We start from the raw sequence: 72,089 nt of genomic DNA on the forward strand, positions 1-72,089 counted from the left end.
CCAGATTCATGTCTCCACATCTCTGCCCCCAGATTCATGTCCCCTCATCTCTGCCCCCAGATTCATGTCCCCACATCTCTGCCCCCAGTGTCATGCCGTCCTCTCCTTCAACTGCCCCCAGTTTCATGTTCCACCTCAGTGTACAACTTACACTTACCTTCTCCTCGTTCCCCAGCCGCTCTCTGCGTGCCTCTCTCTCTCACTCGCACACAGTTGTAGACGCGATGTGACGTCATCACATCGCGTCTACACAGCCAGTAGGCAGCGTGCAGCGGCGAAGCAAGGAGCTGAACTGTGACAGCTCCTTGCTTTAGCCGCGTATGTGTTCGACGCAGATCTGAGTTGAAATCGGGACATACCTCCCTCCAACTGGGACCGCGGGACACATCACCGGAATCGTGAATGTCCTGCGGAAATCGGGATGGTTGGGAGGTATGTAAATACTATAGGTAGCAAAACCATCATTTGCTTCCTGCTGAAACATTTCTTTAGGTTCAGGCTCCACGTTGCGGAAACATAGCTTTTTTTTACTGCAGATTATGCTGTGTTTTTTTGAGCCAATGTCAGAAGTGGATTGAGCAGAAGGTAGAAGTATAAGAGCTTCTTATATATTTTTCATCCCATTTGTAGCCATTCTTGGTTTAGCTAGTAAAAAATGCAGCACAATCTGCAACACAAACAGACTGCATTTCTGTAACATCGGACCTCAACCTTGATTTATACATTTACACCTCTTGTAGTTGCACAGCCTTGGTGGTAAGGTTGTAAAATAATAATTTGTCCATTTTTACTTTATTTTCTGTTGTACAGGGGGTCCTTGGGAATCCTAGTAGCCATGTTTCCTGTCCTGGTGGCCTTATATCAGAACATAAATACTAAGCTCTCCTCTCCACTTACTTGGGACACTGCTCCTCAATACACAGGAAGACAGGCTTAAGCATGTGGAGACATTTTAATCTTATCAGCACACAAGTGTCTTTCACTGACCCATCACCAGCTTTACAACAAGCAGAGGCATACAGGAACACCAGCGGTGCTCTCATCACTACAGGCCTAGCTTTATGCTCAGGCGCTCACTAAAGTAACTGTAGTCATTTTTATGCTTATTTTTGTAGATTTAGGGTGCATTCACTCTAAGTATACGCTGAGCTGATTCTGAACGTAAAGCACGTTCAGAATCAGTGGCGTACAAAGCAGATCCCATTCATTTCAATGGGAGCTGGCATATGAGCGCTCCCCATTGAAATGAATGGGCTGCTTTTTTCCCTATTGGTTTCAATGTGATATATATATTTTTTATTTTATTTTCACATTATTAAGGCATATACCATTAACCATTTTAATAAACTAATCTTTTCTTAGTTTATTTTATTGTTATTTTTTTCAGCTCTTTTTTGGAGGAAAATTTATATTGTTTTGTATATGGAGAACAGAGCCAACAAAATTGTGTAGTGACTGTGCTGAGTTCCTGCACTACAGCTTGTACAGGAGCAGAGCTGCCGCTCATCACACTTGCTATACATAGAACAGAGCGAGAACAGCCAATCCGACATACAGAACCCCCAGCCAATCTGAACTTGCCCAGAAAATGTATTTTTTGATGTGCTAAAGCTGCTTTAGGACAAACTGCGTACAAGACCTGAGGTTGGAAGTATTGAAGAATATGTTATAACAGCGAAAAGACAGGTGTTGTGCTGGAAAAAAACTGCCATTTTTTTAAATCCAATGGAGCCTATTAAAGTATGAAAGAACAATCTTAAATAAAACTTTTATTTTTTAATCCAGTTTGTCAGCACTGCCTGGAGCAGATCAGATAATATGCAAATGACTATACACAATGGACTGAAGGTTAGCTGAGTGGTTACCTGGCTTTATTAGAACCTGAGATAAGCTGCTGTAAGAGCAGTGTAATATAGTATGTGAACATAAATTCATAACAGTCATGAAGCCATGTAATTTATCGGGATAAATAGTAGCCTATGCGTTAATCGAGGTTACAAACTATCTATTTCATTCAAATCCGTTCGTCCGTTTTTGCGTGATCGGGTAACAAACATCCAAACACACAAAAATCCAAACTTACACATTTATAATATTAGTAGGATAATTTTTATTTATTTTCTTAATTTTTTTTTTAAATTTTCAAATAAAAGAAAATGGGGAAGAGGGATAGGGACCCCCGAGTTTTGAAAAAGGAGTATAGAAAAGTAAGTAAAATAGAACAAAATTGTCTCTGCCGGTGTAGTAGAAACATTAAAGTGCAATAGTTGAAATGTGACGGCAATGATTATAACACTGCAGAGGAGATGGGACACATCAAGCCCTGAAACCACATGACATCAGGAATAAACATGACCATCTATTCCACGTTTTACCCATTCTGAATTGTACTTCACATTCTGAAAACCATAGAGTGCCCTCAGAGAAGGGTATCTAATGAATATTCCTAATTGTTACTTGCTCTTGGCAAACATCTCCAGTGGAAAGGTATAAGACAGGAAACATGAACATCTGGGAATGGAAACATTCATCCGTCCTGTCACTTTTCTACATAGACTCAGGAAGGTGAAGGCCTTATATAAACAAACTTATATCAAACTATTTCCTACATTATATGTGTCACTAAGCAGTTTTATATTCAGACAAATAGTAAAGAATTCCAAAGCCCATAAACACAAATGTCTGCCAATAAATACCCCATGGAGCTCACTACGACCGCTCGTTGATCGGCCCATCCCAGATGCCTCATTCCTTTGTTTTCAAGGGATGTGTGACCCTAAAAGACACTTCAGCCAGCACTTCAGATGATATAATTTGAGATTGGTTATCCTGCCAGGTTATGCTTTTGTGATTTCTACATGTAATATAAAAAAGTAAATATTGGGCTATTTATTGTCTTCAATTAAATGCTTACTTATTGCATAGAGAAAAGTTAGACATTTCTAAATTCATCATTACCTCTTCATCACTATGCGGAATATGATTGCGCTATATAAGTAAGTAGAATAAAATAAATAAATGGTCAAATCATGTGTTCATGGCTTGAAAACCTTAATGAAAACCTCATGGGCAATGTATTAATGCAATGGAAGCAGCGGCATGATAGAGAACCTGCTGCAAACCAGAAGTAACATTAAGGAAAGCTCATATCCATAGTAGCTCATAGAAGTTGCATACAGTTGCACATCCCCTAAGACATCCCCCATTCTTCTCTCCACTTAGTCATTGATATTGTAGTCACTCCACGGAGGTTATTAGTCTACCTCCTTGATCTCCCTAAAGTCTGACCAAAGTATCAGTTAATCCTCCTGTGACCCATTAAAAGTCATTTGCTGGTTGCACCTTTGTCAGTAAACCCCCCTGGGCTGTCATGGCATCCCGGCTTATTTCACTACTTGTAATGTGTTTTCATGTAATTGGTTACAATGTCACTATGTCATGTAGACTAAGAAAGAATTGTAGAATTTATCATCATTATTTATTTAATAAAAGTATTCTATTAGGTAATTTCTTAAAAAGTTGTTCTTTTGTTCTGAGAATGGACTGGGTGGAAACAATATAGGAAAATGGAAGAAAGGTCTAGTCCTTAATCCAAGTTTGGGAAAGTGTCATAAACTATATATGACATGATATAAAACTGTGTCTTGACTCCACCACATAGTAAGGAGGAAAAGGATAACTCCCAAGACCATAGATGGTCATTCAAAGAGTCCTTGCCGAAGACAAGTTCGCCACCCCTGTATAGTGGTATATATGTTATTAGAGATGAGCGAGTACTGTTTGGATCAGCCGATCCGAACAGCACGCTCCATAGAAATGAATGGATGCACCTGGTACTTCCGCTTTGACGGCGGCCGGCCGCTTAACCCCAGCCACCTTAACTTAACCCCTTAAGCCAGCTACGTCCATTCATTTCTATGCGAGCGTGCTGTTCGGATCGGCTGATCTGAACAGTACTCGCTCATCTCTAGTTATTATCCAATGTTCTTATTTGTTGTGTGCCATTGGTGATGTGATGTGTGTTTTGGATGGGCAATCCACTTCATCACAAGACATGCGTGACCCAAACAGTCCAAATTGATCGTTTCAACAAAACCGAACAATTGGGGGTTTCGTTTTGGATGAACTAAAATGGCCATTGTGACATGCATTGCAGTAAATTATTATACTGTTTGATCTCTTCGTACTCCAGAGTAAAATAATTGGAGGCCAAGGAGAGGTGAACAAAAAAACAAAACATTTATACTAACCTTCCCTCATCTCTTTTGGGCCTCTTCACAGTGTCCGGCACTCTCATATTTAGGCTATGGCCCATATCACTGCTATGGCCCAATCACAGTCCTCAGCATGGGTGCAACCTGGGTGCATGATGTCACTGAGAATACCCAGAGAGTGCGTGTAAAGCTGCAAGGAGGTCCAAAAGATGTGAGGGAAGGTAAGTCTAAAAAATTTTTAAATGTTTCCTCCTCCCCTGGGCCTCCATCTATTATACTGAGAAAAGTCTGAAGAGACCCCAGAGTGTAATAATTTCACTTCTGGTTCTATACAATCTTTTTCAACCCAAAATGAATCAGGGACTCGAACCATCGGAACAAAAAAATTAATCTTGGATGGTACAGACACCTCTCTGGGTTTTGTTGTGTTTCTTTTGTAGGTGCAAAGTGTACAAGCAGAACATGTTATACCAGAACATGAGTTATTGGAAACATCCTGTGATATGACCTCCCCCTAGTTGTGGCGTGACGCTTGATTACAGTGGGGTGAGGGATTAATATACTCGCGTATATACTCGAGTATAAGCCGAAATTTTCAGCCCAGTTTTTGTGCTGAAAAAGCCCCCCTCGGCTTATACTCGAGTCAGCAAAAAAAATTAAAATTTTTTGTTTTTAATTTTTTTAGGAGGGGGGGGGGGGGGTCTATGACCAGCCACAATATTAATGTATAGAATATCCCATAAAATAGTGCAAAAAAAAAAAAAGTTCTAAATCACTCCTTTCACTAGAATACTTACAAAAGTAGAAAATGACTGTGAAACACACACACATTAGGTGTCCTGTGTCTGAAAGTGCCCAGTCTACTGAATATAGGATCTGCAGTGCTCCTTTTCCATCGGGAAGGGGTTAATAGGAGCACTGCAGATACCCTATATTCAGCCAGGCTGAATTCCAAGTGGGGGAAAGAAAAAACCCAGTCCTCAAGCTCAGGGAAGGGGCAGACAGACAACCAAATCACCCCCCCAGCACCACCTTCCACAGCACCCAGCAACTACTGCACCCAAAAACACTGACCATTTTAATTTTTGAAATTTTCCAGTAGCTGCTGCATTTCCCCCCTAGGCTTATACTCGAGTCAATAAGTTTTCCCAGTTTTTGTGGTAAAATTAGGGGCCTCGGCTTATATTCGGGTTGGCTTATACTCGAGTATATACGGTAAGTAAAAGAGCTTTTGCACTTTTTGGGAGATAACATCAGGACAGTCAATTCAATTGGTCATTCCACACCATCATAAAAAGCAGCTACTGCATTACAAGTGCATAAAGTAATATCATCTGTGGGGACAGGATTCATACCGCCATTCACTGTTATGCAAAAACAAAAAACAGACAGCACCGCGCTGTATATGGTGTAGTATATTAGTACAGTGAGGGACAATCCCATTGTGTAGAATTGCTCTCACCTGATCGGGTTGTGAGGAATCACAACTACTGTTAAAGCTTTGGAACCGTATAACAGGGGGTTCCTCCCTGGATGAGTTTCAAGCTGCAGTGCCCAATCACCAGTGGTGTACTAATAAATGCCAAGGACTGTAAACATAGGACTTCGCTTCACCGGTTTAGGTTAGAATGAATTCATACAATTTTATTATATATTACCCCTCTGTACCAAAAGAACCTGGCCTTAGGGTCCATTCACACGGAGGAAAATGGTGAGGAATTTGGTGAAGGAATTTCAGCACTGAAAAAAAACCCTCCCATTGACTTCAATGAATTCCACACCAAATTCCTCACCGTTTTCCTCCGGTTCTGGAGCTCCATCTGTCTCATACAGTGCTCTGAATGCTTCTATATCATTACATGGAAGAATACTGGTGGATTCTGCTCCAGCTAAGGCTGTGTTCACATATACATGGTGCCTTCTGTAGATTTACACTGGCTTGTTTCAGAATATTTGACGGGAGAACCATGTCTGAATTGATTCCTTAGTTTTCTAAGGTTTATCAGTTGTTGTATTGGACATTTCCAGCAGCTGGATCATAAAATGTTGCCTCTATAGCTTTCCTCCGGCGATTCTGTACCACACCAAAGGGAAAACAACATCAGAGGATATGTATATGTGAACACACCCTAAGGCAAGCAAGCTGAAGTGGATTTACTCTCTTTCTATTCTTGCTATTAGGGAGCCTTCACACGATGTAACGCTGCGCTCATTCTGATCGTAAAAAGACGTTCAGAATGAGCGCGTAAAAAGCAGCTTCCATTGACTTGAATGGGAGCCGGCATACGTGCGCTCCCCATTGAAATCAATGGGAGGCTTTTTTCCCTATTGCTTTCAATGTATTACGCGTGTTATGCTTACTAAGAGGAATTTCAGTTCACCTTCTATTTACTTCCCTTCACTGGTTTCTAGGGAATGAAGATTTGATGCTAAAACAAACTGTAGGGTTTTCTATGTGTTTTTTTTTTTTAGTTCTTTTTGTTACAATAGTGGTGGGGAAGAGCTGACAAAAATAAAGGGAGGTAGAGCCCTCTGCCACTGTATAATACCAGGTCTGATCGGTGTGGGAGCTAGACCCACCATTCAGATATAGATTGTGTGCATTAGATTTACATGTGATGCCATTACATGCTTTTATGTATAATGTAATCTCACAGAGTACATAATAATGGTTTTCTGTTTTATTAATATTATAATTACTATACTTTAATTATACTGTACTGTGACATCACTGTGTATATTATCCCTGTACTGTGACATCACTGTGTGTATTATCCCTGTACTGTGACATCACTGTGTATATTATCCCTGTACTGTGACATCACTGTGTATATTATCCCTGTACTGTGACATCACTGTGTATATTATCCCTGTACTGTGACATCACTGTGTATATTATCCCTGTACTGACATCACTGTGTATATTATCCCTGTACTGTGAAATCACTGTGTGTATTATCCCTGTACTGTGACATCCCTGTGTGTATTATCCCTGTACTGTGACATCACTGTGTGTATTATCCCTGTACTGTGACATCACTGTGTATATTATCCCTGTACTGTGACATCACTGTGTATATTATCCCTGTACTGTGACATCACTGTGTGTATTATCCCTGTACTGTGACATCACTGTGTGTATTATCCCTGTACTGGGACATCACTGTGTGTATTATCCCTGTACTGTGACATCACTGTGTGTATTATCTCTGTTCTGTGACATCCCTGTGTATATTATCCCTGTACTGTGACATCCCTGTGTATATTATCCCTGTACTGTGACATCACTGTGTATATTATCCCTGTACTGTGACATCACTGTGTATATTATCTCTGTTCTGTGACATCCCTGTGTATATTATCCCTGTACTGTGACATCCCTGTGTATATTATCCCTGTACTGTGACATCACTGTGTATATTATCCCTGTACTGTGACATCACTGTGTATATTATCTCTGTTCTGTGACATCCCTGTGTATATTATCCCTGTACTGTGACATCCCTGTGTATATTATCTCTGTACTGTGACATCACTGTGTATATTATCCCTGTACTGTGACATCACTGTGTATATTATCCCTGTACTGTGACATCACTGTGTGTATTATCCCTGTACTGTGACATCACTGTGTGTATTATCCCTGTACTGGGACATCACTGTGTGTATTATCCCTGTACTGTGACATCACTGTGTGTATTATCTCTGTTCTGTGACATCCCTGTGTATATTATCCCTGTACTGTGACATCCCTGTGTATATTATCCCTGTACTGTGACATCACTGTGTATATTATCCCTGTACTGTGACATCACTGTGTATATTATCTCTGTTCTGTGACATCCCTGTGTATATTATCCCTGTACTGTGACATCCCTGTGTATATTATCCCTGTACTGTGACATCACTGTGTATATTATCCCTGTACTGTGACATCACTGTGTATATTATCTCTGTTCTGTGACATCCCTGTGTATATTATCCCTGTACTGTGACATCCCTGTGTATATTATCTCTGTACTGTGACATCACTGTGTATATTATCCCTGTACTGTGACATCACTGTGTATATTATCCCTGTACTACGACATCACTGTGTATATTATCCCTGTACTGTGACATCACTGTGTGTATTATCCCTGAACTGTGACATCACTGTGTGTATTATCCCTGTACTGTGACATCACTGTGTGTATTATCCCTGTACTGTGACATCACTGTGTGTATTATCTCTGTACTGTGACATCCCTGTGTATATTATCCCTGTACTGTGACATCACTGTGTATATTATCTCTGTTCTGTGACATCCCTGTGTATATTATCCCTGTACTGTGACATCACTGTGTATATTATCCCTGTACTGTGACATCACTGTGTATATTATCTCTGTTCTGTGACATCCCTGTGTATATTATCCCTGTACTGTGACATCCCTGTGTATATTATCCCTGTACTGTGACATCACTGTGTATATTATCCCTGTACTGTGACATCACTGTGTGTATTATCCCTGTACTGTGACATCACTGTGTATATTATCCCTGTACTGTGACATCACTGTGTATATTATCCCTGTACTGTGACATCACTGTGTGTATTATCGTATTATCCCTGTACTGTGACATCACTGTGTGTATTATCTCGGTACTGTGACATCACTGTGTATATTATCCCTGTACTGTGACATCACTGTGTATATTATCCCTGTACTGTGACATCACTGTGTGTATTATCCCTGTACTGTGACATCCCTGTGTATATTATCATTATACTGTGACATCACTGTGTGTATTATCCCTGTTCTGTGACATCCCTGTGTATATTATCCCTGTACTGTGACATCCCTGTGTATATTATCCCTGTACTGTGACATCCCTGTGTATATTATCCCTGTACTGTGACATCACTGTGTGTATTATCCCTGTACTGTGACATCACTGTGTGTATTATCCCTGTACTGTGACATCACTGTGTGTATTATCTCGGTACTGTGACATCACTGTGTATATTATCCCTGTACTGTGACATCCCTGTGTATATTATCTCTGTACTGTGACATCACTGTGTGTATTATCTCTGTACTGTGATATCACTGTGTGTATTATCCCTGTACTGTGACATCACTGTGTGTATTATCCCTGTACTGTGACATCACTGTGTGTATTATCCCTGTACTGTGACATCACTGTGTATATTATCTCTGTACTGTGACATCACTGTGTGTATTATCTCTGTACTGTGACATCACTGTGTGTATTATCCCTGTACTGTGACATCCCTGTGTATATTATCCCTGTACTGTGACATCACTGTGTGTATTATCCCTGTACTGTGACATCACTGTGTGTATTATCCCTGTACTGTGACATCACTGTGTGCATTATCTGTACTGTCACTGAAGTTGTTATTCCCATAATATGACTTCATCCTGTTTATTATCACTGCACTATGACATCCCCACTTGTATTATCCCTGTACTGTGAGTTATTTAGTGCACGCCTTACTTGGATGCCCATGTTCTGTTTTTTCCATGATATTATTGGCCAATACTATTACAAAAATCTTTTCCCAGCAGACATCACTAATCTGTATACACTCATCCTGCCCTTTTTCTAGTTTCATTGAAGCAATCTTTTAAGGGGTGAAGGAAATATACTGAAGACTATACCAAGATGTGTACTCAACAGTTGCCTTTGGATTGTCATCGCTGGTTCTTCTACACAAACACAACCATAAAGTGTTCTTATGTCTATAGCCAAGAAGGTGGTGAATGATGACATTGTCAGGGTCGGCCACCAAAAGTGTGTGCTGAGCAGAGTATAGACCTTCTGACCGTGTAGTGACAGGGCGGAAAGCAGATAACTGTCCTCTATAGTGTGGGCCTTTCTAGCCAAGCAGGGTGTATAGCTATCAAAAGAGTCAGGTGACAGCACTGGCCTAAAGACTGTAGGTGTCCATAGACAGCTGCCTTTAATCTTTCCATAGGGCAGATAAGATTAGAGAAAAGACAGGGATATGGACAGCGTGTTGTTTGCTGACTGTGCAGGCAATATCCTCCATCATTGTATGGTGGTCTTTGTAGCCGGGGCAGAGATTTACATTGCCTTGGTCAAATTGCCCCAAAAAAGTATACATGCTGTATGCCTGCAAGCCGGTGAAGGTTAACCTCCTGGGTTTGTCAACCTTAACCTTAAAATGCCACGTTTTTTTCCACCACGTCATGTAGGGCCCCAACCTAAAAGTTCTGTAAACTTAGACTAGACAATGTAAAGATACACCAGATTTTGTTCAGCATTTTTCATCAGGGGTCATTTTTGCAGAATATAAGACAAACTGATTTCAGCCTGTGCAAAGATACTTGGCAGAGCAGTCAATACATTTTAGGTAGAATATGCCGATGGGCATTATCTGGGAATGGGAGTAGTGGTTTCCCATGAGATAAAGGGTTGGTTATCCACATGGTACACATCGATACTACAACTGCTGGCAAGTAATTCAACTATTATTCCATTCTGTGTTTTGTTCCATATGTGTTTGTTTAAGACCAGAGAATCGGTTTTCTTTTGGGGTCGTCATCTATGGGATATATCTATTTTTTTATTTGGACGGCAGTGCAGGGCAGTGATGGAAAAGGTAGTTTGTCATGTGTCTATGCCCTTGATGAACTATGCAGTAAATTGTATATGGAACCAGGCTCGGGCTATATGGCAACTTTGTATATGACTCTTAGTGATTGATCTTTTTACAACTAGAAGTTGCAGTTGTAGCACTCTTGGGGTTGCAATGAGACACAATTCACTTACATTAGAGAAGGTTTTTCACAGTCACGGCCAAAGTGGCTGTGCATTCTTTAGTGGCAAGATTACATTTTGACACAAGAAATACATGCAGTACATGTACATACATACATGTACATGCAGTATATGAGCAATGACTCCTATAATAGCATATATCATAAGTGGTTTAACCCCTTCCCGACACAGCCATTTTTTGAGTTTCGGATTGTAGGCCAAGGCCCCACAAAGTAAAACGAAGCAAAAATAAAACGCTGCGGAACAAATGCTTTGGAAATGTATCACCTTTTTTTCTGCAGCTTTTTTTCAGAAAGTCTGCAGGGGAGAACTGTGCTGCCATTATACCTATACAGAAAATGCCAGTGTTTTCCACAGGTATAATTGACATGCTGTGACTTTCAGAAATGCAAGCGTTTTTGGGAAAACACAGCCTTTCTGGTGCCGATTTTTTTCCCTACAATGTGTGGATGGCATAAGCCTGTAACTTTTTTTTACATTTCTGTATATGGGGCTTTTTTGTGGGACCGGTTATGATTATTATAATTTAATTTTTGTATTACTATTTTATTTAACTTTTAGTTTTAGACTGCTTAGGGATCTTGAACACCAGGGGGTCAGATTACTAATACAATACAATATGTTGCTAATGCATAGTAAAATACATAGACTTCTATTACAGACTGCCTACTGCAGCTGGTGATAGAACCCATTTAGCCTGGGAACTCCTAGGCTGTCAAAGCAATGGATCTTCACTCTTGGATCTTGTTCTATTGGACAGCAATCACAGGGAAAATGGCAATGTCAGCAGTAAAACGGTGGCTCGATCAGGTTTGTCCAAGGCAGTACATGCATATAATTTTTATAGGGTGCAGTCTGATATATTACACAGGTGCAGAAATTTCTATGTCTGTGTTAATATAACATTACAGACCAGAAAACCCCTGAGGTTAAGGTCACATCAAAACGCAGCAAATAAATGCTGGGGAAAAAAAGTGAAAATGCAATCACAATAAATAGCTTTTCTGATGCATTTTGCACTTTTGCCTCCCCCATCTACGGTAAGTCTATTGGGGAGGAAAGAATGCAGATTTTGCTGATATTTCTGTAGATTTTTCCAATTCACATAGTGTATCTTATGTATTGCTGAGATAGATTACATGAAATCTCATGCGCTTTGCAGGGACTATAAAATACATATTTTTAATATTTTTCTGCTACATTTCCCCAATAGCCAAAAACACTCCGTACAGAGTATGGCTCTGTCTTAATGACACTACTCATCACTACTTTGCGGATAAGCAGTCTCAAAAATATTGCAAGAAATACACAGGCACATTCTCATTTCAATATAAAAAACTGATAAAATCGTATGAAATATTGATATATTGATTGTCAATATCAGTTCAATGGACTTGCAGAGATGTAAATGTAAAGCCCCATAGGCCTCCTACTGGTGACTGGTGTCATTACCGTTTGCCTTGTTACATTGCTCTAAACATTTTGACTTTATTTCCTTAGGGAGGGAAACAAGAAACTACCAGGTAGTAAGTTCAGTTTCTGACAAGTTAATGGCCCCGGGATTCCCTTTCTATCTCTGGTAAGCATTACCTTTATTACATACCATTGTTATGACAATTTTTCTACTTTTCTGTAATTTCTGCAATTTAGAGCACAAAAGTGACCATATGAAAGACATCGCTTTCTTCTGTGTATACTGAGAGATTCTGCTATGTGCTGGATGTGACTGTTTTGTTGCATTTGCTTTATACTTAATATATTCTGCAGCCCTGCGTCTCCCCGCACACCCATACCCAGTATGTTTTCACTGGAACACACATTGGTCAGATGTATCATTTACATTTATAGACTTTAGAAATGGAAGATTTATTGTAATGATGTGGAAATGATGTGGTCATGCAAATGTAAAAATACTATATCCACCCTTGTGAGGGCAGAGAACTACCACATTCTTCTTATATACAGAGCACATGTGGAGTAATGTATATACCCATATAGACTGCAGTATATTGTATTACATATTAACAATCACTTTATCTATGGGCTAGAGGCCCCCGAGGTATTGTATACACCCATATACACTGCAGAATATTGTATTATATACAGTGGCGTAACTAGGAATGGCGGGGCCTCGTGGCGAACTTTTGACATGCCTCCCCCAACCGACGCCGAAGACCTTGACCGACCCCCTCCTCCGCACTCTATTATGTCCCTTAGTAAGCCCTGCACACAGTATTATGCCCCATAGTGTCCCCTGCACACAGTATTATCCCCAATAGTGGCCCCTGCACACAGTATTGTACCCCATAGTGGCCTCTGCACACAGTATTATCCCCCATAGTGGCCCCTGCACACAGTATTATCCCCCATAGTGTCCCCTGCACACAGTATTATCCCCCATAGTGTCCCCTGCACACAGTATAATGTCCCATAGTGTCCCCTGCACACAGTATTATCCCCCATAGTGGCCCCTGCACACAGTATTATGTCCCATAGTGGCCCCTGCACACAGTATTATGTCCCATAGTGGCCCCTGTACACAGTATTATGTCCTATAGTGGCCCCTGTACACAGTATTATGTCCTATAGTGGACACCCATAAACAATTATTATACTCTGGGGTCTGAAAAGACTGTCTGAAAAGACCCCAGAGTATAATAATTGGAGACCCGGGGGAATAAAAACATAAAAAATTACTGTTACTTACCTGTCCCCCGGCTCCTACGCTGTCTTGTCCGCTGTCGGACCTCTTCTATGACGTCGGACGTCACATGACCCAGGAAGCAGGCCGGGTTCATTTGACGTCAGAGAGGCCTGGCAGGATTGTGTAGAGGTAAGCAACACTGTTTTTTATGTTCCCTTACCTCTCCCGGTCCGCCGATCATTATACTCGGGGGTCTGCAAAGACCCCCGAGTATAATGATCATATTTGTGGGGCCCGCGGTGTCACTTACCGATCCCGGCCCAGCCAGGATCGGCAAGTGAATAGGGCCCATAACGGCCTATTAAAAAAAAACAAAAAAAACGCAGCGGTAGGACTTTATCAGTTTCATTATTAAACTGGCGAACCCCAATATAGTCTATGGGTTCTGTGGGTTTTCGCTGGTAACCACTTTTTAAGCGGAGTGGGTATTTGTCTTTCAGAACCCAAACAACTGAGATTCCAACACTAGTGAGAACCTAGCTTAATACTACATTCCTGAATCCAGATTTGTTGCAAAAATTAGTAGCAGAAATCCATGAAGCAGAAATATCCCCCTCCTCAGATACTGCAGAAACTCCTGCAACAAATTTGCTTTGTGTGAACATAGCTCAGCATTTACATCTCAGCCTAGAATATGATGTTCATTGATATAGAAAATATGTGTTACTAATGAAAATAAAAATCATTGAGTCCTTCTCTTCCATCAATAGTATTATAAAGTTGTCCTGAACTAGAGAACAAGTTTTGTCTTATAGTTGTGCAACCATACAGATATATATATATATATATATATATATATATATATATATATATATATGTTCTGTGTATGTATGCATGTATAAAGTGTATAAATAATCACATTTGTGTTAGAAGATGTGCATACATATATGGCCTCCTATATATCCAATACCTCTATATCTAATATCCATCAACCTATCTCATATATATATATATATATATATATATATATATATATATATATACCCAACTAGATAACATGTTTCTAATATCTACCTGTTTGTCATCTATTTATCCAACCATGTAACATCTATCTATCTATCTATCTATCTATCTATCTATCTATCTATCTATCTATCTATTATCTATCTATGTATCTCATATCTATTATTTATCTATCTATCTATCTATCTATTATCTATCTATCTATCTATCTATCTATCTATCTCATATCTATTATCTATCATCTATCTATCTATCTATCTATCTATCTATCATCTATCTATCATCTATCTATCTATCTATCTATCTATCTATCTCATATCTATTATCTATCATCTATCTATTTATCTCTCTCATATCTATCTATCTATCTATCTCATATCTATCTATCTAATATCTATCTATCTATCTATCTCATATCTATTATCTATCATCTATCTATTTATCTCTCTCATATCTATCTATCTATCTATCTATCTATCTTATATCTATCTATCTAATATCTATCTATCTATCTATCATCTATCTATCTATCTATCTATCTATCTATCTATCTATCTATCTCATATCTATTATCTATCTATCTATCTCATATCTATCATCTATCTATCTATCTCATATCTATTATCTATCTATCTATCTATCTATCTATCTATCTATCTATCTATCTATCTATCTATCTATCTATCTATCTCATACATAAGACTATATAGCCCAGTCCCTGGATTTATGGGCGGGGCTCTGTTGTCACTCTGCCAAGCTTATGAATGATAGCAGGCGTGGCTTAGTGTAGGGGCGTGGCTTGGGAGTAGATGCAGGGTGCAGGCGGTGCTGTGCTGTCAGTGCAGTGCTCACCTCTCTACATGGTACATCAGACTATAGCCATCCCTCCAGCACTGTGGGACCTTGTACATGAGCTCTGTCCATGTGCCTGGCAGCAGATCTCCTCTGATCCCCTCCAGACTTCTCAGCTGGAATATGACTGCCCCAAGGAAGAGAATGAGCAGTGAGGAGATGCTGAGTGTCCTTGTGCTCTGCTGCATGGTGGCAGTCCTGGCAGCTTCAGGTAAGTCACCACTGTCCTCCTCTGTAGCTGCTGCTCTGACTTTTATCACTTGCCTTTGTACTTCGAGGTTAGTTTACTTTGTTACTCTGCAGTGACTGCTTCATCCCTTAGTCTTCTCATATTAGTGAATACTACTGGACAGAAAACATTTTTTACCAAGTGTCCTACAAGATGAACTGTAAGGATGCAAACAGTGTCCGATAAATTCATTTTGTCTGAGTATATCAGATATGGGTCACAGCTATAATCCCTAAAAACATCCTATATTTGTATTTATGGGTAGAAAGAATTTCCGCTGATGGTATCCGATTGTGTTGCACCATAGAAGAAATATCATTACAATGCATATACTGGACATTACTGTATAATAGACAGTATAAAGTATAAGTCATTTTATTTCATTTTATTCCCTTTTATTTTTTAGAATTTTATTCATTTTTACTATTATTTTATCACAGTAGTTTTTATCTTAGTGCATATATAAGTAGGTAGTAAATTCGATTTTTGGATGTATATTATAACATAAGAGATCTGCATCTCTAGTATACCTTTGTATGCCTCCAATAGAACCATAGGGAGATATGACATTTTACACATGGCTACACTACATTTCTCTGCACTATTTTGCTCTATGATCTGTAATGTATCTGCATTAGTTTCCTTAATAAATTACTTTTTGCTATTGTGTTATTTTATCATCATGAAGTCATAATAACAATATAAAGTAGCTGAGAAGAATGTAACACGTGTTGAGGAACTACAATACCCAGCACTGTGATTGAGTCTATTTTCTTGATATTTTTGGCTAGTGATGATGAACGATGTCTCATGCATTGTACTGTTATCGCACACCCTTACTGGGATATTATGCAACCTTACGGGAAAAAGTACAAGTTGTTCACTAGTGACTTTTTATGACGGTACAGAGGAAACGCGTCGTGGAACAATTCCTGGACACAGACAACACCATGGACTATCTCATTAATATGAGATTAATTAGTGGACAAATGATTTACTCTAGTGTCCACGCACTGATCTAGGGGAGTGAGATCATCACATGGGGGCTCCCTCATTTCAATGTCCCACATCCTTTTATAAAGACCTTGAACCCGGCCTGGCAGAAAAACAGGAACTCCACCCAAGGTTATGAATTGATTTGCCAGCGTTTTACCTCTGGACCATCTGCACCGTCTTCCTGTTATGATAGCCCCAAAAAAGAGATCTATAAACTGATCCGTACAGATAGAACTCTTTTATTATACCTTTACTTTATATGATATTGTTTTTTGTGTGTTCTCTGCAGATGCCCCCACATTAAGCACTAAGACTACCAGTCTCTCCATAGCTGCAAACCAGACATTAAATATTACTTGCAGGTAGGTCTATGAGAGTGATATGAGATGTGTTGTCTCTTATTTTGTCTGTCATTACAGGTTAATAGTTTTTTCTTATTGTACTTTGTACTTTATACACCATGGGGAAAATTAAGACTGGCTTTCACTATGCCAGTCTTAACAAATGTTCTGATGGGTGCGAGGAACCTAAATTACTAAGATGCTCCGATATCTTAATAAATAAGGCACACTATTGTATCTTGGAATTGAAATCTGTGCCATTGAGTAACAGACATAGATTTTCTGTGTAACTCATACCAGTATTTTGGCATGAATTATAATAAATAGCTCAGGTCAAGATGTCCCCGCCCCAGACTGCCCTGCGCACTTTTGTAAAAAATGTTGAGCGAGGGATATAGCATGCCTTTGCAGAAGAAGTGGCCTCGCACCAAAGATTCACCACATTATTACCCATCTATGCAAGAAAACTTGGGATGAGAAATTACCGTAAATATATATATATATATATATTTATCGCCTGAATATATATATATATGTGTGTGTGTGTGTGTACATGCATATTGTATATATAGCAGGCCATTAGAAAACATACAGGCTGCCTCAGGTTCTGATCCAAAAACCGGGTAGCCGCGACTGAATGCTGGTGCACTGCACCTGCATCCAGCCGCGCACTCCGCTCCGAATTTGGCCCAATGAATGGGCCTAGTCCAGAGGAGGGTGTGTCTTCAAGCCCGAATCGCGAGGCGACTTGCTGCTTTTTTCCAGGAGCTGTTTCTTCTGAGCGGCTCCTGTTGATTTCATTGGGAGATGTCTTTTTGGTCAGGGTTTTGAGATGGATATGGCCTCAAAACCCTGACTAAAAAACTCCCTGTGAACTTACCCTTATTGTCATGTGAGATTTGCCAAATCTATTACATAGTGTCAACACCTGCGATGAATTTGGGGCATCATCTGACTGCAAGGTCAAGTTCACACTATGAAACTAATAGACAGCATTAGTAAGTGTCGGCCATTGTTTAAAGTCCATATTTTCAGGAAAGTCTGATGTTAGATTGTCCAAGTGTGTTGAATATGTTGTGCGGGTTCCTGAGTACTTCTGTGAAAGTGGAAATGACTCAGATAGTGTAATGAATCCAACCCTGCCGGTATATTCTGGTCAGTATAGCACCTGCACTGCCTGCACCATATCAGTATACTAGCAGATCGTAGATGAAGCTATGGTGTACAGAGGATGATAATATGTAACTGCATCTTCTTTGTTTTAGGGGGGAGCAGCCAGTGGTCTGGTCATGGCCTGGCGCTGTTGATAACCGCCTGTCACTCAGCATTTGCAATGAAAGCGTCTATTGTCAGATACTTGTTATATCCCAGGTTACAGTAAATGATACCGGAATATACAAGTGTCATTATGAAGGTAGCCATACTGCCTCCAGCGTTTACGTGTCTATTGTATCCACTGGTAAGTACATGCATGTACCTTAAGCCTATAAGCTATCTGGTCCCCATGCAATGTAGGATTTATTGTTCGGTATTGTAGCGACAGGCGCTATAAGGTTACTGATCTCTGCAGGTTATGAACTTGTCAGTGGCTACCCCACTGTGATCTACAGTACCACCATAGTGGATGGGGTATAAACATATATCATCTGCATGCTACCACTAAATCCTGCGGCACAAAGTGACTTGCACTGTGGGTTCTAAACTCCTGGCATGTCACTTATAGTTGTGGGTTTTAACCTTTGCATTAATATCAGGGGATTTTTGTTGCTGTGGCTTACAGAGGAACATGCGTAAGAATTTACCTGCAGCAAATTGTTCCACACGTTTGCTATGCGTGACGCCAGACTTATAAAGGAATATTCTGTCTTCATGTTAAACGCTTAATAGAAAATATTCATAATTTCCCTTGAACCCTATGGGCGAGTCTCTGCTATATACTTGCTGTATGACTAGCATACCTCCCAACCGTCCCGATTTCCGCGGGACAGTCCCGATTTGGGTGACATGTCCCGCGGTCCCGATTGGAGGGAGGTATGTCCCGATTTCAACTCAGATCTACGTCCAGAGGACGCAGATCTGAGTTGAACACACATGCGGCTGAAGGAAGGAGCTGACACAGGTCAGCTCCTCGCTTCGCCGCTGCCCGCCTCTCTCCCTGACACACGCGGCTGAAGCTGCTCGCGTGCTCGCTTCGCCGCTGCGTCTCTCTCTCGCTGACACATGCGGCTGAAACGAGGAGCTGACCTGTGTCAGCTCCTCGCTTCGCTGCTGCCGCCGGCTCCTGGCTTGTAGACGCGATGCACACGCCAGGAGCCGGCGGCAGCAGCGAAGCGAGGAGCTGACACAGGTCAGCTCCTCGCTTCAGCCGCATGTGTCAGCGAGAGAGAGAGACGCAGCAGCGAAGCGAGCACGCGAGCAGCTTCAGCCGCGTGTGTCAGGGAGAGAGGCGGGCAGCGGCGAAGCGAGGAGCTGACCTGTGTCAGCTCCTTCCTTCAGCCGCATGTGTCAGTGAGAGAGGCGGGCAGAGAGCGGCGAGGGAGCGGAGGAGAAGGTAAGTTTAATGTGGAGGTGGAACGTGAATCTGGGGGCAGATGAAGGAGAGGACGGCATGACATTGGGGCAAAGATGGGGGACATGAATCTGGGGGCAGAGATGGAGAGGACATGAATCTGAGGGCAGAGATGGGGGACATGAATCTGGGGGAAGAGATGGGGGACATGAATCTGGGGGCAGAGATGGAGAGGACATGAATCTGGGGGCAGAGATGGAGGGGACATGAATCTGGGGGCAGAGATGGAGAGGACATGAATCTGGGGGCAGAGATGGAGAGGACATGAATCTGAGGGCAGAGATGGGGGACATGAATCTGGGGGAAGAGATGGGGGACATGAATCTGGGGGCAGAGATGGAGAGGACATGAATCTGGGGGCAGAGATGGAGGGACATGAATCTGGGGGCAGAGATGGAAGAGGGACATGAAACTGGGGGCAGATGAAGGGTGTATATGAAACTGGGGGAGAGATAGAGGGGGGACATATAATTTACGGGTGACTGTAGGAGGATTATACTGTGTGCGGGCACATGAAAAATTAACGAGTGGGCGGAGTCAACACAAAAGTGGGTGGGGCTAAATTTGCCGCGGCGCGCGTAGCACATTTTGTCTCTCTTTCGGTTCTTCAAAAGTTGGGAGGTATGGACTAGTGTAATATGATACTTATGCTCTAACCAGTCATTTCATTTTTAGATCACAGTTCTCCATTTGCGCCAGCTGCAAGCGTCAATCCCATTGCTGTGTATATCCCCGGCGCTGCCGCTGCAGGAAATGAGACTGTCATAGTTCCATGCTTTGCTTCCAGAGAGGATCTCAATGTAACCCTGCGCACAGTAAGGAACCCTGAGTTTTTTACCACTTGGTCACTATCCATTAACCCTTTAATTTGAATATCTTGCACATTTTTATTTAAGCTACTTTCATTATTTCAGTAATATTAGATGAAAAATCCCATTTATACAGAATGGATCTCTGAATGGTGTTTTTAATGTAGCAGCTGGTCAGATAACATTCAGCTGAAGGGGGACCGCTGGACATAGCAAAGTCCTTACATGGCTATCTCTGGCCAGTGGCGGATCCAGGGTTTGCGAGGCCCTGGGCAATTGACTTTGGCGGGGCCCTACTTACTGGGGGGTCTCGCACTTCTAACCTGTACTTCCCAGCTGTTGAAGACTAGAAAGAGGGAATAAAATGTGCAGCGCGCATCTGCCCTCCATCTGCCCCAGTGTCATGTTGTTCTCACACACACACACACACACACACACACACACACACACACACACACTCACCTTCCCTCGTTCCCCCGCAGCTCTCTCCCTCATATACACATATTGTAGGCGCGATGTGACGTCATCACATCGCGCCTACAAATGCCGGAGCTCAGCGTTAAAGCAGGAGCTGAGCTGTGACAGCTCCTGCTTTAAACGCCTATGTATTCAGCTCAGTTGAAATCGGGACATGCCGACCGGGACCATTTTGTTAGGTCCGGGCCGCACCGCGGGGCTCCGCTAAGTGCGGGGCCCCGGGCGGTTGCCCGGCTCGCCCGGCCCTGGATCCGCCCCTGTCTCTGGCCATCCCCATTCAAATGGTTGGAGTGTTATGTGCTGTACAACCAGCTGCCCCATTCAAAACTGGGGTGAAACTCTCCGCTCCCAGGTCTTGAGATAAGTGGGGGTCTCAGTTACTCCCTATCCTTGCTGTAACTGGAATATCCCTTTACATTTTTTCTGTAGTCGGCTAAAATTGCCGGTCACACATATCACATCCGTATATAAACTGAAGATTTTTATACCTTTTGACTTCTTACAAACCCATACATTTTCTTGTAGAAATACGCAGAAAAAACACTTGTTCCCAATGGACACAGTATACAGTGGGACTATAAAAAGGGCATCATCATTTCAAGTGAGCAGTTGAGGGCTTTCGAAATGGTCTTCTGCGAAACAATTGTCAATGGACAAACATACAAGTCTCCCAACTACATTATTGTAGTCATAGGTAAGAGTCAGATATTACGTCTTCTGTAAAGTTATAATATACAGGTAAACCTCTTCTACCTCTGAGACGAGCACCCAAAAATGCATTAAAAAGTGATCTTCTAGAGAGATGATCTTCTCAAGGAAGATGGTCAACTTGGAAAACTGTCACAGATAATGTGGTTGTGGTAAGGGGATGGTCTTCTCAAAGAGGTCGTCTTTTGGGGAGGTTTCACTGTATATGATCTAATTGTCATGTTATTACTATCATCATGTTAATGATAATTGATAATTCTTTTGCTTTTTCATCCTCTTAGAATATAAAATCTTTAGTCTTCTGATGAACCCCTACCCTCAGGTCCAGGTGGCTGTAGGAGAGCGGCTGGCACTGTCTTGCATTGCACAAACATCATTCAACGTCAGAGTCCAGTTTAAATGGGACTTTCCTTTAATGGAGGTAATTCAGCATATCAACCCTGCAGATAGTTTAGGATCCCCTGAATATAATGGTGTTTTCTCCTTGTAAATGTTACTTCTGTTGCTGAGCTATCACTGTTCTTGTAGATATGCCAATGAGCTCCTTGGAGCAATGAAGATGTTATCACTTAACTCCTTGGAGCAATGGCAACACCCTTGTTGATTCAAAAAACATATTGCATACTGACAAAAACAGTGATATCTCAACAATGGATGCACCGATTTGATATGTTAAGTTCTGGTGGCAGACTCCCTTTAAATGGAATGTAACACCTAAATTTTTGCAAGGGGCAGGCACTATCAAATATGATATTTATTCAGGAGCAGTGCCCCCTGCCCACTAGCGCACAGTTCTCAGCCTGTGTGTAATGAAGTATTCTGATCAGCGTTGACTTTCATGCTTCAAGGCTTTTTTGTGGGTGCAGAGATTCTGAATGGTTACAGATAGTATGTATGGCATATATACTGCAGGTGAAAAGACCAAGGACTAGATCAGAACCTATCTTAATATGAATGTACTGTAGTTACTGTGCAGTTACTATTGTGCCCACACTCTCGATCACGTGAACAGTGATAGCACTGCCAATATAACATTCAGCGAAAGTGAAATCTGTTCTTTCTGCAGTGTAGATGTGAATACTTTAATGTTAGATTTTTCTTAATAATATTTGTTTCTGTTTTATAGGATAAAAGAGCATTACAGAAAATGTACAAACCGCAAAATTCCCAGGAGTACACGGGATGGCTGGTAATAGAAGAGGCATCCTTGGAAGATGAAGGATACTATAGTTGCACCGCAGACACTGGAGGCATGAATAAGACCAACACCACCAAGGTCATTGTACATGGTAAGTAGAAACCTACAATAAGTTGGATACTTCATCCAAAGCTGCCACAAATAATACAAAGAGAAGTATTAGAGCAGGTATCAGTGCGATGGGAGATATTAGATTGTGGGCCCCATTGTGGTGAATGACGACCATCTCTGTATAACAAAATTCAGAAAAAAATTCTGATCATAGTTTGATATAAAACAAAAGTCTGAAAAAACTGAACTTAAATGTAATTTATATACAATTTCTCCTCCCAGAGAAGCCATTTATATTACTTGATGAAGAAATGGAAAAGGAGATTGTGTGTAAGACTGGAGACCCCATCAAGATATCCGTGAAATTTACAGCATATCCCACTCCAGAAGTGAAATGGTGCGTTGGATCTGTGGGCTCTATCTAGATCTATCATGGCACTTTCTGTAATACAAAGGTCTAATAGTGAATTTACTTTTTTATAAGGTTGAAAAATGGACATCCAGTGCGTCACAGATTCCCATACTTCCTGACCATCAATCACTGCGGTGAAGACGACATTGGGAATTATACGGTAATTCTGACTAACCCAAAGACAAGGGATTATGAGAGTCACACCTTTCAAGTTTTTGTGCATGGTGAGTTCTAGTCTGTTGTGTTATGTGAAGTATATGTGTTACAAGTCATATGAAGGGGTTGACAGAAGATGTGGTTTTTGCAGTGCCACCGAATATAGGTGAAAAGGCTGTATCTTCCACCCTGGAGTCCTACAAGTATGGCAAACAGTCCTCTCTCACATGTACGGCATATGGAATACCAACCCCTGTCAGCATCCAGTGGTCATGGCAGCTGGAAGAAGAGTGCACCTACCAGCCACAGTGAGTCCTTATTTTACATTGACAATGGCTTATACTTGAGCTTTGTTATCTGTAGGATATCATTGTTACTAGATGGGGAACTGTATATTCTTTGTTTCCAAAGACATCGAAGGTGAAAAATATATATTATATAACTTATATGCTGCCATTGTTTCCAATTTGGAATTAACAACCCCATGTAGAAATGACTTAGAGGCTTTATTTCTTATGGGATTATTCCAAATCAATTGATGATATGTCCTACAAGGACAAACACATGTTGTATAGCTAGTAGGCACAAGTTACCCTAGTCTGACACTGGTAAAATGCCCCTGGGAATTGTAGTGGCCGGCATATAACCTAACATATTGGCACAGATATCTTTTTGCTGCCTTGTTCCCTTTTCTTATCTAAAACCATGATGTATCTTAGTACCAACTCAAACGACTTCTTTGTATTGCCACTTAACTGTGTCTGAGACTTCTCTAGATGAACGTCTTATCATGTCTTCCATACAGTAGTGCTCTAGCAGAATCTAGAGTCTACTGTAAGGTTCTTAAGATTATCTATGTGAAAGGCCATGGAAGAGTTGAAGAGGAAGTGTGCTGATTGATGTACGGGGAGATAGACAGGGATCCTGTGCAGGGACCACATGGTTTCCCTTATCAGACCTCCGCACAGGCTTCAGCTTCCTGCATCAGAGACTAGAGTATTCCGCTTTCCTGTTGTTGTTGTCCAGATGACTTCCTTTAACTTCTTCCTCTGGAACCATAGTTCTTCCTATCATCTCATAGAACAACACTACGCTGAAGCCTCAGTTTTGTGACCATGCTGCTTCCTCACATCCACATAATGTTAGAAATAAGAAATTATGAATGAACTTTTTTTTTTCTTACCCCCCCTCCCCCCTTCCCCTTCCTTACTTCCTCCCACCTCAATATTAGACCTAATTATGGAAAAGACCTAGGGAGCTGACCTCTTCACCCGGACGATTGTATTTATTTACCAGGCATTGATCTTCTCAGTCTCTGTTGAACTTGAATCCAACACATTGTTATAGGGTCATTTTATTTATGAAGATTGCAATATATTTATTAACATTAAGGAATGTTTCCTTCCTTCCAGACTGTATAATGCAGGGAAAAACCCCTATAGATGTTCTCAGTGGAGGGATATCAGTGACCATTATGGAGGCAATGTGATTGAAGCTTCAGAGAGTCGCACTGACATCATCGAAGGAAAACTAAAGGTGTTGTCTTATGAAGTAAACGATAAAGTCATGAAAAATAACTTGCGTATAAAATCTAATATGTGAAAATGTCGCCACCTGTATCTTAATAAAATATCATTAATACTGGTGCACAAAATTTATACTATAGCAGTGCCATATCAAAGAGGTTTTCTGAGACTTACATATTGGTCATCGGTATGTGATCTATGGGGTCCAGCACCCCGACTTAAAGAGGTCGTAGCGCTCACAAGTGCCACAACCTAGATTTTACCCCTGAAATGGCTCAATTCGCATAAACCTCATGGGGTTTTTTGCCTTCCTCTCGATCAACACTGTAGGGGACTGTAGGGTTATAGGTTGGACTTGATGGACTGATGTCTTCATCCAACCTCATCTACTATGTAAGCTCTTCCCTGAGCCAATAATGTTACGCTCATTCAAGTGGGGCCCCTGAATGTTGGACCTTCACAGATCACAGGTTTAGACCTATCCGAAGGATAGGATATCAATACATAAGTCCCAGAAAATCCAATGGACTGTTTAAGTGTTTTATTCTTCTGTTTGCTTATTGGATGAGTTAGCATTTTCAGAAATTGTTGAAAATTATTTTGCACGTTTTGAAATTTAATTTCAAAATGAATTTCAATAAAATTAATGCAAAAACTCGGCACATTACTAAAATGACATATTGCCCATAATAGCTTAAGTATTGTAATGTTAGGGTGTCTTATGAAATTATGTTAAAGGGGCTCTATCACTGGGAAAAGTCATTTTTAACTAATCACATGCTTACACAGGCTTTAGAAAGTCTATTCCACACCTACCTTTAGTATGTAGATTGCCTCAGTGGTCTCTGAATAAGTCCGTTTTTATTCATATGCTAATGAGCTTTCAGCCAGCTCTGGAAGTTCCCAGCAGCCTCCTCTCTTCTATTATTTTCTGTGTGTGTGAGGCAAACAGGAAGCTGAGTCATCAGCAGCAGCAGCAGTCTCCCATAGGAAACAACAGGAGAGGAGTGCACGATGTATCGTGCACCAGTCTAATTAGCATATGAATAAAAACTGACTTATTCAGAAACCACTGAGGTAATCTACATACTAAAGGTAGGTGTGGAATAGACTTTCTAAAGGCTGTACAAGGATGTGATTAGTTAAAAATGACTTTTCCTAGTGATAGAGCCCCTTTAAATGTTTTTTTTTTAATTCTATACATACTTGGCTGACAGACTGGGTTCTGTCACTATGGGGACTCTTTCAGGGTCTCCCCTATTAATAATGCTTTGAGGGAAGAATGCCTCTGTAATATAGTGTTCAATGGCGCATGGGTTTGGGATCTTTATTGTACCTCTAATTTTTATCCCCAGGCATACTGAGGTACAGTAGAAGCCCTATTCATCCCTGTTGGTACTTATCTAGTTCACTCACTGTATGCCATATATCCTTTTTTCCTATAGACCGTGAGTAAACTGCTTATATCAGCAGCGAATGTATCTGCAGTCTACAAGTGCACAGCCACTAACAAGGCAGGAAAAGATGAGCACATCATTCCTTTCCATGTGACACGTAAGTTAACCATACATATACACTGAACTTTTTTTGGGGGGTAAAACAAACCCTGGTTGGCGGGGTGTTGATAGATTTATGTAGACAAAGTAAATGAAGTGCAGATAATAATTCACTCTGTGCTTTTAGGTGGCCTTGATGTCAGCATGCACCCTAGAGGCAGGCTCACCGAGCGAGTCAACGTGACTTTGAGATGTATCTCTGATAGGTTTACCTATGAAAACTTAGGATGGTACAAACGGAAGTCTCCAGGAGCGAGGAGCTGGTCAATGCACACTTGTGGAAATCTAACCAACCTTATTAAAATGAATCAAGTTACTATGGGGATCAATGGAGATTACTTGACCTTGGAGCTGACTTTGTATAACATCTCGATGGATGATCAAGGGCACTATGACTGCGCAGCTCGGGAGAAGAAAACCCATCGGAATCGCTGTTTTACCACTGAATTAACGATTCATGGTATGGACCTATAGCAGAAACCCATATATTTTACAACAATATCTAACCAATATATACTGTATTTATTTTGTACTTGGTATGCCAAGTTGTGAATTAAAGAGATTGGTCAGTACTTTTATTCTTGTTGGCCTATCCTTAGGATAGACCCTAAATATCTGATCAGTGGGGCCAACAGGTGACCCCTACATGTATCAGCTCTACAGGACCACTTCCGACGCCCATACAATACACAGCATGGAGTTGGGAGCTGATAGCTCCGGTCCCTGTATAATGGTGAGTGCTGGTACTACACCTCTGCCACCATTGACTGCTACAGTTATGGCACCTTGGTAAGGATAGGCCATAAAGGAAAAAAATGACAGTGAGGGTTCTGCTTAACATATTGGGTGCTAATATTAACAGCACTCAGGATTGATAGGGTCTAGAGAAAATATCAGATTTTGACAGAATCAGTGAAACGATGCCTATTGAAGGATACAAAGGATTGGACTTGTCGGAGGTGGTAAAGATCCCCTATAATTCATCTACGGTCTGCAGCGTACTTTTTATTCTAATATTATTTTTGTGAGTCAACCCCATTTAACTTTATTTACATAGGATGCTATGTTTTCTGATTCATGTACAGAAAGGCAGGACATACACTTAAATACATATACAGTCTTTACACATATGTGCCCATTGTTCAGGATGTAAAATGTCAGAACTAATTGTATTAATAATGTATTGTATATAAATGTGTGATTTAATAATGGTAATAACATTAACCTATCTACTAAACAGCTCAGAAACGTCCAGTTATTCATCATGAACTGAAGAACCAGACCACCAATGTCAGTGAGACTTTGGAGGTGCGCTGCTTGGCCACTGGATTACCAGATCCACAAGTTCTTTGGTTTAAAAATTCGGATGCTCTGGTTGGAGACTCAGGTAATGATCTTTTTTATTATTTTTAATACTGTATTGATACCCATTATTTCTAGTATGTCCACGGTATTCTCCATAGTTGTATCCACACACATTTCGGGTTGGGCTACTATTTCAGAATACTAGAGAATCCCCTGTGGGCCGCGGCTGGGTAACAGTGATGGGCTACAATTACTTATCATAGGGTGATTTGCAAATGAACTAATCGATTCACATGCAAAGGCTATTTCATAGTATGGCGACCAGGTTTCTGTTATGTTGTTGGCAGGGGCATAACTTGGTGCAATTACATCTAGGGCCAGGGGTCTTAAGGGGCTCATCAGATTCCTGCCCAATATGAGGAGACCAGTACTATAAATGATACCTTATAGTCAGGGGTCTGATACAGATTGGGGAGTTTTATGTTACGCCTCTGGTTGCTGAAGTGTGTCATGTAGTCATTAAGATAGCTTCCTGCTAATAAGTGAGGATGTAATACATCAGTCCATTCACCTGTCATTGTCTTCTTCCATCACAGGCGTTGTTTTAAAAGATCAGAATAAAACATTGACCATACAGCGTGTTAGGAAGCAGGATCAAGGATTCTATACCTGCCGAGCTTGCAACGACTTGGGCTGTGCTGAAGCAGAGATGTACTTTACAGTGAATGGTAACTATGCTTAATGTCCACCAGAAAATAGTCAATTAAAACACACCTATTAGTTCTTCTATTACTGCAAATGTTGAAGAAGTATTTATCTAGAGATTATTGCTAGGGCATGCCTTAAGAGGAACAGAGCGGTACCCACCTCTATCAGTATGGATCAGTGGGGTACCCACCGCTATCTGTATGGTTCAGATGGGTACCCACCGCTATCAATATGGATCAGTGGGGTACCCACCGCTATCAGTATGGATCACTGGGGTACCCCCTGCTATCAGTAAGGATCAGTGAGGTACCCACCGCTATCAGTATGGATCAGTGTGGTACCCCCTGCTATCAGTATGGATCACTGGGTTACCCCCTGCTATCAGTAAGGATCAGTGAGGTACCCACCGCTATCAGTATGGATCAGTGGGGTACTCGCTGCTATCAGTATGGATCAGTGTGGTACTCGCTGCTATCAGTTTGGATCAGTGGGGTACCCATTAGTAAGACCCTACCTGAATTGGCAACGTGTTTGGCTATTGTCTTTGTGGCTCTCACTGATCGAACATTCATAGTCCATCAGTATGAGAGCTTTCCAGATATCAAACATAATAATGTATATGAAACGTTCTCTGTAGAAAATCCCATGTTGGGTTGGTTGTTGTACAATGACCTTGGGATTTGTTTTACCCCCCCGGGGCCCAGTAACCCTCTGAGTAAGGCTTTAAACAGCAGTAGATTGTTTTCACCTACAGAATAAATGCCCTATTGAACCAACAAAGCAGCAAGCCTAATTTTCCTCAGTAATCCTACTTGCTCGGGATTAATGGACTGTGTTTGATGACTTTACAACTATCCTAAAACAGTGAGCTGACATGAACTGTCAAATGTCCAATTGTTTCCCTCCAGACTCAGAAGAGAAAACAAATCTGGAGCTCATTATTCTGGTTGGCACCGGTGTGATCGCCCTGTTCTTTTGGTTGCTTCTTGTAATCATCCTTCGGACCGTAAAGAGGGTAATGAATCAAGTTTCTCTACTGTCCCATTTGTATTTGGCTGGCATGACAAATGAAAACTGACGGGGGGCCTTTTGTTTCACTTTCTTCCCATTGTACTAATGTCAACAGACACATTTTCCCTTCCAATACCGTAAAACTCTTGCATGGTTTACTAAGTGTGTATTAATTTGATTTTAATTGCAATTGCCCGTAAAGAAAACATTCCAGGGCATTCTCTGCTTGTTATGAGCAGAGAAATTCATTATGATCCGTGTGAACGGTCTTCAGGACTGATCTGAGCTGTAGGGCACGGCTGGTCTTCTACTGGAGAACACAAGTTGGCTTTTTATGAAATTTTCATGAAAAGTTGACCATAAGCGTCATCATGTTTTTTCCAGCCCAATGAAGAAGAACTCAAGGCTGGCTATTTGTCCATCATTATGGATCCTGGTGAAGTTCCCCTTGATGAACAATGTGAAAGACTCCTCTATGATGCAATGAAATGGGAGTTCCCGAGAGAACGGCTAAAACTAGGTACCTCTTGTCTTTGTAACATGCTCCACAACTCCAACAGCCCATTGACAATTGGTTAAGCTTTCATTGGTCAGGGGTTGTTAGGAAGAGGATCAAATTATTAAACCAAATTATGTGTTCCATTACACAGGGAAGCCTCTTGGTCGAGGAGCTTTTGGACAAGTTGTAGAAGCGGATGCCTTTGGAATTGATACGACCTCCACTTGCAAAACAGTTGCAGTGAAAATGTTGAAAGGTAAGACTATAAAATATAATAGGTCACCAGAAATAATTATACGACTATGTTTTATTGAATTTGGTTTTGATATATTTTCCTTTTTCCCGTAGAAGGGGCAACTGACAGTGAATACAGGGCATTAATGTCAGAGCTAAAAATTCTTAGCCATATTGGTCATCACTTGAATGTAGTCAACTTGCTCGGAGCCTGCACAAAGCCAGGAGGTGAGTAATCCTCTTTCTTATACTAGGCATTGATTTTAGGTCATGTACAGATGTGTCCTTCCTTACTTTTCCCCTGGGTTCAAGATATCCCAAAATGAGATGACCGGCTTTGAGAAAGAAACTTTTGCATTACTCACAACACCTAACAGACAACCTAATAATTTTTTTTTCCAAAGCTGGTCATCTTGAACCACTAATCTTAAGATATCTCATGCCAAGAGGAAGATAAGACACCTTGTCCCATAGTCCTTCTTTAGACAAGAAATGTCCATAAATTCCTATAAAATAAGTTGTCTTATAAAAATATACCTAACTATTCAGCCACCACATTTTTGGAATTCTAGAATCCCACCTTTTGGTCTACAGTGTTCCTGTCTAGATAAGATAAGATGTCTTTTCTATTTTCTTGTAATATTCCTTGTTCGGAGTTTTATCGTCACTTTTTATCTCCACAGTCAGAAACATAAAGAAAATGTTAAAGAAACATAAAGAAATGTTGCACTTTAGAATTTTTATTTGGTTTATTTGGTTTAGATATAATCTTGGGTTTCTTTGTTCTAGGACCCTTGATGGTGATTGTTGAATACTGTAGATTTGGAAATCTTTCAGCGTATTTAAGAAGTAAAAGGAATGACTTTGTTCTGTACAAGGTATGTGTAAGTGGCCGTTGTATTGTGGTGCGGCAGATCCAGTAATTACAAGTCCTGTTTACATTCTTTTGAGTCTTAAAGACGTTGTGCTGCCCTGTTATACTCTAAGTGCCCCTCGTACATCCTTCCTAGCTCTGCTGTCTATTCTAAGACGTAACAAAGGATTTGTTTTATGCAATACGTAGAAGTCAGAGCAGTATGGTATAGACTTGGGGTAGGCAACGTTCGGCATTCCAGCTGTTGTAACACTACAACTCCCAGCATGCATACTTGCTCTTCTGTTCTTAGAATTCCCATGGAAGTGAATGGAGCATGATGGGAGTTGTAGTTTCACAGCAGCTGGAGTGCCGAAGGTTTCTGACTCCTGGTATAAATACACTGTTCCAAATATTAGTCAGCACACCAGTGTCCCTCTCGTTCCAGCATCTTGGTGTATGGTAGACATGCTGCATACTCATTCCTCATGGCGACTGTGATACAGCTAATTCCGTTTAACACCAGGGTATTATGGACGTTGTATACTGTCTGAGAATGTGCGTGTTGTATGTAGCAAATCTGTTACTTCAAAGACGTACCTTCTGTGCCTTAAGACCAAGACCTTCACCTTTTGCTTTAGTTAAATATCATCCTAATCCAGGAGATTTACCCAGTCATTTATTAATATCTGGTCACCTATACACTTATTATTATACAGATGTAGCAAAGGTTAACATGGCTCATAATGCGTTAACAACACTGCGGCATAGAGTTAACTCATCTCTTTCAATAGGTTTTTAATTAATTGAGATATGATTATTATTATTATTATTTATTTATATAGCACCATTAATTCCATGGTGCTTTACATTTGGGGGTTACATACAATACACAAAATATACAGGTAGATATAATACTAACAGTGACCGACTGGTACAGTGGGGTAGAGGGCCCTGCCCGCGAGGGCTTACAATCTATGAGGGAAGGGGGATAGAGACAGAAGGAGAGGGGGAGACAGATCTAAAGACATAGAAAGTTATCACGCTGCAGAAAGTCAAGTTAAACAGTGCTACATCTGAATATACATTTATGCGTCTTTACAATTGGAAACCTACATTAAGTATACCCCGGAAGGACAATTTGCCTCCAAGACCACCATGAAAGTAGGAAGCACCTATGTAAATACATTTTCCATGCCTACAGTCCTCTTTTTTATATAACATTTTGTTTTGCCCAGTGGATGTTGCTTGGTTTGCACTAAGATCTCTTCCTTGATAATGTTGCCAGATTTTGTATCCCTTATACAGTCTTCCATTGTGATATTCATATGCACACCCTTCCTGTAAACTGTACAAAAATAGCATCATGAGGTTAGAAGCAGCAGATCCAGTGAAATATATTGCACATATTCTCATTTTACCATTACTAAGTGTAACAATTAGTCATACAAGTAATCCTCTGTATTTTAGATTGTTTCTGAATATGTGGCTTCTGCTATAGAACAGTCTGTATCACAAGATATTATGTACTGATGTAGCTGAGTTAACCCGAACTTCTGAAATTGGTTAAACTGCTGCAGCGTGATATCTTATTACATAAGGCAAGAAAAACCAGTCAAACATTGTTCAATGACTTTTCAATGGATTTCTTCTCCTCTGTGATAAGATATCACACTGCAGCAATTTAACCAATTAGACAAGTTCGGGTTAACTTTGCTCCATCTGTATAATAAAAGAAACAATGCATTGATGTAATTCTAACCGGTCTAATCTTTTCCTCGCAGACCAAATCTGTTCGGTACAGACAGGCCAAACATCATTATGTTGAAACGCCGAGGGATTTGAAGAAACGGTTAGACAGTATCGCCAGTAGTCAGAGTTCTGCAAGTTCGGGGTTTGCTGAAGAGAAATCTCTAAGTGATGTTGAAGAAGAAGAAGGTAGGAAATTGCTGGATGTAAATGTTATCCAGAGGCATTTATCTACTACCATTGGTGTCTCGATCGTTATAACTTGTGATAGATGGAGTAAGGGTATGTTCACATCTGCATTACAGGTTCCATTAGGAACCTCTGCCTCAGATTCTGTCCGAAATAATGGATGGAAAAAGATCTCCATGCAGAATGTTTTGTTCAGCATTGTGATCTGTTTGTGTCCATCATATGACAGATTTGTCCTCATCACAATTACAACAGTACAGAAAATGGAAATTCCAATGTGAACATAAACTTATCGCAGAAAGTTATTAGTGTCAAGCTAAATCGCTGCTTGTGTAGATAGAATGGCATAAGATGGATAGGAGTAAATACACTCTTGTATGTTATCCATATGATGGGCCGCACGCCAGCATAAGGTGTAAATAAGGGGATCTCTATTCCATTTATTCCAGGGAACATTTCGGTTCTCAGAGGATGTCTATGGCATGAAGACTCAGTTTGCACCTAATGCTGGAGTGCTATCTATCTTTAGGGACAGATAGATAGATAATAGATAGATAGATAGATAGATAGATAGATAGATAGATAGATGATAGATAGATATAAGATAGATAGATAGATAGATAGATAGATAGATAGATAGATAGAGAGATAGACTAATGCAGTTCTTCTGTGCATCAGTTCATCTTTGGTCCCACCAGGGATCTGATATTTTTATGAGTTGTTGATCATTAAAAGGGCAAATATCCGCAGTGAATGATATTTGGATTTCTGGACATGTTTGATCCTGTATGATAGCTAGGTGGTAGAGATCAATACATCTTTTATTAAGTAAAATATCCTGCCCCATCTGTCAGAATTTGTCACTATTTTATCCCAATAGCCTTAAAGCTAATTCTTCATGGTTTTTTTGTGGTCAGATCATTGTCCTTTAGTGATAACTAACAAGTAAATCTCTCCATGTATAGTTGAGGAGATCTGCAAGAACCAGCTTTCTATGGAGGACCTCATCTCGTACAGCTTCCAGGTGGCACGAGGCATGGAGTACATGGCTTCACGGAAGGTATGCTAGATTTACCTATCTCTGGACTATGACTATGGACTCATATAGTAGAATTGGACTGGTACAAGATGGCAGATGACTTAGTGCCTTGTTTTTTTATTTCCAGTGTATCCACCGGGACCTGGCAGCTCGTAATATACTTCTCGCTGACAACAATGTGGTCAAGATCTGTGACTTTGGTTTGGCACGTGATGTGTATAAAGACCCAGATTATGTCCGGAAAGGGGATGTAAGTAAAATTCCATCCCAGACTAATGAGTTTATTTTGCTAATTTTCAGACTTTCCTAATTTACCCTTTCTTTTCCTCCCCAAGGCTCGACTTCCTCTTAAATGGATGGCACCAGAGACGATCTTTGATAGAGTATACACAACGCAGAGTGATGTCTGGTCCTTTGGGGTCCTGCTCTGGGAAATATTCTCATTAGGTGAGTCCGTTTTGTACTTTTCTTTTTTCATGTGACTTATTTGCCAACATTTTTACTCATTTCCAGGGACACTGAGTCAATGTACGGAAATCATCAGATTTCAGGGGACAGATCTTTAGAATGTAGCGCTGATCCTAGAAGTTAGAACATACGGTGCTTATGTTAGATCGTCCTCTCTCAAACTGGCTGTACACATGGATTAAAGTGGGCCTGAAGGGTTAATTTTAACCATATTGGCCAATTATGATGTATTCTAAATGATCGGTCTCTATGACCGATGTGTGACAAAAAGGTTATAGGGTATGTTGAGTTTTTCTCATTGTCCTGTGTATCCTGTCTGCATTTTCTTACTCAAGGGTGTTTCACAAACATCTTCCGCCCCTGAACTAACCCCTTTCATATAACGTATATGCCCATCTTTACAATATCAATTTCTTTAGCCAAGGTGACACATTTTGGTTCCTCTACAATATGTTTCAGATGCTGTAAATATCTATATTGTCAGATTTAAGTCAAAATCTAGAAAAAAGTACACTGTACTAAAAACATCCGATGGACTGGTCTGTTACAGGAGGATCTCCCTATCCTGGAGTGCAGATTGATGAAGACTTTTGCAGGCGATTAAAAGACGGAACAAGGATGAGGGCTCCGGATTATGCAACTGTGGAAATGTAAGTTATCAGTATGGCATCTGAATAGCATGTTTCATATCTAAGAAATGTACTAAACTGTAATAGTGTGAGTCACCATTTACTGACATCGGTTTGTCATATCAGATACCAGACAATGCTTGACTGCTGGCATGGAGATCCTCTACAAAGACCCACATTTACCGAACTGGTAGAACATCTAGGAAATGTCTTACAAGCTAATGTCCAAATGGTTAGTATTGTCTAGATAAAATAATACAAAACTAAGGATATTCTGAAGATATAGCAATGATTGAAGGTTATGTCTCCCATTTCTAGGATGGAAAAGACTACATTCCGCTTACCGTGACTCTGAACGTTGAAGAGGATTCTGGACTTTCTATGCCGACCTCACCTGTTTCCTGCGTGGAGGGAGAGGAAATATGTGATGCAAAATTCCATTACGATAACACAGCTGGAATACGGTACTGAGCTGTTATAGACATTACAACTCTACAACCACTGCACGTATCACAGCACATTGTATTTCAACTGTAGATAGGAGGGCAGTTTATTATGTAGTCAAGCAGATGTTGAACGTGCATGTTATTTATTTTATTTGCACTACTAAGGCTATATTCACACTGCAGTCAATGAATGCAACTTAACTGAATAAGATTTTTCTCATCTATTCATGACTTGATCATCAAAGCTGACAAGAATATGACCCTTTTGGAGTAAACATGCTAAAATAAAAGTATAATAAATACAATATATTTTTATATTTTATAATTTATTATATTTAAAGGAGATATGCCATGAACATAAGATAGATACTATATATTGCTGATCATTGGGGTCTGTCTGCTGAGACCACCACCAATCCTGAGAGGTTGTGTGATTTAGTTCCATAGTTGTGGACGCAGAATGCATGCCCCGTTCCATCCATTTCAGTGAGAGAGACAGAAATAGTCGATAACAAACATTTTTCTATAAAATCAAAATAGTCAACTTTGATTATGTGACATGAGCAAAATCTCTTCAATTACTATAACTTGAATTCATTGTCTTCAGGCACATCCAAAATGCAAGGAGAAATAGCCGACCAGTTAGTGTCAAGACATTTGAGGATATTCCGATAGAGGTCACTGTGAGAGTTCCCATGGAGGTAAGAAAAAAATTCCTTCCTTAATCTACTATTATTCACTTATTAGTAAACAGGTATTACAGCTCTTGTTTGTATTGTAGGATAACCAGACAGATAGTGGGATGATTCTTGCATCGGAGGAGCTTAAAACACTGGGGAATACACAAGATGAAGCCCTGTTATTTAGGTAAGTGACTACCAAATTATCATTTTCTGTTGGGAAACATATTGGTGGTCCCAGTTGGTGTTCTCGCAAACAGTATATTGTGATCTTCTGGTCACGTTTACCATCGACATATTAAAAATTCTAGGACAAATATGTTGGTATGTTATAGGGCTCCTTGTACATAAACATGTGCTTTTGCTGGCAAACTTATCCATTTTTTTATTTTTTTATGTAATTGTGAGCCCCATATAGGGATCACAATGTTAATTTTTTTTCCTATTGTAGAAAGGGAGGAAATCCATGCAAGGCTGACGTTGTTCCTGGTGGGATTTGAACCCAGGAATCTAGTGCTACAAGGCTGCAGTACTAACCACTGAGCCACCGTGTTGCCCCAACTTATCCATTTTTTTCTTATGACCCCATACACACGTGAGCCCGGGGTCAAAACTCAGAACAAGTCCTATTCCTGTTTGTTTTGAGGCCTGGGTTCATTGATGGAATGTAGGAGTCCATGGGCAGCATGGATGACACACAGGTATCATCTGTGAGAAAAAAAGGGATCTTCACTCCCACAGTGGTGTCTTGACATCATCCATTGAGTTATCCTTCATCATTTCCACTCTTCATCAGAGTAACATTACCAATTTTTGTTCTTTTCTTATTTCAGCTGTTTAAAATCCAGCAGAAGCAAAGATTCAGTCACATCAGGATCTTCTAACCAAACCAGCGATTACCAGTCTGGATACCACTCAGACGAAACGGTTAATGATACCAATGAAAAAACTCAGCTTCTTAAAAGGGAGAGTTCATCGGAGATATGCTACATGGAAAAAAATTCACACCAAGCTGTCATCCAGTTAACCACTGAAGTTTAAGAGCTCTGAACTTTTTTAGACTTGCCACAATACACTAGTACAGAAGAATCATTGGAATTCTGTCCTGAAGGAGAAGACTGCATAGACATGGTGTCATGGTTCTGCAGAAGAGGAAGATGCCTGGATATGTCTCTATTTTTCTTGCATGAGATGGACTGTTAAATAAACAGGGTATGGACTTTTGGGAGAAAATATTTCTGGACACCGAGTGTCTAACAGTAGGGTTTGCTGAAAACTGGAAGAGGCATCCATTCTTTATTGTCTTTCTTCCATCACTGAAGTGACTAGGGTAGACCTAGACCTGGTCTGTTGGCCACGCTGTGGACTACATAAGCTGCTTCTCACATATAGTGGTGATGTATATATTGTATTATGCACTATTTTATGTTTTAATGTACCTGACTATGGACAAATGAATGTCCCATCTAGAGATCATTATGGTGCGCTGCATCAACCTCTAGAAGGAGTGTCTTATGAACTTACCTAAAAGGACTTCCCTTGAAAGTCCTAGAACAGGAGTCAGCTCTTATACACTGGGGTACATGTTACTTTTTTTGTACATGAAGTAATATACAATTTATATTGGTCAGCAGAAGAAATGGTACCGTGAATTTGTGGCATCCACAAAAACTAGTCTAATAGAGACCTTTATTGGTGGTGCCAGGGATGGTGAGGAAGAGGTGGATGGAGACGATGCTAAAAATGGCCAGTGCTAGTCCTGCAGATACCAGATTATCCAACTCTACTATAGTTTTTTAACGGTTAATAAAATGTGCTCTTATCAGTATTATAAAGCTAACCTGGGTGAAATGTCTGCCTTATAGATATGTGCTTAAGTGTATATACTCTATCATTTCTAAAAACTCCAAATAATCTGAAATCACCAATCTTTTCTTTAGTGGACCAGAAGTATCTGTCAGTATTCTTGGCCCCAAGGCAAATTTTGTAACAGGGCCATCCATTTTACCATATGACATGTATAATACTGCTGTCTTTTTATGTGGCTTTGGGCTTTGATAGGCACCGAGGCTGAGTATGACTAAGTATTATTACAAGTATATATATGTATGAGTAATACTTACATATATGCACTTGAATATATAAAATGACTTTAGACCATGATGACAAATTTTGGCTTATTGGAAGACGCTATCTAATATTTGAGTTCCTATGAAGCCAATACTAGGATATTTTTCAGCTTTGTTCCTATCATTGACTATAAGCTACTTTATGTGTTCTTCTATGGAAGTGCCGAACAGAATGTTTCTTACATCTCATCCTCAATAATCCATTTTAATATCACATCTTTGGAATCATCTACTTACATATTTGTCATCGGTAAAATTGTCCTATTTGCATTTACTTTGGTAAACGGTCACGAGGGGTATATTGGATGGAAAGGGGATTTGCAAATTCTTTAGTTCCCAGCAAAATATAATAGTTCTGTGAGAGGGAAAGTGACCTTGTCTGCACTAGATTTCATATCACATGTAATTCATATTGTATGACATTTCATAGCAAGTTACTATCAATGTTTTACTTATTTATAATTCAGTGTAATAAAAGAAATGTAATATATTATATTTATAAATATGTTTTATTTGTATATACCATGAGGAATGGAAATTATTCTTTTTAGCAGTATTAAAGACATACAGTTTTTTACTAGCATGCTCTCTATTGTTTTACTCTACACGTTTACATAAAATACAAGTATACAGACCAGCAACATGCAGCATGTTATAGAACAGGAGGAGCTGAGCTCATTTATGTATGGCATTGTGGGAATATATTCAGTATAAGGGTAAGTTCACACAAAAGAATTTGGAGCTGATTTTGAAGCAGATTCCTCCACAAAATCAGTTCCAAATTCCATCCTCAATTGAAAACAATGGGAGGTAGATCGAAGTAGAATGCTGAAAAAGTAGCATCTTGCTAGATCTTTCCATGGTTGATGCAGCCCCAGAACCCGCAGCATGAGACACATCTGAGCCTAACCGATGGGTAAAGCCTACGACGGAAAACCTGGGAAGAGGAGACTGGAAAGAGGAGAAATATTTAAGGTGGAAGTTTGCATCAAATTCCTCTTTATCTTCTGCCTTGTGAACCTACCGGAACATGCCATCTATTTACTTAAAGAGGACCTTTCATGAGGTGGGGCACATGCGGTTTTATACACCACTGGAAAGCCGACAGTGCGCTGAATTCAGTGCATTGTCGGCTTTCACAATCTGTGCCCCAGGTGAAGAGCTATTGGTGCCATTACCGTAGCTCTTCATGGTCAGAAGGGCGTTCCTTCTCCACAGCGGCGCCTATCGCACTGTAGAGTGTGAGCGGGGAGGAACGCCCCCTCCCTCTGCTCACAGTGCTCGTCCATAGACGAGTGTTATCAGGAGGGGAGGGGGTGTTCCTCCCCGCTCACACTCTACAGCTATAGGCGCTGCTGTGGAAAAGGACGTTCCTGACAGACTGTCAGAATTTTTTTTCAGCTTTCCAGAACATCATACAGAATATTAAATGGTACCATTATATGGTACAATTTGTCCCACAAAAAGTAAGTCCTGACAAGGCTCTATGAATGAAAAAAAAAAAAAAAAAAGAGTGGCTTTTGGAAAGTGGGGAGTAAAAAAAGCAAATGCAAAAACAAAAAAAATTCTGTGATGAGATTAAATTAATTCTGTGATGGGGTTTAAAAGAATAAAATACAAGATATACTGAATATTTCCCCATTAAACTATATATCAATATATTCAGCTCCCCTGCTCTATAAAATACAGTACTGTAGATTGATAACATCTACATTGTATTAGTTATCATGGATTGGTTCTTTGTTACAGCCTGTATTATAGGTCAGGACTTAAAGGGATTGTCCAGGAATACTCATGCTGTAGGCAGGGGAACGTGAAACATAAATAAAAAACATGGAATACTCAGAAGTCCCCAATGCTCTGGTTTCCACCGCCGCTGTCCATTCTGGCATTCGCCGGAAAATCACCGTTAGAAGCCCTGTACTGCACACGACCACTGCGTCTAATCAGTGACCTCAGCAGCCACAGGAGAGGAGCTGGTGATGTCACTCCCATATGTCACTGGTTCCTATCCTGTGGCCGCTAAGGTCAATCAGTCACGTGCATCGCAGGATTTCTGGCAATAATTTCGTGGCGCGCACTGGAATGGATAGAGGTGGACGACACCAGAGAACCAGGGGCAGGGGTGCATGTTTATTTTTTTATTTTTACACTTCACCTTCCCCAGCTTCCTTCATGAGTTTTTAAATTCGTGGACAACATCTTCAATTCTTAATTCTGGAGCTCCAGTTTCCTATGATATAAACCATAGCACGTTTCAAATTTGGGTGTCTTGGCTGCATTTCCATTATTGTGTTACAGCCTGGGTCCTCCTGAGCATCCTCTGGTACTCTGGTGGGCCTGTCCGACCCTGCTCAGAATCAGTACAAGATAAACAATGCATTATATTTATATACTGTAGTTGTTGTTTTGTAGATTAATTTTTTCCGAATACACTTTAAAATGCTGCTTATAGGTGGATATAACCTTCATGTGTGTGAATAGGTGTCATTACTGGAATACCCCTTTCGGGTCCATTTATATGGAGGAAAATGGTGAGGAATTTGGTGTGGAATTTTCCATGCTAAAAATAAAGCCTCCCATTGGCTTCAATGGGTTCCACTAGCTTTTTTTTTTCTACTAGCGGAATTTTCCGCTAGTGGAAAAAAAAGCTAGCAGCGCCCATTGAAGTCAATGGGAGGCTTTTTTTAGTGTGGAAAATTCCAAAGTATTTTCCTCCATGTGAATGGACCCTTAAGGTTTAGTAGTCAGTTATTCCCTTAAAGTGTTCTAGTCCTCAATAATACAGAATTGTACCTTTTTTTTAATGCAGATTGTGAGCCCCATATAGGGATCACAATGTACATTTTTTCCCCTATCAGTATGTCTTTGTAGAATGCAAGGAAATCCACACAAACACAGGGAGAACATTCAAACTTCTGGCAGATGTTGTTCCTGGCAGGATTTGAACCCAGGACTCCAGTGCTGTAAAGCTGCAGTGCTAACCACTGAGCCACCTTGTTGCCCCAGTCAGAATTGTACTTTGTACAGACATAAAATATTTGGCACTCATGCTTCCTGTCTGGCTGACTCATATAAGGTAACTTGGGATTTTGCAATATTCTGAAGCCTAAAATGCCTTTTAGATGGCCGTAACATAGATGCAATTTAATATGTCTGTATTATATTTGCATTAACAGGACCTCCCACATTTCTATTGAGCCACATTCAGATAACCATACGGTAGTAGAGCTGGTCATACTATGGATGGCTGAAAGTGTCCCTATGGATATTTCCTAGCCTTTTTCCTGGCTGTACTGACTATCATCCTACTTGTACAGGGTAAGAGGCAGCAATGTTACCGGCAAGCTATATAAAGAAAACATCCTTGAGGTCCTTTACTTACTTCCGAAAGGTTAATCCATTCTCCAGGACTTCAAACAAATATTTGTGAGAAAACATAAATATGGAGGTGAGTAAATAAGAAAGTATGAATGGTAGGCGGCTGTGCAGGAAGCGGAGAAGAATGCGCGGCGATGACCTGGAAGGAAGAGGAAATGGATTACTGTCTGCCAAATGAATTCACACTGCACAGGTTTAGAAACAAGGTGGAAGACATCTGCAGGACAAGAGCAGCTTCTGACCACATCAGATGGGATCAATGGCCTAAAAATGAAACATTTTGGGTGAGGTGATTTGAATTTCTATTTTGTTCGCTCACTTAAAAAGAATCTGTTGGGCACAAAAGGCCTCCTAAACCTATAGTGTAATTGTGCCATGTAGGGGCCTTTAATATTAGCCGAAATGTACCCATATAGACACAAACTAATAGGTCAGAGCTAATCATCTTTTTATGGACATGCAAATCAGCCTGCAAGTACATCGAGGAGGGTCCAGATTTGTTAGATTTGCCTACAGGTAGCTGTAAATGTCCACTTCTCTTACGGAATTGGTGACCCATATGTCCCCTATAATAATGATTGACATCTTCAGCCTCTGCATCACAGTTGTTTGTAGGAAAATCAACCAAATCAAGCCTCACCCCTGATCAGCGCCACACCTTCCATGAGGCAACCTGAAGTGACCGCTTCAGGCGGCGCTATGCCAGGGCCCCGGGGAGGGCAGCATTTTTGCTTAACGTCACAGTCACCGAGCGATGGATTGGGGAGGCCCTGTGGACGCAGCGCTGCTCCGGCGGCCTTCCCTCATGCTCCTCATGCTCAGGCAGAGAGCAGGTCTTCTCCCTGCCTGCTCTCTGCCTGCTAACGCCACTCTGCCCTGCCCCCTTCGCTCCGCCCCCTCCTCCGGGGGGGGGGGGGGGGCTTTCTGTCTTCCGCCTCGGGCGGTAAAAAAGGTAGGTTCACCCCTTCCCCTGATGCACGAAGATGGCCGCAAAGATATGATTTTGTTTCTATTAAAGGCCCCATACATCACACTATTGTTTGAGAGGTTTTTTAGACCTTTTAAGACGAAGGCCTGACGTAGCAGAGAGCAGCAAAAAATGCTGCAGAAAAAAACTAGGCGGAAACACATCAGGTTTTTTTCCTGCATTTACACAAACAGCACATCCCACAGTCACATGCCATTTGTGAAGAGGTCACCACTGACAATTCTGATTGGCTGCAGTGGTTCCATAACACAAATGGGATGTCAATGGTGACCTCAGTTAGGGGATCTATTCAGGTAAGTAATGTTTTTTTTTTTCTGTTTATAGGCCTCTCAGCAGCACTATATAATAAAATAATAAAAAATTAGAACAACGCTTTAATCTTTCTATTTTTTAAAGCAATCTTACTTTGTAGCATTTTTTCCACCCCTGCCAATACCAGTACTGTGTGTGTGTGTGTGTGTGTGTGTGTGTGTGTGTGTGTGTGTGTGTGTGTGTGTGTGTGTGTGTGTGTGTGTGTGTGTGTGTGTGTGTGTGTGTGTGTGTGTATGTGTGTGTGTCCAGTTGGGATATGCAAAGACGTTCTCCTCCAGGAAGAACGGAAATGGTCTCTCTAGTGCCACCTTTGAAGGGTAGCTACCCTATATGTAAATGACTGACCCTTTAACAGAATTTGCAACATGGCAAGGACATAAACCAAACCAGAATCTTCTCTACAAAGAAAAGAGCCATCTGCAGATTGCTTCATGTTGCTGGTTGGTTGGGCAAGAGGCCTTTGACTTTGGTGTCGAGAAAAATGTTTCCCCTTTTGGAGACTTATAAGCAGGCTCGGACTGGCCAACAGGAGAGCTGGTAAAACTCCCAGTTGGCCCCTAGTCCACCAACCCATGCAAGAATGGTGTATGAAACGTGGTGTATGAAACGTGGTGTATGTATGGTACAAGGCCATGTACACTCGCAGCACTACAGCATCACAAACAGACTATGAGGCCATATAATAAACTGGGTAGAATTTGTAACAACCTCCTCAATTTATTATATATAAATCCACTGAGTGGATTCAACCACTAGTCACCCACTTAGGCCCCATGTCCTTACTGTTACTGCAGGGCCTCATCACCAATGATCTTGCTCACAGAGCTAAGGAGGCCTAATCTATGGCAAGAGGTAGGGAGTGGGCCAATATTGAAAAACAAAAAATGGAATTAATTCCATTGGAGGGCCCTAGGCCCCAAATCTGATACTGCTTATAGAATAGACTCTATCAATTGGTGCTACTAAAGAGGAATATGCAAGCCTGTCTCCCAAGATGTAAATAGGGAGACAGTGCCTCTGTTATGCTGCCCTCTATAGGAAGCACCCTGAACATCATGCCCGACTTTCCCAGAAGCCTTTACTGCATAATGTGGGATTTTTACCAAGTCAGTTTCTCAGCTACGGACGGCCGTTTCGGTCTGGTTGGACCTCGTCAGCGCAGCGTAGAGAGAACTGACTTGGAAGAAGTGAGAGGCTGAGAGACCAGATTATGGGGATAATATCACTCCTTAAGGAGAGACCACCTATTAGGTGTGTGGATACTTATACAGCCATAGACGCTCCACTGCAAGGGATAATGGGCTGTATAAGTCTCCACACACACCTAATAGGTGGTCTCTCCTTAAGGAGTGACATTATCCCCATAATCTGCTACTAAAGAGACAGTTCCTGCTTATTGGCCCTGAGATTACCCATCAAACATTAGTAATCTATTGCTTTTTTAACAACGTTGAGCTACTGAAGATGAGCAGCTGACGTCAGGACCGAGACTATGTTTTAAATGTCTATAACATGTACTCTATCACATTCTGCATCCTTACATCACCAGGAAGTAGACTTTTTTTCTACATTTGCTAAATATAGTATAAAATTCTGTGAAATAAAAATATCAGCATAAATCTTGTCTAAAAATAATCACTTTGAATTAAGCAGAAGGCAAAATGGGGATCAAAATGTCTTTAATCTCTAATTTAGTGCACAGGGCCAAGTGAGGATTCCAGCGTGGCACCATATGGAGGCCCATTGATAAAATATACACGATTGCATACATTTGGTGTATTTATACTAAAGTTCAGTGGTCGGATTGACAGCTTGGAGGGGAAAAAAAGTTGAGATTTAACTCTCCTAAGCCACAACAAGCCCCGCCTACTCCCATCATCGCTAACACTAGCTTAGGGAGGTGGGGGCACGCACGGCGCTCTGAAGGCATGTCAATGAGAGAGGACCGGGACGAGAAGAACGGGGAGCGGCAGCAGCAGTGGATCTGTGCAGGTAAGCGGACACTAGGGGGGGTAAGTAGCCGGGGGATTTTTTTTTAATCACCACACAGCGTAGAATCCAAAAATTTAAACAATTTTTGGACTCCATGCTGTGAAGTGAATAGGATTGTTTTTAAAATCCGATCTTTGATAATTAAAAAAATCCTATTGATTTACATTAGGATCGGAATCGGGATCAGGTTCAGATGGAAAATGATCGAAAATCGGATTTTAAAAACGATCCTGAAATTTCAAGATCGGCTTGAAATTTGGAAATCAGTTGGAATTTGGAGCAGATTTTGAGGCGGAACCCGCCACAAATTCAGCTCCAAATTCACCAGTGTGAACAAGTGATTATGAAGATAATCTTGTTTCCCTTAGTCCTAACAGCGGCACAATGTGGGGTATTTCTGCCCCTGTGTGCTGGTAGGACAGGCGGATTTTTAATTAGCCAATCAAAAAGCGTGGCTGGCCCTATAAGAGGGCACAAGAACCTCCCCTCTGCGTGTTAATACAAAAGTACCTCCATATTTATACACAATTTTATACATAAGATATGATTCCCAGGGTGGGAAATCTTGTGCCGCTGTTAGGACTAAGGGAAACAAGATTATCTTCATAATCACTTGTTCCCTGTCGTCCGTACCAGCGGCACAATGTGGGGATATAGCAAGTAGGCCCAAAGATGGGCGGGATTATTCCATGACAGAGCTCAAAATGGTTTGGGCAAAGGCGGAGGAATCGGTCACCCGGTCCCTCAGGCGGTAATGCCGAATGAACGTGGACTCAGATGCCCAGGAGGCAGCTGCACAAATCTGATCCAAGGACAACGCACTCCTCTCAGCCCGAGAGGTGGACACTGCCCTGGTCGAGTGGGCATGAAGAAAAGATGGGACCGGACGCCCTTGGGCGGTGTAGGCGACCTTTATGGTTTCGGAGACCCAGCGGGATATCGTGGCCTTGGCGGCCTTGGCGCCCTTATTCTTCCCCGTATAGCTGATTAACAGGTTTTCGGCCTGCCTAAAAGGGCGAGTGCGCTGCAGATAAATTTGCAGACATCTGAATACATCCAGCCTGTGCCATCTCTCCTCTTCAGGTGAAGAGGGGAGGGGAAAAAATGCTGGAAGAGAAATAGTTTGGTTCCTATTTGCAGCGGATGGAATCTTGGGACGAAATCCTGGGAGGAACCTAAGCTGCACATGGTCCGAAAAAAATATAGTATATGGCTCCTCGGCAGATAAGGCTTGTAGCTCACTAACTCTTTTGGCAGTTGTAACTGCCAATAGCAGTGCCATTTTGCCGGTCAGTAACTTAAGTGAGACTTCTTCCAGGGGTTCGAATGGTTGGTCACAAAGAGCGTTCAGGACCGGAATAAGGTCCCATTGGTGGACAGGGGTGTTCACCACCGGTCTCAGCCTAGTTGCTCCTTTAATAAAGGTGCTCACTAAAGGATCCTGAGACAAACGCCTCCCCAGATAGGCGGACAGGGCCGCTACGTGTACTTTGAGTGTGGCCGCAGCAAGACCTCTGTCTAGTCCGTCTTGAAGGAAGTCCAGGATCGCCTCAGTCGGGGGACCAGTGGAGTCCACTTGATGCTGCAGACACCAGGCATTAAAGATGTTACTAATTCGACGGTAATTCCTGTTAGTCGAATCCGCTCTGGCGCTGGATAGGGTCTTCAAGACGGCTTGTGACAGTCCTCTATTCCTCAATAGGGACTGGTCAACCTCCAGGCTGTCAGGTTGAGTCTCCTCAGATCCTGGCATCTCAGCTCTCCTTGGGTTACCAGATCTGGGAGAGGGGGAAGCCTCCAATATATGCCCTGACTCATTTGTATGAGCTGAGCAAACCAAGCCCTTTTTGGCCAGAACGGGATTATGGCTATTCCCGAGGCTTGGTCCTGTCTTATTTTGATCAATACCTTCGGTATGATTGGAATTGGAGGGAATATGTAAAACAGCCTGAACCTCCATGGGATGGACAGGGCATCCACTGCCAAGGGATTGTCCTCCTGGTATAGGGAGCAGAAGGTCCCTACCTTGGCATTGAGTCGGGTAGCCATTAGATCGACCTCCGGGAGACCCCATCTCTGGACGATCTGTTGAAATACGTCTGGATTGAGAGACCATTCTCCTGATACGGTAATACCCCGACTCAGATGATCCGCTACTATGTTCAGGGAGCCCTTTATGTGAACAGCGGATAACTGGGCAAGGTTCTTCTCTGCCCAGGCGAATATAAGATTCGTCTCTCTCAGTAAGGTTGGTGACCTGGTGCCCCCTTGTTTGTTTATGTAGACTACCACCGTCATGTTGTCTGACCTGATCTTGACAGACTTGCCTTTCAACTCCGGGGCAAAGTGCACTAGGGCCAAGTACACAGCTCTGAGTTCCTTGAGATTGGAAGATCCCAGCTCCGGACGTCTCCATCGTCCTTGTACAGTCCTGTCCTGGCAATGGGCTCCCCATCCCCACTGGGATGCATCTGTTGTCAACAGGGTCCACAATGTCGGGACCGTGGACCTTCCGTCTTTCAGGTGTATCCACCATCTGAGGGAAAGACGGGTAGCGGGAGAAAGGCAGATCTTCTTGCGCAGTCCCCGTGGAGACCTGTTCCAGGTTGTCAACACTTCCATCTGCAGGGGACGCAAATGCCATAAAGCCCAAGGGACTGCTCTGGCCGAGGATGACATTAGGCCGAGAACCCTCATGGCGGTGCGGATAGTTACCCGCCGGGTGTGTAATAGAAACCGTGCACCGGCCTGGATCCTTTCCTTCCTTGGGCTGGAGAGGAAGATCTGCATCGTTTCTGAATCCACTATGAACCCGAGGAACTTCCTCCGTGTGGAAGGAACGATTTCGGACTTCTCCCAGTTGATGATCCATCCTAACTCTTGTAGGAAACTGATGGCAAGGTTGAGCTGCTGGAGGAGAGCAGCAGGAGACTGAGCTTTCAGAAGCCAGTCGTCTAAGTAAGGAACGATGAAGAGGCCCTGCAGTCTGAGGGCCGCAGCGACCGGAGCGATCACCTTGGTAAATACCAGGGGGGCGGATGTGATGCCGAACGGCAGAGCTGTAAATTGAAAGTGCTCCCTGTGGCCGGCCATAGAAACGGCAATCCTGAGGAATTTCCTGTGGGAGTGAGCAATAGGGACATGAAGGTAGGCGTCCTTCAGGTCGAGGGTAACCATCACGTCTCCTGGCTGGAGAAAAGCAGACACGGAATCCACGGTTTCCATACGGAATGACCTCTTCCTGATAAAGTGATTGAGGTACCTCAGGTCTATTATCATTCTCCAGCCCCCGGTGACTTTGGGGACCAGAAAGACGGGGGAGTAAACTCCCTGACCGAGATCTGAGGCTGGGACCTTCTCCAGGGCGCCTTTGATAACATACTCGGCGACCAAGGCGTCTAGACTGGCCTGTTGAGAAGGTGGAAGGGTTCTGGTGACAACAAACCGATCTGGAGGTGGAAGGTGGAATTTGATAAGATAACCGTGCTGTATAATTCTTAACACCCATGGATCTTGAATATGGGTGACCCAAGTTCTGAAGAAAGCCGAAAGACGTCCTCCCACAGGAAGGGGGGCCACAGGGAGCTGCCCCGCGTCAAAATTCCGGCTTCCTCTTGGTGTCCTCCCTAGAAGCACCTCGTCCAGATCCTCTAGGACGATATCTGGGACGCCTTTGCTGGGCTGGGCGTCTATAATTAGAGGCAGAACCTCTGCCTCTAGAGGGGGCACGTCTGCCCCTGGCAGCTTGAGGTAAGGACTTCCCCTTACCTTCAGCTAATCCCTCTATGATAGTATCCAAGCCCTGCCCAAATACTCTTCCTGGCTCAAAAGGGAGCGCGCAAAGAGCAGCCTTGGATGCAAAGTCTGCACGCCAAGGCTTTAGCCACAGGGGTCTACGGGCCGCAGTGGACAACGCCATCGACTTGGCTGAAATTCTCAACTGATGGCGAGAAGACTCTGCCAAAAAATCTGCAGCCCTATGAATATTCTTCATGGAAGCCAAGATGTCATCCCTGTCCACACCGGAATCAATATCCCGCTCCAAGGTGGCTAGGCGGTTACGAAGAAAATCGCCCACAGTGGTAGAGGCTATGGCTACTGAAGCTTGGGCAGAGGAAACAGAATAAACCTTTTTTAAAGTGGCGTCAGCCCTGCGATCCAAAGGATCCTGAAGATTTGATCCATCTTCAAGGGGCACCAGGGTTCTACGAGACAACTTCGCCACGGCTAGATCCACCTTCGGGGGAGGCCCCCAGGAATCCCACTGAGCCGAATCCATAGGGAACAGGTGCTTAAAGATTCTGGATAATGAATGTCCTTTCTCTGGCTGCTTCCACTGCTGCACCATGAGGTCGGTCAGCGTGGCGTCCGCATGGAAGGCAATATGTCCCCCAGAGGCAGACGTGGAGGCTTCCCCGTCAACATCTCGGCCCACTGTAGACCGGATGGACTTCAGCAGCCTGCCTGTTTGTTCATAGTGGAACACAGGTCTGCTGGAAACTACAGAGTCGTCCTCGGAGGAAACATCCTCTGCCACCCGTAGATGTTCCAGGGGAGGGAGGGACGAGGAACGATGCTCAGTGCATGGTCTCTTGGCGAGCTGAGACAAGGTAGACTGTATGCCTTTAAGGGAATCATCCTGCAAAATAAAGAGAGAGTACAAGCAAGGGAATTATCTTTACCCAAGCGATGCCCAACTCACCATCTCCTTGACCCAGGCCATCATATCTCTAGGAGAAGGCTCCTCAGGTGGGGGGCCTCTGCAACCGCGACAACGGGCCCATTCATAGCCTAAAAATAATAGGCGGGTTATAGGACCGGTAGTACCCCGGAGGGGATAACTCCTTAAGCCGCTACCTACCATCAGGGAGCGGAGTGTCACAGTCAAAACAGGAAAGGTGCTTCCTTTTGGCAGTAGATTTCCTCCTATAATCCCCAGGGGGGTAGTAGAGGAAGACATATCCTACAGAGAGACCATAGACCATGCAAAATTGTCACCAACATATCCTATCAAGTATCAAAAGAAGGGGTAGATCTTACCGTGTCCTAGACCGGACAGCAAGGTGACAAGAAACTGAAGGTTTGGTTTGGAGGCAAAAGGAGACTTGAAGCTAGGCAACAACCTCTGATGCACAGCCTTCCGCCTTAGAAAAGGAGAAGGTAACTAGTAACCGGCCGGCCTGACCTTTAAACCGGCCGGCCGGAAATGGGAGGGGCCATGATCACATGCACCCTCCAGGAAAAGGAAAAAAGGTTACCCCCCCCCCTCTCCAAACAGCCCCAGCAGGGGCGCCTACCCCTTCAATTCCCGGCCCGAACCTGCGTGCTGTGCATAGATTCTGCAATAAGCAGAGTGCCGGAGTAAACACCTCCCGCCGGCGCCAGGACTTTCAATGGCGCCGCTATACTTCCGGACACAACCGGAAGTGTGCGCCCGGCAAATGCGGACGCTGTGACTCTCCGCCGGGAACTTAGTTCCGGCAGAGCACGTCCGTGAGAGCACAGCGAGCGGCACCCCGCGATAAGCAGAGTGCCGGGCCAACTCACCAGCTCGGTATGCGACACGCTGACAGGTGAGCCAGAGGGAGAAAGAGGAGGGGAGGGAGGAGGGAGGGAGGTAGGAGGGAAGGAAAGGAGCCACGCAGGCTAACAAACTTTTTCCCCAGACAGGGGAAGGGAACCTTCAATCAAGAAGGTCTGAAACTGAAAGAAAGAAGAATTATGCTCCAAAGGTAAGTAACCCATAGAGCCCAAAATAAGAGGACACAAGTCCTCCCCACCTGTCCTTGACCACACAGGACAGAAAAAAACACGCAGAGGGGAGGTTCTTGTGCCCTCTTATAGGGCCAGCCACGCTTTTTGATTGGCTAATTAAAAATCCGCCTGTCCTACCAGCACACAGGGGCAGAAATACCCCACATTGTGCCGCTGGTACGGACGACAGGGAACACACTTTTTGAATCTTTTTCAAAACTTCTTTTACAGCCTGGTTAACCCCTTTAACGTTTGCCCATACCCATAGATCGTCCCATAGAAAAACACGCAACACAAGCATTTCTCAACATGCTTTATCATTGATCGATCTTCTTTCTAGACACAAAATGCCTTTGTAAATGTCACAAGTTATGTTGTGCTGGTACAGAAGGTAGCAAAGGCAAAAGTGACACCACTAAAATTAGACATATATGGCTCTGGACAAAATTTCAGCTTAGGCTAAGTTCACATCTACAATCTCTGTTGGAGATTCCGCTATGACAACCGCCTGACTTTTCACTCCACCAGTTTCAGTATAAAAACAACGGACACCCAAGAGACCGCATTATAGTCTATGGGGTCTGCCGGTGACTGCAGATAACTATAGTTTTAGCAGTCCAGTTATCCATTGTTCGGAGACCTATGTACATACTGTATGTGAATTTAGCCTTAGTTTAGTATGCTTATAGGTGAAAGGGCAGGCTCTGAAAAAAGCAGAACTTGGCAGACAAGTGTCTTTTTACAACTTATGTACTGTAACTATGCAACAATAAGTGACAATGTAATTGCCTGTAAACTAACAAGGACTGGGCCTCATTAATCTTCAGAATTTCCTATTCTTCCAGTCTATGACAAGCCGGTCTTCACACAGCAAAATAGGAAGTCATTGGTCACTTGGGATGCTAAGCTAAACTAGGGATTCTTGGTATTTGGTTCACACGGAAGTCTAATTACATATCAGATCCTCCCAATCTATTTTCGAGTTTAGCACCTTCGTGTCTATTGTGTTAGGCTTTTCTTTTGTCTCCATGCACAATATGTTATTGATTTCTGCTAACAATCCTGTCCAGTGGCCACTTACAGCTCTGCAGAATGGCTACTGGATATGATAGTACAACATCGTAAACAAGGTAAGTATCTGGATTTGGTGTCAGCTGAAACAAGAATAGCTGCCCCGCAAATAAAATCCATGGTTAAAAGTACTCAAAAGGCTGTAAGAAAATAAAAAATGGAAACCGCTGAGCACTGTACTTCATCTATCTCCAACACTCCCATTAAATGACTAGAGTGGTGCATACACTGCCCAACCACCACTTCATTCAGAATGGGAGGCAAAAATCCTCCAATCTCCTGATCAGTGGAGGTCTGAGTGGTCAGAACCCCACCGATCTGCAAGTTATCCTCTACCCTATGCAGAGGGATAACTTGTTTCATGCAAAGACCCTTTAACTGCAATGTTGTATCTTATATCATTTCATGAAAGTAGCCAAAGATTGATTCACGTTTATATTGCCCACATAACCCTTCTGTCAGTCATAAGTATAGGTACTACACATCTTACATTTTGTATATATTAGGTAAGTTCAGATTTACCAACACATCTTTCTCAGCAAATGCAGGATGAGTCAAAAAGAATTATATTCTCTAGGTTATGGATGCAAGGCTATAATTTTGTACCATTTGGACCTTGTCCATGTATTTCCCATGAAGTAATCATTACAGGTAAATACTATTGTTGTAACCCCACTTATGCCACAGTCAATAGCAACTACAGTATCTAAGTCAGTGGTTCTTAACCAGATCGAACCCTAGTCCCTATGCATGGTTCATTTTGTGTACCAGTAAAAAAACATATAGCTATGTCTTGAATTTGGAAAAAAAAAAACATATTTGATTTATCAATAAAGAAGGGTTCTGTGAATGTGCATATGAAACTGGTGGGTTCGGTACCTTAAACAAGGTTAAGAACCACTGATCTAAGTGTTTGACACAGGGCTCTCTATAGGTAACCTGGGAGGTGACCGCGAGGTTCTTATGGGTTGCCCATAATTTTTAGCTACATGAAATATTTTGTATATGTCTCAAGATAGATACACATGAAGCAGTGTCTGAACCAAAGTAATGCCTAAGCGTCCATTCACACGGAGTAACGTGCCGCGTGACCTGGCACGTATACGCCGTGTGAGATTTTGAGCGCCGTATACGCTCCCATTGATTTCAATGGGAGCCTGGATCGTATACACCGCGTTATTTTTCGGCCGTGATTTTACGGCTGCAAAATCACGGCCGCAAAATAACGCGGCGTATACGAGACTAACTCCCATTGAAAACAATGGGAGCGTATACGGCACTCAAAATATCACACGGCGTATACGTGCCAGGTCACGCGGCACGTTACTCCCTGTGATTGCCCCCTAAGGGGGCATTCACACGGAGTAACGCCAGGCGTGTATTACAGCCGTACACGCCGGCGCTACGGAAGGCTGCCGAACACTTCCCATTCACTTCAATGGGAGGGCTCGTAAACGCCGCTGTTACGAGCGCTCCCATTGAAGTGAATGGAAAGTGTTCGGCAGCCTGCCGTAGCGCCAGCGTGTACGGCTGTAATACACGCCTGGCGTTATTCCGTGTGAATGCCCCCTAAGAGTGCTACTACACTTAGTGGAAGGCCAGCTGAACCTGCCGGATGACCATGAAATGTACATGTTGATGTCTAAACTTTTCCATGAAGGCTCTTAAGAGCTGTTATACCAGGGCCGATCTGTCACTGAGACTAACCTTTCTAGCTTTACCATGTGTTAAGAACACAACAAGCCATTAGTCTTTTCTCCAAGTCATTAGGTTTTAGCTTGTGTTACAGAATATACTGGGCAACCCTTGAAAATATATATACAATGAACAAAAATGACCAGAAGCATTGGTCTTCTAAGCAATGCATCAATCATTCCATCTGTTTCTACAAAGTTGACCCCAAGAAGCCAGAACCTATAAAACATTCTTAATGCCACTAACTGCAGAGGTTACTTCCTTGGCCTTTTGGCTCAGATTCCCTTTGTAATCCTTAGAGACCTAGATGCATAGGTCACATATTTAGTCACGCCTCATTGACTAGACAAAATCTTGGAAACACTGATTGATAATTGTATAATTATGCTGGGATCATGCAAGAAAAACAGATTGCTATTACAATTACAAGAAAATAGATTTCAGATGTTCAGATATAATCATAAAAGTCAACCACCAAATCTAAAACTTTGTTAAAAAAAATCCTGTTCCAAGATTTGACAGGTGAGAAATATTTTCAAATAACATCTAATTCTCCATAATCCAAAAATCTCCCATTTCGACGTTCAAGGATTTTCTTGTATTGTACCAGGTCTCTGGAATGCGCCTGGGCAGAGCCGACTGCGCATGCCCGCACTACAAGCGGACATGCGCAGTCGGCTCTGCCCAGGCCCGATGCCTGGCAGAGTGAATTCAGAGCCGGAAGACGCCGCGGGGAAGCTGCACGGAGAAGACTTCTAAAGGTAGGAGAAGAACCAGCATTGATTGGCCGACTGTATAGCATTCGGCCAATCAATGCTGGTTCTGCATCGAACTTTTACATTCGAACAGCGAGTGGTACTTGATCGAGTACGAGTATTTCGAATACCGTAGTATTCGATCGAATACCTACTCAATCGAGTACTACTCGCTCATCTCTAGTAATTATGTAATTATTGCCTTGCACTCTGAGGACCTCATCTTTGATTTTTTAATTTAAGTTGGCATACCAAACAAAAAAGGATGCCTACCCCTGTTCTAGACCTTATCAGGGTGCTACGATCTTGCAGTCTCTTACACAACTAAACCTACTGTGAGACTTTTTGCTAAGAGATTTTTGCTTTTTATCGTGTGCAGAGGCAATATCATCAGAACTATGATGAAGCATGCATATAATGGACATGTTAGGAAACTGCGTCTACTACATTGTGCTGGTAAACAGGCTGGGGCCCCAAGGGATGGAATCACAGTGTTTTACAGTATGGGCAAAGTGGATGACATTCTAGCGAATTCCATGCCCACTTTGCATGGCACCTGTGCGGTTTTGGAAATTGCAGCATGTCAATTATACCTATGGAAACGCCAGCGGTTACTCCATACTCCAGGTATAATTGTAACAGAAAGTCAACGGAAGAAAACTCTTCAAACTTTCTATTTAAATTGCTGCAGGAAGAACCGCAATGCAGTGTCCCCGCAGTTTTTCCAACAGCTCTTTTTTGTTGCGGGACATCCCATTGCGCCTTAGCCTTAGGAATTGGTGAGTGGTGCATTTTGTTGAAATGAAATGTTCCTTGTAATTCTCTATTGCTGAGTACTGACCAATTACATTCCAGACCTATAGATAAAATTGTTGGTGGATTTATTTTTTTTTAACTCTTTAGAATTGTAAACCAGATTGTGCGCAAATGTAGCCAAAGCTAAAATAAACAACAACACAACACCAAAAGGATCTATAACTTTATGGTTTCAGGCACAGTTTTATTTACTTATAAAGAAAACACTTTCTGAAGTTTGAAGTTCTTCCCTATTGGGTGCAGTAGGAGATAGGAATATGAACGTCTGTGTTAACTGGGGTCATCTTCAAACACATTTACTGGCTACCATCAGAGCTATTACTACCGGCACTGCACACCTCGCAGTCATAGACTTGCTTCATTAACCAGGATCACTTGCTACTCCTTTTACTAGTCCCTTGGGTGAAGAGGCAATTTTACGTTAGAAACCACAGTAAATAAACACTTCATAAAATAAGGATATTATTTAGCTTTCTCGTCTTCTTAATAACCACAAATTCAAGTTGAATCTGATAACTTGTTAAACTGGATAACTCACAGCCAAAGACATTGAAAGCAATAGAATTTATTTTTTAAGGAATTAGCAACTCTTTACTTAACGTGATAAGAGTCATGTTATACTTGGCTATATTAAGTATTAGGTAGATGTTAACTAAGGTGCGGATGGAAACATTTCTGCTAACACTTAGATATACAAACTGGGATTAGTATTTTATGCAATATTGAATGTATTTTAAAGAGGACCTTTCATGGATTTGGGCACAGGCAGTTCTATACACTGCTGTGAAGCCGACAGTGTGCTGAATTCAGCGCATTGTCGGCTTTCCCGATCTATGCCCCGGGTAAAGAGCTATTGGTGCCGGTACCGTAGCTCTTTACAGTCAGAAGGGCGTTTCTGACAGTCTGTCAGGAACGTTCTTCTCCACAGCAGCGCCTATAGTGCTGTACAGTGTGAGCGGGGAGGAACGCCCCCTCCTTCTCCTGATAGTGCTGGTCTATGGAGAAGTACTGTGAGCAGAGGGAGGGGGCGTTCCTCCCCGCTCACACTGTACAGCACAATAGGCGCTGCTGTGGAGAAGGACGTTCCTGACTGACTGTCAGAAACGCCCTTCTGACGATGAACAGCTACGGTACCGATCGGGAAAGCCAACAGTGCGCTAAATTCAGCGTACTGTCGGCTTTCCAGTAGTATATAGAATTGCCTGTGCCCCAACTCATGACAGGTCCTCTTTAAGAATAGCAAAGAATTCATAGTTTTAAGTATAAACTGCATCAAGATTCAAGAAGAGGCACAAAGGACTTGAGTTATCAGGACAATTTTAAGGCTGTTCTAAAAAGTTCAGCCTAGTTCAGCTGTATGATTCGGGCATCAGTTTTCCCTGACTGTAGCCAACCATACAATGTTACTATAGTGGACGGTTCATAAGAAATGTAGTATTACATTCTGTTCGTTCATGTGCCAATAGCTTTCCATGTAATACATGGCCAAACCAAGTCAGGCAGCTCCTCTCTGTCATTGTTAGTAGACAGAACTCCTAAAAAGAAGGTGTCTCCTTAGTGACAGTAATATAAGAGGGCATATGTAAAAGAATTGTCTTCATGACAATGACCTTAACCACCAGGTACCGCATCCATCACAATCCCCATCAGAACAAGATGGGCATTGGGCATACCGTCACTCCATTCATCTCTATGGGACTGCTTTAAGTGACACTTAGTACGGTGCTTGGCTATCTCTGACAATCTCACATTGGTGAATGAAGGGGCCGCACTCCGGTGAGACTGCCTCTACAAGGGGCCTCTATTCTTGTGGTTCTGTGGCTAGGTGATCAATTGTCATCTTAATACAACCCTTTTTGTTCTCTAGGTATTAGATAGAAGTCAGCCCTGATGGAAAATTTCAACTTTCTCAGTCATTGTTTAGTAGATATCACGTGAACAATTGTTCCTGACGCCTGTCTCCTGCAAGATATCCTCTGAACATGAGATCATGAACACTCTGTGTTTATAACAGTACATAGGTTTGGCAGCTAGGGGTGAATTACTTTTTAATGTCCTCATGCGTTGGATTGCAACAAACAAATATAGTAGTAATGGTGCTTTGTCCTAAGGTGAATCAGCCGTTCTTTACTGTTTATGTGACATATCACTAGATGTTGATATAGTAGCGACCTATGGGACCGGCCAGTCAACGTGTGGCTGTATTGTCCATCTATTTCACTTAAAAAATGGTAAGAAGTCTAGCATTAGCTATTACAGAGCTTGTTTCCTTATAAAGCCTTATTGTAGTGCCAAGTCTTAAGATCGGTAGGATCGGAGACTGTTTAACTAATATTACAAAAAAAGAAAGAAATACACATTAAAAAACACAAAAATTACATATACTAATAAATATTATATTTAGAATTACAATCCCCTATTCTAGAGCCTAGTTATAGTTCATACTAGATATATCTTTCTGGACCATAAAAATCCAAAATCAGTACAGAATTTAGATAGCCAACCTTATAACCTTTTAAGAAAAGGAGGCAAAGTAAATTGACTTCCTGCTAAAGTGAGTGTCTCCAAAAAACACAAAAAAGTTATGGCCTTAAAATCAAAGTAGAGACTGTCACAAAGCAAATATTCCTTTACGGCCCAAAAGGTGTTATTTGTGTCTACTTCTGTTACTCTAAGGCTCATCTTTCTATAGAAAAACAAGGTTGGCATAAAGCCACTTCGTGCTATGTTTATCCATCAAAGTGTGAAGACAGGGGTCTACATGGCCTGTGAAATCCCAATTTCATGGATATTATCTTAGCGCGACACAGCCCAGAGAGCGGGCCATGTTATCAGTGAGAGTGAGGGGAAAGGTTAATGGATTACATAGCAAACATTTCTATTCTCCATATGGTTGGATAAGCAAATAAAGACCAAGTATAACCTTAGCTGTGTGTTACTGATGGGATAGCCACTACATATGGCAGCACATGTATATAATGGCGAAAAGCTTAAGAAAGTATTACCGACGCACAACCTGGTCTTAAAGCGAAACTAAACTTTCCAAGAATGTTATATTTTCTCACGACATGAATAAATCATGCAATATATCCTTGTATTCGTCCCCCTGTTTGTCCTCACTGCATCTGACCCTGCTCCTATTTACTAACATTAGTAAAAAGTGCTCCTATTAACCCAGAAGATGCCAGATTAATAGATAGAAGGGCGTACCGCTGCCTCCGTGTTAACGGGATCCAGGAAATACTTAAAATCCTATTTACGTTTCCTGTTTTCTGGATTGTATAAAAGGAACGGAAATGCTTTGTCTGAGAATACTTGTAATGCAATCTTGGAATGAAATAAGATTTGTGATATTTGCGTATTAGCACTTCTATTCAGACAATATAGCGCTGAACTTTCACTAGAAGAATAGGGCATAAATATATAAAGTGTGGCTTAGAGCAAGGAAAGTCATATTATACGACAGCCGCCACCTGAATTATCTCACTAGGATGGAGGAAGGATATCGGATATATGGGGAACTGCTGATAAATTGGCAGCATGATGGAGTCACCTTATATATCTTATCAAGATGAAGAAGAAGGAGCAGCACACAGACTTTTAGTTCTTCAAATGTTGCTGATTTATTCATCGGTATATCATGTACCCAATATTTTGGCTCCACAATAAGCTTTTCCTAAAGGGGTTGTCCAGTCACAGCAAGTTACCTCCTCTCTACAGGATAGTGGGTATCTTGATGAATGGTGCTTCTGGAACCTCCACAGATCTTGAGAACTGGCGTGTTTTGGTCAGATGGTCTGTGCCGCTCCATCATTTTACTAGGAGCAGCAGTGTATTGCTGACATAACCATGGAGAAGATTTTTGGGCAAAAGCAAAGTCATCCAAGTCTTGGCTTTTTTTTTTTTAATACAAAATACATTGTTTCATTTGCACTAACACAGTGCATTGCAAAAAATTTAAGGCCATGTCCCTATTTACATGTCGCACCCTCTGATTACAGGTAGTATCCCCTATTTAAAATTTTAAAACAATGGACAAAATAATGTAATATGCAGGCAGTAAAATATACTGCACCCCTCCATACGTTACATAAGATTGCTGCACATGGTGTAAAGCCTGCTTAGCGCTCCAACACAGTATAAGGCTCCTTTGGAGGTTCCCACACAGTATAGTGCCCCTTCAGTGCCTCCACAGAGTATACTGCCTCCTTAAAGGGGTTGTCCACTTTCAGACCAATTTTGAGAGACAAATATTATTGTTTGTATAATAAAAAGTTGAACAATTTTCCTATATACTTTCTGTATCAATTTCTCGCAATTTTCAAGATCTCTGCTTGCTGTCATTCATTCTGTTACTTCTAATGGACAAAACTCTGACCATGATCATGTGATTTATGGTCCATGGTCATGTGATGAGGACACATAAATCACATGACCATGGACCATAAATCACATGACCATGGTCAGAGTTTTGTCCATTAGAAGTAACAGAATGAACGACAACAAGCCGAGATCTAGAAAACTGTGAGGAATAGATACAATGGAAAATTGTACAACTCTTTATTATACAAACAATAACAATATTGGTCTGAAAGTGGCCAACCCCTTTAATGTTCCCACACAGTATAATGTGCCTCCACAGAGTATACTGCCCCCTTAGTGGTCCCACACAATATACTGCTCCATTAGCGCCCCACATAGTTTAATATTCCCTTTACCAATACCCACACAGTATAATCCTACCAGTCTCCATAAAGTATATTACTATCTTTACTGACACAGTGATTATTCCAACAAGTAATGGTCTCTACTCACCAATCTCTTCATCAGGGATTGGTGAGTAAAATTTCAGCTGTTACTTATTGGAATAATCTAATGGGTAGCAGACGAAGAAGATGAATAAGCGGTTTCCAGTGGTGATTCTCATTGATGGAGGAGAGCGGTCTTGGAGAAGGCTCATAACAAATGTTTGTTTGTTATAAAATGTTCCTGCTGGGTGCGACAGAAGTCTGACATCTACTCTGAGGAAGAAGGCTGCACCCTCACGTCCTACAATATGTTTTCAGGGTTTTGACATTTAACATAATGCATTTGCAAACTCACGCCAGATTTCAAGTAATGTTTTCAGTTGTATGACTTCCTTCCTTCAAAGCTATTGGACCGGATCTACACGCTTACGGAGGACAAACTTAGAGATGTACAACTTCAAGGGGATATGCATGTAAATAATAAAAAGTGCATAGCATTCAGGGAAATTCATTACCACCATCTCCTTATTCTTATTTTTATTCATTACATCCATTATCTACTTGCACGCATGACCTTTTTAAGCAAGAATATTTTCACATTTAGAATTATTAGTTTTTACTAAAGGTATTCGATCGAATACTACGGTATTCAAAATATTTGTACTCGATCGAATACTACTAGCTATTCGCAGTAAATATTCAATTCAGAACCAGCGTTGATTGGCCAAATGCTATACAGTGTATAGCATTAGGCAAATCAACGCTGGTTCTGCAGTAGGCTCGTCCTTGCTAGTCAGGAGAGCTGGCAGCTTGCTGTTACGAGGGAGCTTACTTTTTCTCATAGGAATGAATTGACCAGCGTTGATTGGCCAGTGTACAGCATTCGGCCAATCAACGCTGGTTCTTCCGGAGGCTCGTCTGTGAGGAGGCGGAGTCTAAGATCGGACCACAGCAGCTGAGTTACTTTTTATATAGTTTATGAAGAGGGGAGAGGGGAGAAGTCTACTGGAAAAGATACACTAAGAGGGAACCCTTCTGACCCTGATACGTTTCAAGATAAGACTCCATCAGTACACAGAATGAGGCAACAAATCAGAAAACAGCCTCCTCCACCCTCTACAGACTTCTGTGTGTGAGCTGTATACTGATATGACTCTATTTATAAAAACAGTCTGAAAGAAGATAAGGTTATGGGAACAGATTTCCTTAAAACACAGTGCTTATGGTTGAAGATTTTGTGGTGTTTATTTGAGTCAGGAGTGCCTGGACAATTTAAAGGACGCTCTTAGATGTTTCCCTTTTGTTAAATCCATTCCTTGCTCAAAACAACACAGCAAAATCTGCAACAAAAAATGCTGCATTTCCGCAATGTGGGGCTTTATCCTTAGGCCACTTTCTACTGATCAGCAGATACCTTTAAGCGTAACAATGATGACTAATGGCAGATATCTCAGAGTACTGCATGTCCAACTCTGTGTCCGATTTTAAAAAAACGGTTTCGCAGCGGAGAGCATAAAATGCTCACCGGCGCTCACGGCCAGACATCTTTCAAACCCATTCAAATGAATGGGTTTGAAAGAGTCCTGCAGGTTTCCGTCTCCTGCTCAGTTTTATGCAGGAAACGGAAACCTGCATGAACGGAGACCGGGCGCAGATGTGAACGAGCCCTAATGTTGCACACATCAGGAAAGTGTGTGCCAGGCCTTGAAGAGTCGGATGCAGCAATGGAGTGTGTGGTGTCCCCTAGGTAAGACCCAGATGCAATTTCAAGCACTGCATCTCCTAATGTTATGCCACCGGTACAAACTCCGAGTTGTATGGATCCATAAAGTTAACTAATTTAAATGTATAGGACCATATTGTACTTCCAAATTCATACTGGGGGCCCGGGGCTATTGAGTTGGAAGGCCAAACCACTAACTCCGACTGATAGACTCACTTATGTCAATGAGACTCCTCCAATTAAAGCAAAAGGTAGTGAATGACAGCCTATAAAAGTAACATACAACTACCTATCCAATTCATTATACATTATTGAGAATTATAAGTAAAATATAATTTACAATTATTAATGATTTTATTTTGAAACCAAAGTTTCTGACTCCACTTGAAACTTAAAAGCCACAGCCCTGATTCGTACTGAGAAAACTTGACAAGTCCAATACATAATACTATATATGTGTAACATGTAGCCCTAGTGCCTATGGCTCTGTAATATGGAGCCATATGTATTCTGTGTGCTGCCCTATAGGCTCCATGCATGTTACACTGTACACATGAACCCTGAATGTAACACAGCAGAAGACAACCCTGCTGAGACACCGCTCACTAGTAATCTGACCTGTACACACTCCAAAAGACAATGCTCAGTGTGACATCTCACTCTTGACCCATAAAGTTGTCTTGTAAACTTCCTTTTCCTGCTGCTAATGCTATTCTTATATAGTGAAGTATTCTGACCCTATTGCATGTAAGACAAGGATGAAGTGGGTAATAAAGTGAGACCATTAATATAGTTTGAATGTCATGGTTTTATAACTACTCATGTAGTATGTGCGGCCAAAAATGTGTTCCAGTGCTGGCAGCGTGTACACGTACTGGGCAGCTGTATACGTCTCGGTTCACATCTGTCAGTGTCAGATCATAACACTTTTTTCCCTATAGCTGAAAAAAATCAGATAGATGATAAAATGTGTGTAAGGCTATTGCCCATGTGGTGTCCTGCAGCAAAAAAGGGCTGCGGGAAAATCCACAGTGGCAGGGGCGGATCCAGGGCTGGGCGAGCCGGGCAACCGCCTGGGGCCCCGCGCTTAGCGGGGCCCCGCGGCCCGGCCCTAATAAAATGGTCCCGGTCAGCCTCGGCATAGTCGGGCAAGTGCCGGGGCCCACAGAGCCTCTGGGGGCCCCCCGGCACTTGCCTGTCACGATTTCAGCTCATAGGCGTCCGTCTGCCGATGAGCTGAATACATACGCGATTAAAGCAGGAGCTGTCAGCTCAGCTCCTGCTTTAAAGCTCCGGCCCGGCTTGCGTGTGTAGGCGCGATGACGTCATCACATCACGCTTACACACGCAAGCCGGGCCGCAGCTAAGCAGGAGCTGAGGTCACAGCTCCTGCATCGCGTATGTGACTGGAGTGAGAGAGAGGAGCGTCGGGGGAACGATGGAAGGTGAGTGATAGAAGGTGAGTGTAAGTGTTTGTTTTGTATTAAATATTAAGGTGGAACATAATGAAGGGGGCCCATGAAACTGGGGGGCAAATGAAGGGGAGGGGGGGAACGGCATGACACTGGGGAAGATGAAGGGGGTGGGGAGAGAACAGCATGAAACTGGGGACAGAGATGGAGGGGGCCCAAAGAAACTGGGGGGCAAATGAAGGGGAGGGGGGAACAGCATGACACTGGGGCAGATGGAGGGGGGGAGAACGGCATGACACTGGGGCAGATGGAGGGGGGGAGAACGGCATGACACTGGGGCAGATGGAGGGGGGGGACAGCATGACACTGGGGCAGATGGAGGGGGGAGAACGGCATGACACTGGGGCAGATGGAGGGGGGGGGACAGCATGACACTGGGGCAGATGGAGGGGGGAGAACGGCATGACACTGGGGCATATGGAGGGGGAGAACGGCATGACACTGGGGCATATGGAGGGGGGGAGAACAGCATGACACTGGGGCAGATGGAGGGGGGGAGAACGGCATGACACTGGGGCATATGGAGGGGGGAGAACAGCATGACACTGGGGCAGATGGAGGGGGGGCAGCATGACACTGGGGCAGATGGAGGGGGGAGAACGGCATGACACTGGGGCAGATGGAGGGGGGAGACAGCATGACACTGGGGCAGATGGAGGGGGGGAGAACGGCATGACACTGGGGCAGATGGAGGGGGGGAGAACGGCATGACACTGGGGCAGATGGAGGGGGGAGAACAGCATGACACTGGGGCAGATGGAGGGGGGGCAGCATGACACTGGGGCAGATGGAGGGGGGGAGAACGGCATGACACTGGGGCAGATGGAGGGGGGGAGAACGGCATGACACTGGGGCAGATGGAGGGGGGAGAACGGCATGACACTGGGGCAGATGGAGGGGGGGCAGCATGACACTGGGGCAGATGGAGGGGGGAGAACGGCATGACACTGGGGCAGATGGAGGGGGGAGACAGCATGACACTGGGGCAGATGGAGGGGGGAGAACGGCACGACACTGGGGCAGATGGAGGGGGGGAAAACAGCATGACATTGGGGCAGATGAAGGGGGGAGAACGGCATGAAACTGGGACAGAGACGGGGGGGGACATGAAACTGTGGGCAGATAAAAGGGGAGAATGGCATGAAACTGGGGACAGAGATAGAGGGGGGGACATGAAACTAGGGGTAGATGAAGGGTGTATATGAAAATGGGGAGAGATGGAGGGGGGACATATAATTTACGGGTGACTGTAGGAGGATTATACTGAAATATATATTTCACACGAAAAATGACTGAGAATGGGCGGAGTCAACATAAAAGTGGGCGGGGCCTAATTTGCTGCGGCGCAGGCCCCGCCAAAGTCAATTGCCCAGGGCCCCGCAAACCCTGGATCCGCCACTGCACAGTGGCAATGCATCGCGGTTCTTCCCACAGCATTTTAGACAGAAACCTTGCAGAGGTCTCCTCTGCGGACTTTCTGCTTCCTTTATACCTATAGGGATACAGCCAGTATTTCTGTAGGTATAAGGGAGCGTTCACACTACCGTCAGTGTCCGACAGCTAGTGTCCGATGCTAATGTCCGCACAAAATCTTGCGCAGACATAAGCATAGGACATTAGCTGTGTCCATTACATTTTGCATTGATTTAAATGGACATTGGCTGGGTTCTTTTACTGTCCGTGGGTGTCCTTAACTGTCTGTTCACAGATGTCCGATTTTTCAAGCGGACAGCAAAAACCTACATGTCCTCTGCAGACTCTCTGCTTCTATTATATTTATATGGGAAAACACCAGCATAATTTAAATGCAAGCGTTTTTGAAATTGGAGTATTTCCACTGGTGATTTGCAGGTATTGTAAAACGCTGTGTTTTTTTGCTAATGCATTTCAGCAAATTGGGGACACAGCCGTACTAAGACTTTAATGATAAAAAAAGGTATTTCCTGTTTTTTTTCTTTACAGTAAACAAAAGCATAGTATGCCATGCTTTTCTATCCTGCTCAAACATTGGACACTTTATGAAACTCTATGTAAACCTAGCCTAACATTGTCCAACACTCTCGCTCTCTCTTCTGCTGGTCATAGTGTTCTAACAGCGCCATCTGCTGTTTACATGTCTAACAGCAGGCAATGATGCATTTAAGTGTAAATTCTACACATTGGCACATTGAATGTCCGTTTCATACTGTATTTCATCTAATGAAGTTTGCAAAAGTGAACATTAATCCCTCAGGAAAGAATAGCAACAATGATGGGTAACCCTGGGTAAATATTTTCAGATTGAACCCTAACCCTAGCAAAAATAATAATAATAATAATAATAATAATAATAATAATAATAATAATATATATATATATATATATATATATATATATATATATATATATATATATATATATAGGTGTGATGTAACAGCTACAGTTTTCCCATTCCCATGGGGGTCAGATCAATGGACAGGGTTGGCAACCATTTGTAATTTTGCATATGTTTCATAAAATATGGGATCTTTGGTCAGTGTCTGAATGTAATCAGTCATAAAAATTTAAGGGGAACCAGCAAAGTTACAGGAGGAGAATTTATACAGTCTCCCAATTATTTGCATGTTTTCCATTGTTGATTACAATGTGTGGTTGAACCGTGTTCACATTCTTCACAATTGTTTTGGTAAAATGAACCTAGGACAATAAAAGGGTGAGGGTATAAATCATAGTGGGGCATCCCCTGAGAGTATTATCTAAGTGACGCTGTCAGAAAGAGAGCAGCTGAGCTCTGTGATATACAGGTTTATATGATCTGGAGCAAGATTTCTGGATGAAAAACTGAGCAAATCCTGACTCCTAGGGGAGACAATAAGAGATCACTCCGCCCACTCTGAGCTATGATTGACAGCTCTCCCTGTATCAATGTGTGTACACAGAAGACTGTCAATCTGTGGATGGAGTAAGAAGGAGGACCCTCACTGTATCTCCTACAAGTCCTATCAGGATTTAATCCTCACCCCTTCCTGACATCCGTCGTAATAGTATGACGGGTGTCGGGTATTTAAATATGGTGGCCACTCAGGAGCTCAGTGCTCGTCATAGTCACTGGGTGTCTGCTATATTATAAGACTTTGGTTTAAACAGTAGTGTCCTGGTGACAGTTTCCCTACTCTGAGAGGAAACTAATCTCAAGTGCTCCATAATAAGGAATCTTACTGGATCTTATTTTTGATCCCTTGATTCTTGGTATATATAATGTGGTAAAGTGGTGGACGGGGTGCATATCTTGTCTGGTTTCCTCAACCAGGTGAGATAAAGGAAATCCAGAAGGATACATGTTTTAGCAGTACGTAGTCTACTAGGGCTCCTTATTTAAGTGACTTGGGCTGGATTTTCTGGACTGGAGGACAGGTTGGTATTGGGAGTCTTCCAGTCCACACCTCTAGTCCACTAAGGGATTTTTACTGAGTCCCAGGTGTTCTCGGATGAGTCTCCTGATGGTCATTACAGGGAAGGAAGCCTGGTAAATAGAGGGCTGACAAGTTTTATAGCCTGACGGAGAGCGCCTCTGGAGTGGATGTTAGCACAGTTTGTTACTGCGTTTGGTGACACGTTTTTGGACCTGCATTAGGTCAGCTGGGCCATGCTGCTGTATAGTTAGAGCTGGGCAGGCCTAGGCTTTTAGTTTGCTTGTACGGTGTTTTATTTGTACTGAAGCACCTAAATAAAAGCACCCTTGGAGTTTGAAACTCACTGCCTGTGTGAACTGTGTCATTGTCGCGCCCAGCGTGTAAGCTGTTCCCTACAATATATATGATATATATGTCATAGACACAACTTTTAACAATACTAGCTCATGTTGTGCAATGTATTATTTGTGCATTAATAATGTGCTGTACAACCTGTCAGCTTTAACCCTTCTGCCAGCACATAACTGGAGTATTACCATGGCATGTCGGGGGCCTTCACAAGCTATTTAAATACCTCTTGCTGTTTAGATCACGCTATATCACATATAAGCAGATATCCGGATGGATGCATTTAAATTTTTCCAAATAAATGTATTACTAGGTACATCCCACATGCTGGACGATTACACTACTATTACACTGAATATACAGATTTCACTCTGTGCTTTGACAGGTTACCAGGTGGCAGATTTAGTTTCTGGCTCATAAAGATTCCTTGATATTTTTCACTAGGCTGTATACCCAGTCTCTCATATAGTGACTAGAGATGAACAAATAGTTCAAATATTCAGTTTGACCGCTTTGCCGAGTTTGCTTAAATGATTTGAATTAATTTGCAGCGAATCACATTAAAAAATAGCTATTTCCTGGCTACAGAGAGACTATATAGTGGTGTAGAATAGTAGCCCTTGAAGCGTTCTAGCGATAAGGGCAGGGACCATTTGGCAGATGCATCCTGAAGAATTTTGAATTAGCTGGCAGACGCAGTTTGTTTGTCTTTAAATTTTGGTTATGTCAATATCACCTCACTTCTCCTTCACACTTGAGCTAGAATTTTTGACGAGGGAGGCGGAGTCAGGCAAGGCGGAAGGTGGAGTCTCCTATTATATATCAGGGGTACGTGGGCGGAGACTCACCTTCCGCCGTAAGCGCTTATGGTGAGAGGAACCCCCGCCCACCCTACCCTTGCGGTGGTTTTTGTTTCTTTGGATGGTGCCCCTTTTTGCTGGCTGTTTTTTTCTTCCTCTTTTCAGTTGTCACAGCGTGGCGGATGTTCCATGCCCCTTGGGAAAATTGAAGATTTGCCTACATGGCCGCTGCCCCACGGTTATCATTCGGGTGGAAGTTTTGAAGTTCAAGGGGGCAGGGCATGGAGATGTCAGATGTTTACGGTTGTACACTTTATATTATTTTAAAAGAAGTTATCCTTTTGGTTGTTTATATGTTTGTTAAAACATGTCAGCTCCTTGTTTCGCTGCTGCCGCCGGCTACTGGCTTGTAGACGCGATGTGATGACGTCACATCGCGTCTGCAACTGTGTCAGCGAGAGAGAGAGAGGCGTGCAGAGAGCAGTGAGGGAGCAAAGGAGAAGGTAAGTGTAATGTGTACTGAGGTGGAACGTGAAACTGGGGGCAGATGAAGGAGGGGACGGCATGACACTGGCGGAAGAGATGTGGGGACATGAATCTGGGGGCAGAGATGGAGGGACATGAATCTGGGGGCAGAGATGGAGGGACATGAATCTGGGGGCAGAGATGGAGGGACATGAATCTGGGGGCAGAGATGGGGGACATGAATCTGGGGGCAGAGATGGAGGGGACATGAATCTGGGGGAAGAGATGGGGGGACATGAATCTGGGGGCAGAGATGGAGGGACATGAATCTGGGGGCAGAGATGGAGGGGACATGAATCTGGGGGCAGAGATGGGGGGACATGAATCTGGGGTCAGAGATGGGGGAACATGAATCTGGGGTCAGAAATGGAGGGGACATGAATCTGGGGGCAGAGATGGAGGGAACATGAATCTGGGGGCAGAGATGGGGGGACAAGAAACTGGAGGCAGAGATGGGGGACAGGAAACTGAGGGCAGAGATGGGGGACATGAATCTGGGGGCAGAGATGGGGGACATGAATCTGGGGACAGAGATGGAGCGACATGAATCTGGGGGCAGAGATGGAGGGACATGAATCTGGGGGCAGAGATGGGGGACATGAATCTGGGGGCAGAGATGGGGGACCTGAATCTGGGGGCAGAGATGGAGGGACATGAATCTGGGGGCAGAGATGGAGGGACATGAATCTGGGGGCAGAGATGGAGGGACATGAATCTGGGGGCAGAAATGGAGGGACATGAATCTGGGGGCAGAGATGGAGGGACATGAATCTGGGGGCAGAGATGGAGGGGACATGAATCTGGGGGCAGAGATGTGGGGACATGAATCTGGGGGCAGAGATGTGGGGACATGAATCTGGGGGCAGAGATGGAGGGGACATGAATCTGGGGGCAGAGATGAAGGGGACATGAATCTGGGGGCAGAGATGTAGGGGACATGAATCTGGGGGCAGAGATGGGGGGAACAAGAAACTGGAGGCAGAGATGGGGGACATGAATCTGGGGGCAGAGATGGGGGACATGAATCTGGGGACAGAGATGGAGGGACATGAAACTGGGGGCAGAGATGGGGGACATGAATCTGGGGGCAGAGATGGAGGGGGGACATGAAACTGGGGGCAGATGAAGGGTGTATATGAAACTGGGGGAGAGATAGAGGGGGGACATATAATTTACGGGTGACTGTAGGATAATTATACTGTGTGCGGGCACATGAAAAATTAATGAGTGGGCAGAGTCAACACAAAAGTGGACGGGGCTAAATTTGCCGCGGCGCGCTCCGCACATTTTGTCCCTCTTTCGGTTCTTCAAAAGTTGGGAGATATGGCATTGGGAGTTTTTGATTGTTCAAATATGTACAAATAGTCCACTGTGCCTTGCAGTAACACGCATAAGGAGTCTGCTGTGGTAGTGAAACAATACAGTGTTTCTACATTATTAATGCTCTTTCCCTGAACTTCAATTGAGCAAAATATCAATTTTTCAAGTCTTTTCTACCACTTTCCCTAGCACCGACTGTCGTCTCTCCCTGGACTAAGTGCACTGGAAAATGCCTGAATCCAAGATGGTGGAGGGTATTTATAGGGCTGTGACATCACCAGGCTGGCTGCTGATTGGCTGCACACATGGTATTGTGGGTGATCCGGTGTTCTTAGAGTTCTTTTCCCCATTTCCTAACATGTGAAGCGGCCATTTTAGTTTAAAATGTGATTCTTTACCATGAAGCATTAGAAAATCCAGATTCAGATTGCATTCCACTTATTCAGTTTCGATTCGCTCATCTCTAATATTGACCTTTAAACAGCTTTCTGCTATACAGGCCATTATTAACCAGGTGGTGCCATGCTACCTGCTTTACAAGAAAGTACATACATTATGGAAGTATATGTAACAAGCAAGAAACCTTATGAAATGTCACTTCAAGGACAACTTCTTCTGTAAGCAATTATATGTCTATAGTGTTGAGAAAAACAACCAGTGATGGGCAACTTGGTTCGTGTGTTGCCTGGATTTACCGGCCTGATCAGTGTTTCAGGAGAGGGATTCCTTGCATTATATAGTAGTTATCTATGAGACAAGGTGTCCCTGCCTCTGTCTTGTAGAATACCGTATTTTTCGGACTATAAGACACACTTTTTAAAATAGTTTAAAAAAAAAAAGCTTTAAAAATATATCATAAAAAAATGAAATAAATAAAAGTTCTAAATCACCTCCTCATATGTCAAACACATGCACATTAGGTATCCCTGTGTCCGAAAATGCCCGGTCTACTAATAGTTTTCCTGTACGGTGAACGTCAAAATCGAAAGTGCCAAACCGTCGGGGGGTTTTTCACCGTTTTGCCTCTGATTTAAATAAAATGTGATCTAAGCAATAGACATTCCCCAAAATGGTATAACTAAAAAGTACATCTGGCCCCACAAAAAAACACTCTATGCATCCCCGTACCGCTGCAGGGTCACCTGTTAATGTGGCCTTGCAGCTGTTGCAAAACTACAACTCCCATATATTAAATATTTTACCATTTTTTGCTTCAAAATTTTTTTTCCCCTATTTTCCTCCTCTAAAACCTAAGTGCGTCTTATAGTCTGAAAAATACAGTAACCTGTACAGGACAGTATTTCACTGGGAGGCAGGGACTCCTTGCCTCATAGATAACTAGATGGAACTCTGACCAACACATGGACCAAGGTAAACACCTGAAACTCGGTTGTGTGAAGGTGGAATTAATCTAAGGCTACATGTAGCAAAACACAGGTAAAAACACTGCAGAAAAAAAAGCATTGGAAAACCTTTAAGGGCTAGTTCACACGGAGTTTGTTGGCAGCTGATTTTGCAGTGGAATCTGCCTCAAAATCTGCCTGCCAAAACGTCTCCCATTGACTTCAATGGGAGCCGCTTGCTTCTTTTTCCCGCTAGCTAGTAGCAGAAAAAAGAAGCAAGATGACATATCTCACCGAAGATTCCATGGCTGACTCAGCCACGGCACGAGACTCCATCCTGATTAGGCCCATTCATTCAGGCCTAATCCTGAGCGGAATGCCACGACGGCATGCTAATGCACTGCATTGGCATTCTGTTGCAGCTAGCCGCACGGTATGTAAACATGCAGAATCCATTTTCTGCCGTGTGAACATACCCTGAGATTTCCACTGGCTTTAGGGCGGGTTCACACCTGTGCCTGAACTCCGTTATGCAGGTTTCTGTTTCCTGCCCGAGAAACTAGGCAGAAGACGGAAATCTGCAGTTTCCAAGCCCATTCATTTGAATGGGTTTGGAAAGTGTCCGGCCGTGAGCACTGGTGAGAGTTTTGTGCTCTCCGCAGCAAAACCGTATTTTTTTAACCGGACACAAAGTCGGACATGCAGGACATGCTTTGTGTCTGGTTAAAAAAAACCCCGGTTTCGCCACTTAGAGCACACAACACTCATCGGCGCTCATGGCCGGACACTGTCTATCGGGTTTCCGCGTTCTGTCTGCAGAATACGGAAACCCAACAGATGCAGAACAGACGCTGGTGTGAACGAGCCATCAGCAGTGTTTCTGTATTCCCATATAAGCCTATGGAGAAAATGCAAGGTTTCACTGGTAAAATGAACTTGTAGATTTTGTGTGCATTTATAAAAATTCATCATTTTCTGCAGAGTTTTTTTCCCCGCAGCATGAGGATCACATGAATAACTCTCATTCCCTTCAATGGAACTGTAAAATGCATTTCCACAAAGGTTAAAAAGCTGCATTTTACTTTTTTCTTGTAGTTTTTTTTTTTTTTAAACTAAAGCCATGAGTCAATTCAGCCGGAAA

The 72,089-nt window shown here is 42.6% G+C and overlaps 1 protein-coding gene across 1 annotated transcript; it reads left to right on the top strand.

Moving 5' to 3' along the window:
• Positions 1-15,548: 15,548 nt before the first annotated feature.
• Positions 15,549-39,093, top strand: KDR (kinase insert domain receptor). Its single transcript, XM_075259532.1, has 30 exons — positions 15,549-15,757; positions 17,061-17,133; positions 18,378-18,571; positions 20,357-20,496; positions 21,493-21,661; positions 21,957-22,096; positions 22,802-22,964; positions 23,207-23,321; positions 23,409-23,560; positions 23,644-23,800; positions 24,905-25,028; positions 26,464-26,572; positions 26,702-27,034; positions 27,815-27,961; positions 28,476-28,607; positions 29,496-29,602; positions 29,983-30,118; positions 30,249-30,353; positions 30,446-30,559; positions 31,121-31,209; positions 32,969-33,122; positions 34,088-34,182; positions 34,289-34,411; positions 34,497-34,608; positions 35,180-35,279; positions 35,385-35,490; positions 35,577-35,722; positions 36,312-36,405; positions 36,486-36,571; positions 37,218-39,093. Exons 1-30 carry the CDS (start codon positions 15,604-15,606, stop codon positions 37,423-37,425), a joined length of 4,077 nt encoding a protein of 1,358 aa, XP_075115633.1. The 5' UTR covers positions 15,549-15,603; the 3' UTR covers positions 37,426-39,093.
• The last annotated feature ends 32,996 nt before the right edge of the window (positions 39,094-72,089 follow it).

Source organism: Leptodactylus fuscus, chromosome 1 (assembly GCF_031893055.1).
Source record: "Leptodactylus fuscus isolate aLepFus1 chromosome 1, aLepFus1.hap2, whole genome shotgun sequence".
In the NCBI taxonomy this organism is placed as follows: Eukaryota; Metazoa; Chordata; class Amphibia; order Anura; family Leptodactylidae; genus Leptodactylus; species Leptodactylus fuscus.

Bases quoted from the DNA above. Each gene is read 5' to 3' on its own strand.
- KDR (XM_075259532.1), top strand. From the start codon at position 15,604: ATGAGCTCTGTCCATGTGCCTGGCAGCAGATCTCCTCTGATCCCCTCC. The intron at 30,560-31,120 runs GTGAGTAATCCT...TCTTTGTTCTAG, and splicing joins AGCCTGCACAAAGCCAGGAG to GACCCTTGATGGTGATTGTT. The intron at 36,572-37,217 runs GTAAGTGACTAC...TTCTTATTTCAG, and splicing joins GATGAAGCCCTGTTATTTAG to CTGTTTAAAATCCAGCAGAA.